The 71442-nt window shown below is 43.4% G+C and overlaps 2 protein-coding genes across 11 annotated transcripts; both read right to left on the minus strand.

Moving 5' to 3' along the window:
- Nucleotides 1–1163: 1163 nt before the first annotated feature.
- LOC122746015 (cytosolic phospholipase A2 gamma-like) lies at nucleotides 1164–51554 on the minus strand. Of its 9 annotated transcripts, none has more exons than XM_043991490.1 (18): nucleotides 51318–51554; nucleotides 51105–51168; nucleotides 35120–35215; nucleotides 30353–30406; nucleotides 30022–30068; nucleotides 29665–29776; nucleotides 29064–29200; nucleotides 27947–28145; nucleotides 27294–27411; nucleotides 18117–18272; nucleotides 17632–17685; nucleotides 17438–17503; nucleotides 11903–12010; nucleotides 9515–9652; nucleotides 8889–8984; nucleotides 7363–7517; nucleotides 6927–7104; nucleotides 1164–2480 (listed from the first exon to the last, which is right to left on the minus strand). In XM_043991490.1, exons 4-18 carry the CDS (start codon nucleotides 30365–30367, stop codon nucleotides 2326–2328), a joined length of 1734 nt encoding a protein of 577 aa, XP_043847425.1. In that variant the 5' UTR covers nucleotides 30368–30406; nucleotides 35120–35215; nucleotides 51105–51168; nucleotides 51318–51554; the 3' UTR covers nucleotides 1164–2325. The 9 variants fall into 9 exon arrangements, with proteins under 9 accessions (XP_043847425.1, XP_043847426.1, XP_043847424.1 ...); XM_043991491.1 differs by having other exon boundaries at nucleotides 51105–51171; XM_043991489.1 differs by having other exon boundaries at nucleotides 51264–51554.
- Nucleotides 51555–62041: 10487 nt separating this feature from the next.
- On the minus strand, nucleotides 62042–69019 carry LOC122746013 (uncharacterized protein ZSWIM9-like). 2 transcript variants are annotated; one of them, XM_043991485.1, is made up of 3 exons: nucleotides 68228–69019; nucleotides 65005–65309; nucleotides 62042–64675 (listed from the first exon to the last, which is right to left on the minus strand). In XM_043991485.1, the coding sequence occupies exons 1-3, from the start codon at nucleotides 68228–68230 to the stop codon at nucleotides 63319–63321; spliced, it is 1665 nt and encodes a 554-aa protein (XP_043847420.1). In that variant the 5' UTR covers nucleotides 68231–69019; the 3' UTR covers nucleotides 62042–63318. The 2 variants fall into 2 exon arrangements, with proteins under 2 accessions (XP_043847420.1, XP_043847419.1); XM_043991484.1 differs by lacking the exon at nucleotides 68228–69019 and adding an exon at nucleotides 65749–66881.
- Between the last annotated feature and the right edge of the window lie 2423 nt (nucleotides 69020–71442).

A 71442-nucleotide genomic window follows, 5' to 3' on the forward strand; every position in this document is an offset into this window, starting at 1 on the left:
TAGATTTCTGTGTAAGAAACAGTCTTTAAATTTGTCATAATGGTATTGGAATAATGAGCCAAATGATGCAAATATTTGTAACACCAAGTTGTAATTTTGTTACTTAGTTAATATCATAATTGTCTTGGGAAAGGTAGGTGGTGCAGTGGATAGAGCACTGATCCTGAGGTTGGAAGGACCTGAGTTCAAATCTCACCTTATACACTTACTAGCTGTGTGACCCTGTCAAGTCACTTAACCTCAATTGCCTTAGACATCTGGGGCCCTCTCCAGTCTTCCTGATATGTATCTTACCACTGGACTCATATGGCCCTGGAGGAAAAAGTGAGGCTAGTGACTTTGCATGGCACTGCTTCACTTAAATCGAATTCAGTGCAAGTCATGACATCACCTCCTAATGTTATAGTCCTCTTTGAGAATGAAGGAAAAATAAGAACAATAATTGTGCCAGTTCTGTGTTAAAGAAAGGAATATCAGCATACTTTGTGTTCTATCTTGCCTCAAAGAGACATCCACCTTTGTTAGGGTTATTCATTTGGACACGACTAAAAATTTAAAATGTTTTACTACAAATAACTTACTTGATATGCACTGGTGTAATGTCAATGTACTTTTCGTTACAACTGAAGTTAACCTGGCAACTTTTGTATGAATTGATTTTTGTGTTAGACTCCATCTCCTTGTAAAAGGGCTTCAAGATTCCTTAGAGGAATCTCATCCTCCTAATGGGGGATTGAATAATGCCATGTATAAAAATTGGGTTCTAATTTTCTGTTTATCTGAGTTTCCTGTACATATCAACATAATGACAAACTAAAATCATAAAAGCTCCTAGTCTTAAAGCTTCCAAATTTCATTTTCTAATAATAGAGACAGAAGAATTGAGTTAACTTTCAAGATATGACTTGGTTATTGGCAAATCAATTTAAAGTTGTGTTAAGATCCATTTTGGAGGAGATTTTTAATAGAGGAAGAGGATATCTATAAGTGACCAGTGTCTAAAAAGACAGGGAGCTGGGAAAGACTACACGTGAACCACTAGACTGCACCAGATGTTTCCAGAGGAACAGAAGGAAGCACAGCTATGAATTTCATTTTGCTATTTATTTTTTCCCTTTGTGTATTTTACTTGTATGGTCTACTTAACAAAGGGAATTGTCCCCTTTGGTTTTGTCAATGCATCAGTCAATTTCCCCCATTTTCCCCTTCACATTGTTACCCACCTAATAAGCCCCATACTTAAGAACCTTTGATGTAATGTTTTTAATATCAGTTAGTGATTCACTGAAAGGGCCACACCCCTCAAAGAATCAAATGGGAGATTGTAAGAAATGATTATTTGGAACTAATATCTTGGAGGTTCATCAGTCCTGATTTCCCCTATTCCAAAGTCCTTCTTGATAAGATAAAGTCAATTCTCCTTGGCCCTGGTCACAGTTATAAAACTCTAGAAATATTGATAAGATTGACCCTTCTAAATTCTTGTTAGGGACATAAAAAATTGGTAGGGGGTAAGGATTTCCATTGTGTCCTGTTAGGGAGGTGGATTTTTTGTTTAGATAAGAAGGCCTTTTCTCCAATGAGGGCCTGGTCACCTGTTTGAAAGAGGATATGCATTTTTTGAATAGTTAGTCCAAAGTTGGAGGTGGTCTGGCATTAGCCCTACATTTTAATCTAGCCTACTTCCAACTTAAGTTGACCAATCAGATTTGATCACTTTTCAATGGACTTCCTCTTGCCCAAAGATGTGTAAAAATCTTAAGAAGTAGCCATGCAGTCCCTTTTTTCTTTCTGAATAACCAAATGTTAAAGAGCCATCTTTATCATTATCTTACTGGTTGTGATTGATAAACATGATTATAATTTACCCAGAATTTTGTCTCTCATGATTGTTTTGCTTGTCACACAAGCCAACATTTTATTGAGCCATGGAAGGTAAGTAGAATGTGGGTAAGTTACATGAAGCATGAGGGTACAAAGCAAAATGTTGGGCTCCCAGAATAAAATTTAGCAACATGAAGCATTTAAGTAAGAAGATGGGGGCAGCTAGGTGGCGCAGTGGATAGAGCACTGGCCCTGGAGTCAGGAGTACCTGAGTTCAAATCCGGCCTCAGACACTTAACACACACTTACTAGCTGTGTGACCCTGGGCAAGTCGCTTAACCCCAATTGCCTCACTAAAAAAAAAAGAAGAAGAAGAAGAAGAAGAAGATGAATGAGGGCCTCTCCCAAAAGGGAAAAATGAATGGCAGCCAATCTCAAGCAACATTAGCCAATCTCAATATGTGTGCACTCTAAGAGCAAAAAATCTATTGAGACTGCTTCCTATGAAGTTGTCTTTGCCAAGATCTTTGCCAAGATAGCATCCTTGTTGTTTCTGACATTTGCCTTTGAGTCTTCCAGGAGTTGACACACCTCAGCATCAGAATAGCCTTTGAGGTGGAATGTCGAATATGTCTTATGCCGCTTCTCAATGACCTCTAAGACAGAAACAGACAAAGAAATCAGCATGTTACCCAGCAGCCCTTTCTGGATTGTGCTGTCCTCCTTAGAAGACAGTTGGCTCAGAGACCCAGTCATCAAAGGAACTCTAAGCACAGGCTGCCACAGAATCTCAGAGCAGGAAAAGAACTCAGGAGGACTCACCTTTCACATACTTGTAAGAATTCTATCCTCTGACATCCTTAACAAGTGATCATCCAAAGGCCTCCAGTGACCCAAGAAAAAGAATATCTTAATATCTGTTCCCTTTCACATACTTGATGACAGTGATGATGCTTCTCAAGGTCTTCTTCCTTACAAATACTGAGCTCCTTCAACCACCCCTCAAAGGACCTGGACTCCATGCACCTCCCCATTTCGCTTGCCTTCTGAAATGGAACTAAGTATATCTCAGGAGCCATTACAACTTTTTAAGGTCTCCTTCTTCTCTTCTCTTCTCTTCCCTTCCCTTCCTTTCCCTTCCCCTTCCCCTTCCCCTTTCCCTTTCTCTTCTCTTCTTTTCTCTTCTCTTCTCTTCTCTTCTCTTCTCTTCTCTTCTCTCTCTCTCTCTGTCTCTCCCTCTGTCTCTGTCTCTGTCTCTCTGTCTCTGTCTCTCTCTCTCTCTCCTCCCTTTATTCCTTAGATCTCTCCAAAATAACTAATAATCTCTTAATCACCTAATCCAATGGCCTTTTCTCAATTATAACCGTTCTTGATTTCTCTGTAGCCTGTGATAACATCAATCATCCTCTTGCCCTGATATTCTCTTCTCTTTAGGTTTTTTGTGATAATAATGTCGCTACCTCTCCTACTACTTATCTGACTGCTCACTCTCAGCTTCCTTTGTTGGATCTGTAGACAGATCATGACTGCTAAGTGTTGGTGTCCCACAGGGCTCCATCCAGAACTCTCTTATTGTCTTCTTCTGTACCATTTTACTTGGGGATTTCCCATGGGTTTAATTGTCATCCCTATGCTGATGATTCTTATACTTACTTGTTCAGTCCTGTCCTCTCTCCTGACGTCCCATCTTCCGTCTCCAACTGCCTATTGGACATCTTAAACTCAATATATCCAAAACTGAACTTTATTATTATCTATTATTATTTATTTGTTTGTTTCTTTGTTATTAACTTTATTATTATTTATTATCTTTTCCCCTAAACTAGGGGGCAGCTAGGTGGCGCAGTGGATAAGGCACCAGCCTTGGATTCAGGAGGACCTGAGTTCAAACCCAGCCTCAGACACTTACTAGCTGTGTGACCCTGGGCAAGTCACTTAACCCCCATTGCCCTAAAAAGAAAAAAAAAAGAATTCCTGTTTTCCCCTAAACTCTTGCTTCTTCCTAACTTTCCAGTCACTGTCCATTTTAAGCACCATCCTCCCAACCACCCAGGCTCACAACCTAGGAGGCATCCTTGACTCCTCACGATCTCATCCCCTATATCTAATCAGTAGCCAAAGTCTATCAATTTCAGAGGATTGTTGTGAGGATAGAGTGAGATTTATATAAACTGCTCTACAAACTTTAAAGGCCGACATAAGGGCTAGCCATTGTTATTAAAGCAGTATTTCTGTAATTATATCAGCAGCTATATCTATAAGCCTGCTGTTCACTAAGTCCGTGTAACAGCAACTAAAAGTCAAAAGATGATGCTTCTGACATGAGACCACTACCAGAGAAGTGGGAAGGTTTCTAATAATTCATAACCTTAATATCATATGTGTTAGTTCCTTGATGTGAATTAGGAGAAGGCTATTGGAATCACCTTAGTGAGAAAGACATCTTGGGCAATTTAAACCATATCAGAATTCTGATTCTAAATTGGCAAAGTCCTGCAATTAATAGTGTGAAAGTGTTCTGGATTCAGTCTCAGAGGCCATGGGTTCAGACCCTGCCTTAGCTAATTACAATCTGTGCCTCCTTAGTCAGGTTAAAGTCTCAGGCTCTCCATTTCTTCATTTGTAAGAGGAGAACTACATGGCTTCTCAGCTCCCTCTCAATTCTAAGGCTTTGAACTATGAAAAGTGGAAAGTTTGGAAGCTTGAGATTTTGCTGTTATAAATTTGTCCCATTGATGTTTGGATTAGAGTGTGGCATTTAGGAAGAAGAGGGTTGGGGGACAATGAATAAGAGAAAAAGAGCTGAAATTTTTGGAGAGACTTAGCAAGAGTTTACTAAACACAGAGGGGGAACAGATTGTAACCCACTGTGTTAACACTACAAAGTCATGAAGCCTTTCTTACCAACTTTAGAACCTTTATACAGACAGCCTGTGAAATATCTTACAATTATTATAAGCAATAAGCAATAGAACTCACTGTGGAAGGAATAGCCCATTAGGACTACAGCAGTTTTGACCTTTGTTCAGTGACACTGTTGGATACTGGATTAGGCACTGAAACATCAGGTTCACTAAATTATAAAAGAGAACTGATGGGGCAGCTAGGTGGCGCAATGGATAGAGCACCAGCCCTGAAGTCAGGAGTACCTGAGTTCAAATCCAGCCTCAGACACTTAACACACACTTACTAGCTGTGTGACCCTGGGCAAGTCACTTAACCCCAATTGCCTCACTAAAAAAAATAATAAATAAAAATAAAAATAAAAAAGAACTGAAGCTGACAGTGATATCTCATAAATCAAAAAGCCACCAAGCAAAAGAAGAAGGCTTACAAGCTGCTGATGAGGGTTCTTTGGGGCATGTTAGAATAACTGAATAGGATCCGTGGGCAAGCCTGGAAAACACTGTGAAGAAGGTTGTGACAGGACCTTCCTGACTTAGTCCCCATTTTCTTCCTTCCCTTAAATGAGCAGCCCCCATCCAATTGACCACAGGCCTCACTATTGTACCCACTTAATAAATGCTACTTAACTTGATTTGACTTATATTCCTTGGACAGTGTGAAATTCTAGTTCAGCTCAACCTTACCCAGGAATTATTTGTTGTTGTTGTTTTTTCCTTTATTCTCAAAAAGGACCATGAGATCAGGAGGTGATGTCATGACTTGCAGTGAATTGGATTTAAGTGAGGGTGGGCTCTGCAAGGTCACCAGCCTTACTCTCTCCTTGAAAGTCATCTGGGGGGCAGCTAGGTGGCACAGTGGATAGAGCACCAGCACTAGAGTCAGGAGGACCTGAGTTCAAATCCGGCCTCAGACACTTAACACTTACTAGCTGTGTGACCCTGGGCAAGTCACTTAAACCCAATTGCCTCACTAAAAAAAAAGTCAACTGGGTCCAGTGGCAAGATAAACATCAGGATGACTGGAGATGCCCCAGATGTTTGAGGCAATTGGGGTTAGTAAATGTCTGAGATTGGACTTGAACTCAGGTCCTCCTGACTCCAGGGCCAGTGCATCACCGAGGTGCCCACATGCAGGATCAAAGAAACTAGGTCCAGCACTGCTGAGCTGCTTCTTAGATATGGACATAATAGGACACAATTAAGAGTTTCCCTTACCCTATCTCACACTAAATTCTCCTGGTCCTTAAAGAGAATGGCCAATGGCTCTAAGATGAGCATTGGCGCACATCTAGATGGCAATGGCAGAAAAGTTTGAAGAACTGGATAGATCAGGAGAGAGATGGAAGAGTCATGAATGCTTCTAAGACATACGTGCCCCTGAAAATTCAAAGGGTGGGGAGGAGGCCACACCACAACTCTGTGCTCTGCTCAAGCTTGGGTTGGCAATATCCTGTCGCTAACCTATGGCTTGATTCTCTTGTCCTGTGACCTCTGCCTCCATTTTCCTAAGCACAAGGAGTACTTCTCCTCACCCACCATGTTAGGAGCACCTAGGCCCAGGATTGACAAAACTCCATGCACTAGTAATGCCTTGCCAGGCTACAGGGTTGGCACAACGCTGATGATAGCTTTTGAGAGGTCTCAGAAAGCAAAACTGCATTGCAATTCTAGAGATTCCAGTGTCCTGTCCATGAATTGGGGCTAGGCCGTTGTGGGATCAAGTTCAGTCCAAGAGCCAAAGCCAATTTCCCCATAGTAACCCTGAGAACATGTCTAGTACTTGCCAAATGTGTGGAAGAGGATGAATACACCCTGGGCCTGACTAAGCTCAACCCAAGTGCCTTCACCCCAGCTACTTTCCTTAGAGAATCTATGTCTCAAATCCTTCCACCACCACCATCCAAATTCCATGTATTAAGCCCTCACAACACTGGCTGCTGCATTGCCCCATTTCAGGCAGGACTGGAGTAGAGGGAGTATAAAGAAGAACAGATCACAACTCAGAGCTACCTGGAGGGTGGTAACATTGCTCTCTTGTTTGTCAAGCGGTCTTCACCAAAGCTCATGTTTGCAACCTCACAGTGAGCATTCCAGGTGTCAGCAAACCCTTCAAACCCAGTACCATGATGCTCTTCAGCCCCACCTCCACCAACCCAGTACAAGGCACCTCAGTGGCTGTGCGGCCCAAACCCATACCTGTGCTGCCACAATTCACTTTATTGAAGAGAGGGAAGTGCATGATCACAGGTGTGTTCTCCCCTTCAAAGATGTAGAAGTCAGATGGAGACTTGGCTTCTTGGTCAAGTTTAGCTTCATCCACTGGAGGGAAGGGGATATTGCAGGCTTTGCAGTACTTTGCTGTGGCCTTGATGGTCTGAGGAGAGAAGACACAAGCCCATTCTAGCTACTGACTGAGAGGCCTCCAGAGCCTTAAAGGTCTCTAGAGACTTTCAAGCCTCTTCCCAAAGTTACATTTCCTAGAGAGGGAAACTGATGCTAATCAGAGAGAGGTAAGGACTGGATGAAGGTCATACCATGAGTTCGGGATAAGAACTCAAGTCCCATATCCCAAGCCAGGGCTTTTTCTTGCTTGATTAGGGTCTCTGGGAGGGTCAAATGTCCTTCCCATTACCTCAAATGGATCCCCTTCACTAAAATCAAAGGAGAGGATGATCTCTGTGTTCCGCACTGGGGGCAGGACCAGAGGATAGGCAGAGTTGATAGCCAAGCCAGCATCCATCAAATACATATTTTTCTGGCCTGCAAGAAACTTGTCCTTAATGTCTCCTGTGGGGAAAAAGACCAGAGAATCTCACAAAATCACAGAATCTCAGCGTTGAAGCTGGCCCAACCCATTTCTGAATCATGATCACATGAGCTATAGCCTAGAAAGAAACAAAACCTCAGGGGGCAGCTAGGTGGTGCAGTGGATAAAGCACCAGCCCTGGATTCAGGAGGACCTGAGTTCAAATCCGGCCTCAGACACTTGACACTTACTAGCTGTGTGGTCCTGGGCAAGTTACTTAACCCTCATTGCCCAGAAAAAAAAAATTAAGAAACAAAACCTCTAAGATGCAAGTTTGCCTATTCTAAAGGCTAGCTATGGCCTCACCCACTATCAACCAGAGACACATTCTCTTTCATTCATTAATAAGAAATCATTCTGGGGCAGCTAGGTGGCACAATGGATAGAGCACTGGCCCTGGATTCAGGCGGACCTGAGTTCAAATCCAGTCTCAGACACTTGACATTTACTAGCTGTGTGACCCTGGGCAAATCATTTAATCCCCATTGCCCCACACAAAAAAAGAAATCATTCTATGGATGTCCCCTCAAAATCCCCTCACATGTCTCACTCCTGCTTTGTTTATTTACTTTCTCTCTTCTTTTCTGGTCCCCCATGCCAAGAGGTTTCTAAGGGTGACCTTTGGTGGGGTGAAAAAAGGGGAGGGTGAGGAGTAGAGGATATTCTGTCTTCAAATATTTGAAGAGTGGATATGGGAGAGAGATTTGATTGTTCTACCTTGTCCCAGAAAGCATTGCTAGGAGGAATGGAAACGGAGAAATATTATGGCAGCAAATTTCACCCAGATATGAGGAAAAACTTCCTAATGTGTCATTCCAACTCTTGACTCTAAGATTGATTGTCCCCCATGCCTGTAACATTCTTCCTCCTCATCTCCATCTTCCCTGATTTCCTTTGTCTCAGCTAGAGACTCACCTTCTGAAAGAAGCCTTTCCTTGTCCCCCTTAATATTAGTGACTGCCTTCTCTTGATTTATCCCAATTTATCCTGTCTCTATCTTGTTTGTCCATAGTTCTTTATAGGTTTTTGCCACCATTAGACTGAAAACTCCTGGAAGGCAAGTACTGGAGTGTTTAATTACCTTTCCTTGTATCTCCACTGATGATCACTGTGCCTGGCATACAGAAAGTGCTTAATAAATGCATGTTGCTGTGACACATCATAACCAAGATAGTTATCCCGACATAGAATGGGCTGTCTTAGGAGGTTGTCCCCCATCACTGGAGGTATTCAAGCAGAAAGTGGACAACCACTTGCCAGTGATGATATACAGCTGCCCAGATGTAAATTGGATAAGGGTGACCACTCCCATCCTGTGCACCTCAAATAGTGTGATCCTAAAAAGCCCTTACCATATTTATACACAAAGTTATTGGTTGTTCCCCATGTCCATGATAAGAAACAGCTGAAGGTCTTCCATAGAAATTTGAGGAAAGATGAGACACTGCCTAAAGGGAGGGAAATTACAATCAGAATTGAAGATGTCTATGAAAGAAGCCCAGAGTTGGGAGAAGCAAGGACCAAAAAGCCAGATCAGTGCTGGAGAAAAAGTAGAGCCATAAGATCTGAGTTTGAGACCTGGCTCTAATGCTTACCAACCATGTGACTTTGCCCAAGCTATTTCAACTTGAGTCTCCGTCTCCATAAAATGAGGGGGTTGGACCAGATCAACTTGAGATCCCTTATAGCTCTAAGTTCTATAATCCTAGGATATTATAGTCTAAAAATTAAACCTTAGGCCAAACCTTACCCCTCTCTGAGCCTGTTTCACCACAATGAAGAAAAGGGGTTTAGAAGAGACATTCTCAGATGGTCCTTACACTGTGTTACCCTGTAGAATTTTGAGTGAGTCATCCCATTCCCAGCTATTCTCACCTGCCTCTAGGGAACACATCAGCCATCTAACATTGGACAGAGGACATGTATGGCCCCAGATGGTACCACTGCAGCTGTAGTTAAATTGTCAAATTTCACTCACTCTTTTCCACCAAATCTCGCTTGAAGATCTTTTCCAGTAATTCCTGAATGAGCTGCCTCTGCTCATCTCTCGAGGTCCGTAATGAACGCTTCATCATCTGGTTAGTCAATGTTTCAGCCTCAGAAAAATGCTTGTTCCCTGAGGCCAGAAAGAGGATGCATCAGTCTCTACCCATTCTGAGAGCTCCATATCTCCTGACTGAGTGGCTGTGTCATAGCCCTTTGCCCAGGAATTCAGCTAGTCTGGAGGAGGGTAGGACAAGAAGTGTGGGAAACAATGCACACACCCTTCTGGGCTTCAGATGCATCCTGATGGACCCTGACTGGCTATGTGAGCATCTTGACCAGCTCACTCTAGGTCTCACAGAGGATCTTCACCCAAGAAAATTTATCAACTATTTTTGGAGGACACAGCACCTGAGGCTGTTTGAGTAGTCCTCAAGAGTTTTAAGAACAAAACTGAAGCATTATTCCCTATCTCTTCATCAGTGCCCATACCATCAGCCTCGGTAACCTATCCTCAGCTCTGCTGCAGTTCTTTTTTCTCCCCCCATGTTCACTTCTTCCTTCTCCCCTTACTACATCTCACTGGTGTAAGGCTAGGTGTCACTACATATAGAGCATTACACTGGGATACAGTCAGAACTGAGTTTTCTATCTGAGCCAGGTGTCAAATCTCTTCCCTCAGACTGGGGGCCATCTGAAGTAAGATCTACACTGTCAGGCCAGGACTGTCTCTGTGGCACAGTTGTGCCTCCTCCCTCAAGCTGAGGGATTCTCTCAAGGGCAGGACTATGTCTAAAACTCACACCAGACACTCTTAGAGCTGAAAATTGTCTTCTCTTTTAAACTAGGAGTTGCCCAAAAGTTCATATCTCCTCTTATTCATCAGATCAACTGCTTCCTGAAGGTAGAGGTAATAAAAGAAAAGGGACCTAAGGAAAGGACACCCTCCCCAATCCTGCTTCAGGATTGAGTCTTTATTCTGTAGAGTCTTGTGTAATGTGTAGTATGTATTGTGTATTCTGTAGTGAAGAAGCCTGGATTTGCCACTGTAGGTGCACTGTAGGTGAACTGATGCAGCCATTCTGGAGAAGAATTTGGAACTATGCCCAAAGGGCTATAAAACTGTGTATACCCTTTTATCCAATAATACCACTGTTAGGTTTAGATCCCAAAGACATCCCAAAAAGAGAAAAAGGACTATTTGTACAAAAATATTTATAGCAGCTCTCTTTGTGGTGGCTAAGAATTGAAAATTAAAGGAATGCCCATCAATTTGGGAATGGCTAAACAAGTTGCAGTATATGATGGTGATGGAATATTATTATGCTATAAGAAATGACAAACAGGGGGCAGCTAGGTGGCACAGTGGATAAAGCACCGGCCCTGGATTCAGGATGACCTGAGTTCAAATCCGGCCTCAGACACTTGACACTTACTAGCTATGTGACCCTGGGAAAGTCACTTAACCTTCATTGCCCCACAAAAAAAAAAAAAAAAGACAAGCAGGATGATTTCAGAAATGCCTGCTAAGACTTATATGAACTGATATATAGTTAAGTTAAGAGAGCATAAGCAGATGAACGTTGTACACAGTAACAGCAATATTATTTGATGAAGAACTCTGAATGACAACTATTATCAGCAATACAATGTTACAAAACAATCCCAAAGGACTAATGATGAAGCATCCTATCCACCCGCAAAGAAAGAACTGATATTGATTGAACACAGACTGAGGCATGTTATTTTTTACTTTCTTCTTTTGAGTCTTCTTATACAAAATTACTAATATGGAAATGTTTTACATAATTGCACATGTATAACCTATATATGATTGATTAGCACCTCGGGGATGGGGAGGAGAAGGAGGGAGGAATAGAAGTTGAAACTCAAAACTTTAAATAAAAATGTTTATTAAAAAAGAATACTATTGGGGCAGCTAGGTGGTGCAGTAGCATCGGCCCTGGAGTCAGGAGTACCTGAGTTCAAATCTGGCCTCAAAACACTTACTAGCTGCATGACCCTGGGCAAGTCACTTAACCCCAATTGCCTCACTAAAAACAAAACAAAACAAAAAGAATACTATTACTACTAATCATAATTAATAATTACTAATATTAATAACTTTCCATATATAATAAGTAAATAGTTTATTCTTTGAAAAAGAAGCCTGTATTTAGAGTCAGAAGACCCTGGTTCACCTCCCATCTCTGCCCCTAACTCCTTGTTGGTTCTAAAGCAAATCCCTCCTGTGCCTTTTCTGCAAAATGAGTCTGAGTCATTCTAATTTTGACATCCTATGCCTCTATGACACTTTGCTCAAAGGAGGGGCACTCTCCATGGTACTGAAAAGCTTACAGGAACTACCACCATCCCTTCCTACCTGTCATTTTACTCTGTAGATTTTTCAGGATGGGCAGATAGTCTCCATCTGTTTGGAAGGTGTAAACCAAGTTGAGCAGGTCTTCCATGATGTTTTTCAAAGTAGTTCCTGATAAGAAAAATCACAATATAAATTATATCCCTTCTTTCTTATCCCACCCCCACCCCCGCCTCCCACAGTGGCAAGAAAAGGTGGCTGAGGAGTAGGGAACCCTCTCTGCAGGTAGAAGGTCTAAGAATATGATAAAGGTATCTCTTCACAGGTAGTTGCCTACTGGCCCAAGCTTGAAGGCCCTGGGAGCAGTCAATAATTCTAGCTCTTAAGGCATCCTCACAAGTTGTACCAACACCAAGATCCTTAGAGAGGAGGAATCCATGACCTCATTTGGTCACCTAAATTGATCATCTGTAGAGAACTCAGAGGGCCAGAGGCCTTTTCTGAAGTTCCCCTTCCTGGTGTTATGCCCAAACCTTTAGGCTTGAGAAGGAAAGGTTAAAGTGTTCCAGACACTAGGCCAAGCCTTTGGGCTAATGAGGCACAGTCAAAATGTTCTGAGAATCAAGGACAGGCAGTAAGGAAGACAGCATAACAAAATTGCTAGGAGGAGAAGTTCTCATGGGCCTCAAGATATAAACAAAAAGCCAGGTGGTCTCACTACCCTGTAACCATTCCTGGGAATATGTTGTAGCAGTCAATTATAATTTGACGTGTGGTTTTGTTTCTCAAAAATGTTCTCATGAGCTCATGCTCTGTTTTACTATGAGAGGATTGCTAGGTAGGGGAATAAAGAAGCTTGCTGCATTTTAGAAAGAAAGTCTGCCTCCTGTCCTTCATCTCACCTTCTGCCCCTTTTTCATTCCCCAGATTTGAAACGCGGATCATTTCAATCATCCTAGAAGCAAATTCTTCTGTCTGGTCATCCTAAATCTTCCTTGCTGGATAGCAGCAAAATTAATGGAAAGAGTACCTTGGGGGCCGCTAGGTGGCGCAGTGGATAAAGCACCGGCCCTGGAGTCAGGAGTTCCTGAGTTCAAATCCGGCCTCGGACACTTGACACTTACTGGCTGTGTGACCCTGGGCAAGTCACTTAACCCCATTGCCCCGTAAAAAAAAAAAAAAGAGTACCTTGACTTGAATTTTAATCCTAGTTCTGACATTTCCTACATATATAATGTTAGTCAAATCACTTCCCTCACTTTGGTTTCTTCATCTCTAAAATGAGGGTGATGACATTTGCATGATCTGTTTCCCCAAGTTCTATTGGGAAAAGTGATTTGGAGACCTTAAAGCACTATGGGGGCAGCTAGGTGGCACAGTGGATAAAGCACTGGCCCTGGATTCAGGAGGACCTAAGTTCAAATCCAGCCTCAGGCACTTGACATTTAGTAGCTGTGTGACCCTGGGCAAGTTATTTAACCTTCATTGCCCCACCAAACAAAAAGGTACTATGAATATAGGAGTGACAATTATTGCTGTTGTTACTATTTTTTAAATCATGAAGTTGGTTGAGAGTAATGCTGTGTCACAGCCTAATCTTTCATTTTTTCAAAGAGTAAGAAATACATCAGAAGAGAAGAATAGCTATGATGACCACTTTCAAGTATTTGAAATCAATCATTCAAGCAAGCCAGCATGTATTAAAAGTCTGCTATGTGATAGGTACTAGGGTTATAAATACAAAGAGTAAAGGAATCCTTACTGCATATACTGTGTGTATATATATGTATATATACATATATACACACACTGTATGTATATCTATACTATATATGTGTATGTATATATGTACATGTATGTATATTTCTACTGTGTATACATATATATACATGTATACATATGTGGATATATGGGTGGGTATGTGTGTATAGATGTATATACATATATAAAGATATACAGAATAAATATAAGGATAAGGACAAAACTTGCAATTTTACTGCTATAGGGAATAACTAGGAGAGGAAAACTCCCTCTACCAATGCCGGATGTCACTTTCTCAGTAATTTAAAGTCCTGGAGAGTTACCCAGAACACCATGCTCAGGACCATAGTCAGAATGTTTTTCAGACATTGCAAATGCAAAAGCAAGGCAGTTGGCCTCTCTAGTAACACCAAAGTGTGTTTGCCTCGGCACTTTCAGAATGTATACCAAGGGGGGCTGACTGGGTTGTCCTAAAACCATTTCACAAATTGATATATTGCAGCATGACTTACATGGAAATGTGTTTTGTATGACTAAACATGTATAACTTATGTAAAATGCCTTGCCTTCTCAATGAGGGGGGAAAGGGAAGGAGGGAGATAATTTGGAACTCAAAACTTGAAAAAAGCATGTTCAAATTGTTTTTACATGTAATTGGAAAAAATAAAATATTTTTAAAAGAAAATAAATCTATGTGTAGAATCTTGAAGGGATGAAATAAGGAACAAAGCTCCTAGTTTAAAAGAGAAGACAATTGTCAGCTCTAAGAGTCTCTGGTGTGAGTTTTAGACATAGCCCTGCCCTTAGGGGATCCCTCAGCTTGAGGGAGGAGGCACAGCTGTGCCACAGAGACAGTACTGGGGTGACAGTGTAGACCTTACTTCAAACAGCCCCCAGTCTGAGGGAAGAGATTTGGCATCTGGCTGATATAGAAAACCCAGTTCTGGCTGCATCCCAGTTAAGGAGTATAGCTCCCACTGAGCACAAGGTGACAACTGTCAGGCACGATTCAAGAACCACTGAATCACCTCCATCTAATACAGCTCATAAACATTTCAGGCAAGATTGGCATCTAAACAACAGGGTCACTATGAGTCTGGAGACAATTATGCAAGACTCATATATTCCAGCCAATAACTAGCTCTCCAATAGGGTAATGCCCCAACAGCAACCTCAAGTTCAATGCCTTCATGGTGTGGTAAAAAGTGAGTTTTTTAACAGCCGGTTAGCAATATCTGAAAGACACCAGTTTTTTGAAGGACCACCCTTTTGGGGAGGAGACCGTGAGGAGCCGCCAGTCTGTCTGCTAAGCACTCCACTTCCTGGGTACGAGCTTAAAAGGCAAGGAGAGAACGGAAGTAAGGTCTTTTTCCACTCTCCTCACTTGCTGGCTTGCACTGCACACACAGTCGCTGACTCAGGTTTGACTAGGCCTGGTTCTCCATAATAGCACGTGCTTGACACAGTTCTCAGCCTCAGAGGTGGCCTTGGGTTTTTGGTGAGTTCTATATGGAATACAGGCTAAGCTTAGATCTAAGACTATTTGTTTGTATTTCTACTTTCCTATCTCTCTAATCAACATCACCTTGTAATTCCCAAACAATAAAAGCCCTAACTAAAGATCAGAGGCTTCTTCCACTTACTAGTCTGGGAGATAAATAAGGGAAAGGTTGTTAAAAGGGAGTTTAGGGGCAGCTAGATGGCGCAGTGGATAAAGCACCGGCCCTGGATTCAGGAGTATCTGAGTTCAAATCCGGCCTCAGACACTTGACACTTACTAGCTGTGTGACCTTGGGCAAGTCACTTAACCCCCATTGCCCCACAAAATTTAAAAAAAAAAAGGGGAGTTTAATGCTCTTGTATCCAATTTTAAATCTCACAATGGGGAATTACTCTAAGTGTTGTATATGTAAATTGTCCCTTTGTTATATGACTTTTTTGGTTGATTAAGGGAACAGGAATAGAATATTCATGTGAAAGATAATGATGAAATGAACTTGAAAAGAAATTCAACCCTCAAACAAAAATACTTGAGGAGAGATACAGATGTCCTGTGGACTTGAGAGAAAATTTCCTCTCACACAAATGTATCAATAGGACCTGATGGAAGACAGATCAATTGAGGTAGGGAAGGCTATGCATTGTGGTCTCTCCACTCATTTACACATGACTATATAAATAATTTGAAGATTTAAATAGAAATTATAAATCAAATACCTGTTTAGAATGCACAGAATGACTACATGAGGACTATTGGGGTTATTCTTGCCAGGAAGGTAGAATTTTTTGTTTCATATCATAAGATAAAAATGTGTTACCATTTATGAAGAGGCCCTGATTTGAAGCATTATAAATTATATTGAGAAAACCAGAAGATATAGAAAATAGAATGTGAGAAGCTAAGCACAGGAGGAGTCAGGAGCTGAGAATAGAATGCATAGAGAGAAGCAACTGACAAAACACAAAATATAGAAGTTGATAGTAACTGAGCAAGTTTGGACAGGTAGGTTTTGCAGCTGAAGTCAGTAGCTGTTTGATTGCAGAAGAGCTCTGTAGGTACTTGAAGGTGGTTAAAGAACATGAGTCCTTCCTCTATCAAAAAAGTTGTTTGGCTCATTGTCAGTTAGTGCCACTTGGGAGATAGGAAATCTTTCAGGGGTGCCTGGGTTACTCTTTACTGCTCTTTATAGCTTGAGAAGGGAGAACTTCTCATAACTCATAGAGAACAGACCTGATTAGCTTGGCTGATTCCAGACTTAATGGAACTACTTTTCACCAAAATAACATAATATTATATTTTGCTTAAAGAAAGAGTCCAACACTTTATCAATGCCACTGGCAGCTATGTGCTAAAAGAACTTGATACTGCTTCAGTAGCCCAGGAGTAGCAGTGAAGTGGCTTTGCTAAACAGAAGATCAACTAGCTGAAAAATTATTTTGCCAACCAAGTGATGGATAGTACATACTAAAAAGATCAAAAACTCTGAAGACTATTCCAGTCATTTATTGACCCAAGAACATGAATTATTTGACTTCAGTAAGTGTGTGTCCACCCTACTCTCTTTCCTTTCCCTTGGGGACACTCTGTGCATTAGTCGGTAGGCTTATCGGTAGACTATAATTTTCCATTATTCCTGTGTTTGACTGCTACAGAATAAATGTTATGGTTACTTTTTGGTTTTCCTCATTATTTATAAATGCTTCATATCTAAGATTCAATGGAGGGGCAGCTAGGTGATGCAGTGGATAGAACACCAGATTCAGGAGGACCTGAGTTCAAATCTGGCCTCAGAACCTTGACACTTACTAGCTGTGTGACCCTGGGCAAGTCACTTAACCCCAGTTGCCTCACCAAAAAAAAAAAAAAACCCTCAATGGTCCCTTTTTCTCACTGGTCCCCTGTAAACCTAAGGGAGTTAACTGGGTTTCCCTAAGATGATTTCACAAGTTGACATGCTGAATCTCAAAGGGATGAAACAATGAACATAGCTAGGGAGTATGACTCCCGCTGAGTATAAGGGTATGGCCATCAGATATAATTCAAAAGCCACTGGTTCCAGTCCACATAATCCAGCTCATGAAAGTTTTGAGCAAGATGAGTATGTTTATCATAATTTATTTATAATTACCCAATATTACCTTTCTTAACCTGATCCTTGGAGCAGCTAGGTGGTACAGTGAATAGAGCACCAGCCTTGGGGTCAGAAGAACCCAAGATCAAATATGGCCTGAGATACTTACTATGTGACTCTGGGCAAGTTACTTAACCCTGGTTGCCTCAAAAAACCTGATCCTTGCTACCCCGAAGCATAATACCATCCAAGTTCAGATTCTTACCTTCAGGCTCCATAATGAGCCTTTTTTCCTGGGTGCTTGAAAAATGGATAAATTTCTGCAAGAAATCTATAGGGAGAATGGAAATTCTTTCACTAAGAATTAGGTGAAAGGCCCATCCTGGCCCCAAACTCCACCTTATTCAATTCCCACCCCCTTTCTCTGAACCCTGATGAAAACCTCTTTCTCACACCTACCCTTGATGGTTTTGAGAGTAGTGTTTTTGTCAGCCAGAGCACTACCACATACTGCTGCAGAGAAGAAGAGGAGAAAAAGATCACAAAAAGGAATTAAAGGCTGGGTTCTTATTTGGCATTTTGTATCTCTAAGCATCAAAGAACACTGCTCTGTCTATTTGCCCATTCAGATTGATAGAGAGAATGAGACACCCAAGTCACCAGTAGAGACATGGAAGTAAGAGTATTTCACATCTGGGTATCAAATTACATAAAGAGTTAACAAGGTTTCATACTGGGGGTACACATCAAGAAGTAATCTCACCCAGTTCAGCAGAGGCTTTTCAAACTGCTCCCATTCTCTCATCCAGCCCCATAGTTGAGGAATCCCTGGGAACCAGTATTTTACTTGAATGCCAAAGGATGTGAGAGTAACATGTGAAAGAGGGATAACCCCTTTGCTCCTGTTGCCCTGCCTCTTGTTGGAGAATAGATTCAGTCCTTACCTCGCAGGTAGGAGAAATCCCTTTCAGCTTTTTGTTGGATGAGCTTCCCTCCCTCAAACCTACTCCCACAATGAGTGGTAGAGACATAAGCACCAGGTGTTGAGGAGCCAAGTGTTGGGTAGCCAACCCAATCAGGAGTGAATTCAAACCAGGCATCTGGAAAGATAACAAAACTGTATGAGTAGATTTTACACCAGGGTAGGAGTCACAAGAGAATGAGATTCGCACTCAAAAATTCACACCATGGTCTGGGGTTTCTACAAGGATAGACTCACACCAACATGGGGATTTATATCCAGTTCCTTTCACACTAAGACAAGTTCCTACTTCATGTTCCCTATCACCTACTTTTCCCCTAGAGATCTGTTCACTATACAAGTCTCTTCCTAATGACTCCCTGGCACCAACTAGTTGGATATAATCAGGAAATGAGACTGGACCAAACTCAGTAGAAGAAAACCAGATTGGTCAATTGAATTTCCCCAACATTCACTTAATTAATAAGGTACTTAGGAGACAAGTTGTAAACACCAAAAAGGAGTGTTTTAATAAGAGACTGGGGATCTCAATGAGCATGGAGAACAGGAAAGTTTTGTAAAGACCTGCAAGGAGTATGTGATCTTTGTATTTTTGCAACAGTAAAATAACTGTTTTCTATGTTCAAAATGCAGACTATTCCCCTTCCCAGGAAAGAAGAATGATAATTTGACAAACCGTGAAAGTTAGAAGGGACCTCAGTAGCCATATACTCCAATGGCCAATTACCCTAACCCTAATTCACTCGCATACCTGGCAAGTGGCCATCTAGTGTCTGTTGGAATACCTCTAAGGAGAAGGAAGATACCACCTCAGCATGGGCACAACCAAAGAAGATGCCACTTTAACAGGGAGGCCACCAAAGGAGGCACCAGGGCAGGAGGGAGGCAATGCTCCTTTTAAGAAGATGGGGGAATCGTCCTGATATAAAAGCTAAATCAGCCTCATTGCAAATTCCCCCCATTTCCATCTGAGATGAAGCAGAACAAATCTAAGCCCTCCTCCATAGAACAGCCATCCATATAGCTGAAGACAGTGGTCATATACCCCCAAGTCTTCTCTTCTTCAGATTAAACATTCCCAAGTCTTTTAACTAACGCTTATATGTCATGAATTTGAGACTGTTCACAAGCCTGGTTGCCCTTCTCTGAGTTATCTTGTCAATGACCCTCTTAAACTATGCTACCCAGAACTAAAAATGATGCAGAGGTTCAAAAGTGTCAAATAAGGGGCAGCTAGGTGGTGCAGTGGATAGAGCACCAGCCCTAGATTCAGGAGGACCTGAGTTCAAATTCAGTTTCAGACACAACACTTTACTAGCTGTGTGACCCTGGGCAAGTCACTTAACCCTCATTGCCCTGCAAAACAAAAAGTGTCAAATAATTCATCTCCATGCTCCATATTATCAGGAGAAGTGAAGTTATTCTTAAAAAAAAGAAAAATTCTTAAAAGTGCAAGTGGGGCTTCAATGTGAAAATTAAAAATTTAAGAAAGATTTGAAGAAGCAGAGGGGAAAGCTGACCTGTGTAAGGAAGTTGGAGAATGGAAGAATGTGACAAAGGTGAGGAAGGGAAGGGGTGCCATTGTCCATTTGAAACCTAAAAAGGAAAGTTGAACAGAGGAGGGAACCAACTGTACATTGGGTGAGGAAGCAGCTGCAGATTCTCTGAGAAATGTTAAGGTAGATTCCCAATATCTATCAAGTGAGATTAGGGGAATGATTAGGGTAAAATATCAAAGAGTAGAGGTATTCGGTATCTCCCCAGTGAGGCATACTCAATCAGCTGATGTTGACCTCATGAAAACAGAGGGATCAGTTGTCTTCTTGGAGCATGTGTCTGATACATAACAGGGAACCTACCAAGATCTGTCAAAATGGACAACCACTACCAAGTTCTGGCGATCCAAGCACAAATACTATTGCCAGATAAAATCTTAAAAAGTGCAGCCAAAGATTACAATGGGTTGGGTTTGGGTTTGTTTTTATTTTGAAATTGGGATTTGGACCATTACTTAATATAGGAATGAGCAGCTACTGGCTGGGGATAAAATATACCTAATAAAAGCTTAAAAATGGATTTTCCAGGGGGCAGCTAGGTGGCACAGTAGATAAAGCACCAGCCCTGGATTCAAGAAGACCTGAGTTCAAATCTGGCCTCAGACGCTTGACGCTTACTAGCTGTGTGACCCTGAGCAAGTCACTTAACCCTCATTGCCCCACCCAAAAAAATGTATTTTCTAGTACCTTGCAAATGTAATCCAAAAAGGCTCTCAACAGAAAAGGATGTGGGAGGGAGAAACCTGATTATCTACCCATCTATCTCTACATACCTACATATATGTGCAAAGACAGATTCTCCAAGCTGGATGCCAAAGAGAGTAGTTATAATGAAAAATAGCAATTGAAACATCCACAAGTCCAGAGAAGGCAAAAATCCAAGAAAAAGTCAGTAGTAACTTATTTTGAGGCATTTATATAAAAATAAATCAGGTCATACTGCTATGTAAGAAGGAAAATTTGAATTCACCAGTGTCACTAAGACTGGGCAGGATGAGAACCCTGATGAGAGGGAAGGAGGAAGAGAGGCAGAAAGAGAAGGAGGAGAAAAAGGAGGAGGAGAGGGAAGAGGAGGAGGAGAAAGAGGAGGAGGAGGAGAAAGAGAAGGAGAAGGAGGAGAAGGAGAAGACAAAGAAGATGAAGGAGAAGGAGAAGACAAAGAAGATGAAGGAGAAGGAGAAGACAAAGGAGAAGATGAAGACGAAGACGAAGAGGAAGAAGACAAAGACAAAGATGAAGACAAAGAAGAAGAGAGCAGCTAGGTGGCACAGTGGATAGAGCACTGGCCCTGGAGTAAAGAGGACCTGAATTCAAATCCAGCCTCAGATATTTGACACTTACCAACTGTGTGACCCTGGGCAAGTCACTTAACCCCAATTGCCTCACCAAGAGGAAGAAGAAGAAGAAGAAGAAGAAGAAGAAGAAGAAGAAGAAGAAGAAGAAGAAGAAGAAGAAGAAATTATTTAAATTGGGTGTAACAACATTATATGCTAAGGACATATTTCATTTGATGGAATCCAAGAAAAGCAGAGGAAGGAATGCATGATGGAGAGCATTTGGGTGCAAATCAATGAAGAGAGAAAAAGAGAGAATTTTGTCATCAAAGTATACTACAAATCACCTGGACAGAAAGAGAAAATAGATGAGGAGTTCAGGGAACAGATCACCAACCTGGCACAAAGCTAGAATACTATGGTGATGGGAGACTTTGTATAGATCGCTGGTAGAATTTCCTTTCCCCCTAAAGCAGAAGAGCTCATAACCTCTTGACTTACATAAGTGCTCATTTTGTCCTTCAAAAGGTTGAGGAACCAACACGGGCAAATTCTGTGCTGGGTATGATTCTCACTAACAGGAAGGAAATAGTTTCTGACATAGAAATGATGTAATCTTTGCTGAAAAGTGACCATTCCCTCCTAGAGTTTGTGATACAGGAGAGAAAATCTGGGCATACCCCAACATGTACACCAGATTTGTGGAAAGCAGATTTCCATGAATTCCAAGGAAAGATAGGAAAGGTTAATTACGAAAACAGGAAGATCTTCCCTATTCATGAGAATATAAACTTGCAGGGACCCTTTTGGTTTTTGGAATAAATCAGGATGATTTATAGGTTTGTTTTCTTCCTCAAAAGCCTGGACCACTTCCTTGGAACAAAACAGAACTTTTGCAGAAGTTCCAGAAACAGATGAGTGTATTCCAGTCAAAGCAGGATGTTTTCTTTGTTTAAAACTATACATAGGGCAGCTAGGTGGCGCAGTAGATAAAGCACCAGCTCTGGATTCAGGCGTACCTGAGTTCAAATCTGGCCTCAGACACTTAACACTTACTAGATGTGTGGCACTGGGCAAGTCACTTAACCCTCATTGCCCCACCAAAAAAAGAAAGAAAGAAAGGAAGGAAGAAAGAAAGAAAGAAAGAAAGAAAGAAAGAAAGAAAGAAAGAAAGAAAGAAAGAAAGAAGGAAAGAAAGAAGGAAAGAAAGAAAGAAAGAAAAACTACATATAAGGCTTCACTGCGAAAGTGGTCTTTGAAATCTCACCTGTGGAGAGGACACTCTTCCCAGGACCTTTCTCAATCAGGACTCTGGAAGTTGTGAACCAGGATTCCTGAGCTAGAAATCTAGATGTTGATGCTTCCCTGATTTGGTGATTTATGTCTTTATTATTGTAGTTGTGGTTTGAATTATTATTGTGTCTTTGTTTCTCTATTTCTGTGATCCTAAAACCTATAGTCCTTGTCTAACTTGCTATCCTATAATTAATAAAGTTCTTGTAACTCTAGAAGAAGTGTGTGTGCTTATTATACCTCACAAATCCCCAAACCTTTACAATATAGATGGGTAGGACCCATAGACTTAAAGGCTGCAGTCAAAGTCAGCCCAAGAAGCATGGGAAATTCTCTGGGATGAAATTCTGAAGATAAAAGGAAGTAATTTTGATGAGGAAGAAAAATACAAACCATCTGAAAACATGGATGCATAAGGAACTCACCAACTTTTGTAAAAGATATGTACAGCAGATAAAAGTAGAGACATGCAACAGAGAATGAATACAAGGTCATGGAACAGTCTTGTAAGAATTGTGGAGGCAGCTAGGTGGCACAGTGGATAAAGCACCAGCCCTGGATTCAGGAGGACCTGAGTTCAAATCTGGGTTCAAACACTAGCTGTGTGACCCTAGGCAAGTCACTTAACCCTCATTTCCCCACCCCACCCCCCAAAAAAAGAATTGTGTCAGGATGACACGGCTCAGAATGAACAGAGATTGGCATGGGAGCCTAAAGATGAAAAAAGGAAGTTGGTAACTATGTTGGAGAAAGAGGAAAATCAAAGAAATGGTAGGGCTACTGGCTGGGGGCAGGGGTGGTATGACACAATGATAATTGACAAAAGAGAGGAAAAAGAGATGCTCATTTATTTTCCTTCTGTTTTCTCTGCCAAAGAAAAAGATTTTCACACTAGAAAAGACAAAATGAAAATGTATAACAGAGTATTGATACTTAACATAGGTAACAAGGTAGTAAGTGAACACCCTGCTGAACTTAATGAATTCAGGTCCCCTGGACCAGATGAACCAAATCCTTTGATACTTACTGAAAGAATTGCTGGATGGGATGTCTAGGGTCCCTTCAGTGATATCTTAAAGACTGCAGAGAATGAGTGAAGGACCACAGAATTAGAGAAGAGTAAATGTTACACCAGTATAGACCAATGAGTTCAACTTTGATTCCTGGGGAATTGGTTGAATAGGTTAATAAAGAGATGGTTGGAAGAGGAGGGTGGTGGTGGTGGTGGTGGAGGTGGTGGTGGTGATAATGTTAGTAATACCTAACAAATCTAAAGAGGGAAGCAGTGATGACAAGGAAGTATAACTTTACCCAGAACAGGTCATGATAAACTAAGCACTATTCCTTTAACTGTGTTACTACTAAACCAGCAGATCATGGGAATGTTTTAAATAATTTGACCTAGACTTTAGCAAATCACTTGACAAAGTATTCTTGGGGGAAAAGATGGAGACGTGTGTGCTAGATGATAATTCACCACTATTTGAATGGACAGTCTCAAAGGGTAGTTTATGAATCAATATTATCTTGAAATGAGATCACCAGGGAAAATCCCCCAGGGTTCTGTACTTCTCCCTGTGCTATTTTTTTTTTTTTTTAGTGAGGCAATTGGGGTTAAGTGACTTGCCCAGGGTCACACAGCTAGTAAGTGTCAAGTGTCTGAGGCCGGATTTGAACTCAGGTACTCCTGACTCCAGGGCTGGTGCTTTATCCACTGCGCCACCTAGCTGCCCCTCCCTGTGCTATTTTGATATTTCTATCAGTTACTTTAATAAAGGCGTAGATGAGCTGCTCATTAAATTTGTTATACCAGTCAGTATAACAGATTACCAAATCAAGATCCCAGATATTTTTCGCAGGCTACCTACTAAAGTATTAGGATAAATCTAAGGAGATGAAATTCCATAGAAATCCCAAGTCCTATGCTGGAGGTCCAAAAGGTAACTTCTCAAGTCCAAGATAAGTAGGAGGCATGGTGTGTCAGACAGCAGTTTGTCTAACAAAGGTGTGAGAGTTTGAGACGGCAGCAAGCTCAGTGAATCAGTCACATGATTATAGCAGGCCCCCAAACTGATACCACCTTGAGTGGTGTTGAAGAGTATACATGTCAGGAATAAATGGATAATCCCATTGTATCTTGCCTTAGTTCACACCCCATCAGAAGATACTGTTCAGTTCTGAGGTCCACAGTATAGAAATTACAGTGATAATCACAAGATACTCCAGAGAAGGGCAACCAAGACAGCGAATAGATGATTGCATGTCACATGAGGATTGGTTGAAGAAGTTGGGGATACTGAGTCATGAGAAAGAGGACTTCATTGGAACCTTTGACACTGTTGATTATCATCACCTCAGATAATCTCTCTTCTGCAAGTTTTTGTCTTATTGATTTTTCCTGGTTCTCATCCTACCCATGTAGGACTCCTCCCCAGTCCTTCCTGAATCATCAGTAATATGGGCATGTCCATCATTGGTGCTCTCCAAGGCTCTGTCCTAAGCCCTCTTCTCTTTTTTCTCTATGCCATCCTTCTTGGTAATTTTATCAGCTCCCACGGGTCCAATTGTTACCTCTACATGGCTGACTCCCAGATCTTTATATGCAGCAATAATCTCTCCCCTGAGCTTGAGTCCTGTAAAACCAACTGACTTATAGAAATCTCAAACTGGACATTCCATAAGCATCTCACAACTTGACAGGTCTAAAACAGAATCCATTTACATCTTCCTCCCATCTTCCACATTTTCCTATTACTGTCAAATAATTCATCATCCATCCAGTCATTCAGCCTTAATTGCCATGCTCCATTCCTCATTCCCATTTATCCCATATATCCAATATGTTATCAATTATTGTCATTTATACTTTCACAAAATCACTAATAGGGGTCCCCTTCTCTCCATTCACACAGGCACCACCCTTATTCAGACTCTCGTCACCTCTCACACAGACTACTGCAAGGTCCTCCTAATGGCTTCCCCAACGGTAGAAAGAACATGAGAATAACTAGATATATACAGAGTAGATGGAAGATGACTATCTCAGAGGGAAAGGTACTGTCTTTCTTGGGGGAAGGGGTACTGAGAAAGGTCTTTAAAATATGGGATTTGAGCTGAATGAAGCAAACTGGAGAAGCTACGACATGGAAATGAAAAGTGAGCATGATCCAAACACAAAGAATAGCTAGCAGCAATGAAGAAAGAGAACATTCTATTCAAGGTACAACAAACGGGCTGGTTTTGCTTGGTTGCAGAATATGTGGAGAGGAATTAAGTAGGAGAAGACTGACAAAGGAGGAAGGGGGCAAAGTAGTAAAGTCAATCAGGGATAGATCCACTGGTCAGGGAAAATTAAGTGGAGGTTGGTACTCTGGTATGTGTTGGACTCAATGATCACTCAGATCATCTCCATCCCTGAAATTCTGTGACGATATGGCAAATTTTTCTTCAAAAGGAGCTTGGGGGGCAGCTAGGTGGCTCAGTAGATAGAGCACCAGCCCTGGATTCAGGAGTACCTGAGTTCAAATCCAGTCTCAGACACTTAACACTTACTAGCTGTGTGACTGTGGGCAAGTCACTTAACCCCAATTGCCTCACTAAAAAAAAGGAGCTCAGCTCCATAAGCTATGGAGACCTTCCTAGGGTTATGAGCCTGGCCACACACTGCCTGATGTCACTGCCCAAAATAGGCCTTCTAGAGAACAGTTTATGACCAAACAAGAGATAGAGAATATTATGAAATGCAAAATGGATGGTTTTGATTACATTAAGTTAAAAAGGTTTTGTACAAACAGAAGCGATGCATCCAAAATTAGAAGGGAGACAATTTTTATAGCCAGTATTTCTGATAAAGGCCTCATTTCTAAAATATATCAGGAACTAAATCAAATTTATAAGAAACCAAGTCATTTGCCAATTGAGAAATGGTCAAAGGATATGAACAGGCAGTTTTCTGATGAAGAAATCAAAGCTATCTATTGCCATATGAAAAAGTGCTCTAAATCACTATTGATTAGAGAGATGCAGATTAAAACAACTCTGAGGTACCACCTGACACCTATCAGATTGGCTAATATGACAAAAAGGGAAAATAATAAATGTTGGAGAAGCTGTGGAAAAATTGGAACACTAATGCATTGTTGGTGGAGCTGTGAACTGATCCAACCATTCTGGAGAGCAATTTAGAATTATGGCCAAAGGGCTATAAAGCTGTACATACCCTTTGACCCAGCAATACTACTATTAGGTCTTTTTCCCAAAGAGATCATAAAAAATGGAAAAGGACCCACATGTACAAAAATATTTATAGCTGCTCTTTTTGTGGTGGCAAGGAATTGGAAATTCCTTGGGTTGCCCATCAATTGGGGAATGGGTAAACAAGTTGTTGTATATTAATGTAATGGAATACTATTGTGCTGTAAGAAATGATGTGCAGGCAGATTTCAGAGAAACCTGGAAGGACTTACATGAACTGATGCTGAGTGAGATGAGCAGAACCAGGAGAACATTGTACACAGTGTCAACAACATTATGTGTTAATCAACTGTGATAGATTTGATTCTTCTCAGCAATACAATGGTCCAAGATAGTTCTAAAGGACTCATGATGGAAAATGTTCTCCAAATCCAGAAAAAAAAAAGAACTGGGGAATCTAGATGCAGATTGAACCATACTATTTCTATTGTTCTTGTTGTTGTTGTTTTTCTTTTTTGAGGTTTTTCCTTTTTGCTCTGATTTTTCTTTCACAGCATGACTAATGCAGAAATATTTTTAATGTGATTGTATATATATAACCCATATCAGATTACTTGCTGTCTTGGGGAGGAGGAAGGGAAGGGAGGGAGGGAGAAAAATTTGAAACTAGAAATTTTATAAAAACAAATGTTGAAAACTATCTCTACACATGAATGGAAAATAATAAAATACTCTTATGGGGAAAAAAATAGGCCTTCTGGACAGATATCTTGCCACCCCACCCAAAGTCTCCTCCAGGGGAGATGCCAGGCCCATGCTCACTCTGAGTATTCTTCCTTGCACCAGACTTGAGGTAATGATCAATGGTGGTGAATATCGGATACGGCACAGTCCCCTTCTCAGAATGATCTCTCACATGGGACAGATGGGCATCTAGAAGCTGATAGAGTTACAAGGAAGAGATTACAAAACAGAGAACTGAAAAATGATTCAGGGAGTTGTGTCTCCCATGGAGCTAGGAGGTGCTAAGAGGTCACCAATTCAGAGTTTGCAGCTGTAAAGGAACTTGGACCCTTATTGCTACTCCAACCTTGTCATTTTTCAAGTGAAGAAACTGAGATCCAGAGAGGACAAAGTGTTTGCCCAAGGTCACACCGAGAATCAGCAGGAGAAACAGGATTTGAACCCAAGTCTCCTGGCTCTAAATCTAGGGCTCTTTTGACTAAGGTCAGGTTGGAAGGGCCCCTCCCTGCCGCACCACCAATAAGTTAACATGACCTCATCCAATAGTGCCCCAGAACTTAGCACAGTATCTGGCACATAGTACGTGCTTAATAAATGCTACTTGACTGACCAGCAGGCAGGAGGCCTGGGCTGGAGAGTCACCAAAACAGGGAGATAGAATGGGAACACCTTCACCTGAGATGAACTCTCTCCCTGCTCCCAGCTGCCCTGGGTCCCAATAGAGAGCTTACTTCCTTCGTAAGATAGTAGACAACAGAATAGGACCAGAAGTCAGTGAGGGAATAGTCATCCCTCTCTGCAGCCACACAGAGCCCATCCAGGGCAACAGAGAACTTCCAGGAGTCCTCCTGCAGCCGCCTCCGGAGCTCATTTTCTGCCTTCACCAGGTCCTGAAACCCATCCCTCTGACTGTACAGGGAGGACATGCACCTAAGAAGGAGAGAAACATCTGTCTACCTATCTGGTGAAAGGTCTGAACAGTTACAAATCCCCTAGGGGGCACCATAGTGCAGAGAGTACCAGCCCTGGAGTCAAAAAGACCCAAGTTGAAATACAACCTCAGGGGGCAGCTAGGTGGTGCAGTGGATAGAACACCAGCCCTGGAGTCAGTAGTACCTGAGTTCAAATCCAACCTCAGACACTTCACACTTACTAGCTGTGTGACCCTGGGCAAGTCACTTAACCCCAATTCCCTCACTAATAATAATAATAATTTTTTAAAAAAGAAATACAACCTCAGATACTTACTGGCCATGGGACCCTGGACAAGTGACCTCACCTCTGCCTGCCCCAGCTTCCTCAACCATAAAATGGGAATAATAATAGTACCCACCTCTCAGGGTTGTTATAAGGATACGACAAGATGGCATTGGTAAAACTGCTCAGCACAGTGCCTGGCACGCAATACATGCTCAAGTATGCTTGCTTCCTTCCTCCCTTCTCTGGTGGTTTCCAAGTGCTTAGTAGTTACAAAGGCCTGGATGGCCCTTCCTTCTCAAAACCCATTGACTATTAGCCAAATGCATTATTTACACAGCTGGTTAGTTTCCAAAGTGCTTTAAAGTCTAGCTCTGCTTTGTCATCTACGAAGCCCACTGCTCCCCCCAAACTTCATAGTTTCACCAAGTTCTTTCTCATTCATTGTGTCCTCACAGAAACCCCTCCACTATCAGCCAAGTGCTAGGCTCAACATTATGCATGAAGCAAATTTGGGCAGGAGACAGCAGGGCATTTGTGGAATGGGATTTTGTGGATTAGAGAGCCTGGGTGTGAACTCAGGTCCCCTTCCTCTCAATGGAGCTGCAGATCCCCTCCCCAGAGACAGCACCCACACTGAGAGGTTCTTACCAGGTGGAGCCAGAGACTCCTGCAAGGTAGGTGACCATATCCAGGAGCCCCACATGACTCAGCTCACTAAGTACACCTTGGCAGGCTATGTCAGCCCTCAGGCCCCCACCAGACACCAGGACAGAAAGCACAGGGCCCTAGGCACAATGGAGAGAGAGCTGAAAGTAGCTTCCCAGGGCTCCTACCTGGGAAGGGAGGTGAGAGAAGGAAATGTGACATCAGGGGAAAGGAATGACAGGTAGGCTTCACATTTGGGTAAGGTATAGAGGAAGTTACACTGCAGGAGATAGGAAGAGGGTGAGGATTCACACTCTGGAAAAAGAGGAGAAAGGAAGGAATTCCCATTGAAAGAAGGAGGGTAAAAGGTTAATTAATGATTTATTCCTGGGAAAGAGGAGGACCCCTAAAGGTACCAGGAGGGAAGATACCAGGATCCACACCCAGAAAAGACAATGGGTCAGAGATCAATAAAGGCTGGGAGGAAAAGGCTTGAAATGGGTCCAATAGTCAGGCAAATCCAGAGTATATACTTCAGGGAAACTTCTGCAGAGCCTCCAGATGCCTGGGTTCTGCCTAGATCATGGCTTCCATGGCCTCATACCTTTTTAACATTGAGGCCCAATTTCCTCAGGGCTGTCAAGACCTTCTCCCCCCGATTTTTCACTGCTGCCTTCTCTTCATCTGAGATTCCAAAATGGACGCTGATGTCAGAACTGCCCGGAATAGTAAGAGACTTGTTATAGACAGCCGCTTAGGCTCAACCTTGACCTTGAGTTGACTGGTCAGTGTTGAGCTCTGCTCTGGAAGTTCTTCCCACCATTGAGCTACAACCCCTCAGGTTCTCAGTTTCTAGCACTGGTTCCCAGTCTGCCACCCATGGACCCACCTACCCCTAAACCTTCTCTGCTTTTCACCAAACCACCCTCACATCTAGTTGGGTAGCATATCTGCCTCTCACCTTCCATCATGCCTCCTAGGGTGACTCTTGGCACCATAGGCAACTTCCTGCAAAAGACAGAGGCTAGTAGGGGCCTTTTATACAGACCCATTAGTAGGAACACCTCCCCCCCCAGGCCCCACACTCCCACCAATGTCCATAAGGATAGAGCCCTGAACCCCTCCTTCTTACAGGCCCCACCCCTGACAGCTCTTCCTAGCATTTAAGGCTCTACTTCACATCTCCAGCCACTTCATTTCCATCCCCACACCTCTGCCCCAAGGTGACCATTCCAATCTCACATATGAAGTTACCTGGAAGGTACCAAGCAGAACAGAGACTCAGACAGTACCTGTGGTTCAGTCATGCTTGCTGTCTTCACAACCTCCTCTGATCACAGAAAGATCTGGGCCAGAAGAGAAAAAGGGAGGGTGGGGAGAGGAAAACAGAATCTGCCTACAAGGGTCAATCTCTGTCTTTCAGGGTGTGTGTTTGTGCATTTCTCTCTGTCTCTGCTTCTCTCTTCCCACCCCCCCTTCTAATACAATTCCTTAGATGGCCATTCCAAGTAAGTGTGAACTCAGAGGACCCACTCAACCTTATAATGAGCCATTTTCTAGGGATTGGAAAACACAGAACTACACTTGGCACCTACCTCCCTCAGGTTCCATACTGTGTACCTTAACCTCCTTTTCCATTGCCCTTGGGAGAAAGGCTGATGATCCTTCCTTTGACCTGTTGCTTATCATTTCTTAGGCAATATCTCCCTACCTCCCTCACATCATACCTTCCAATTATTTCTCTCACATCTGCCAAACTCTAAAGCCCAACATAACCATACGACTCCAGTGCTTGTCTCTCTTTTCTTTTCCTAACCCCTTTGCCCAGGTGAACTCTGAGCTAATTGGAGCTACCTGAGCAGTCCTGTAACATGCCTCTTCTTAAAGGATACCTATCCCTCCTAATCACTTGAGAAAAGGGATCTCATGCTCTGACTCTTTCTTCTTTGAACCTTAGCTCACAACTCTATAAAGTGAAGATGGATGAACTTGACAATTCCTAAACCCAGACAGCCTGATATCATGGAAAAATCCTAGATTGAAGGGTTCCCTTGAGACATAAAGGCCTTCTGCAAGGACCCTATAGAACTCCAGTGTCTCTCCCCTCTCCCAGATCCTAACATAATCCATTTGCTCAGTAATTAGGTTAAGTTCAACCTATTCTGGGGATAGAGAGCTAGACAGGGAATGGCCCTGGATGTTAGCAGGAGTAGATTAAAGGAAGTCAGCTTCTTACATAATCCATCAAAAAAAGAAACCAACAAACCATACAGCCAAAAATAGAAATGACAGGGGCAGCCAGGTGGCACAGTGGATAGAGCCAGGAGGACCTGAGTTCAAATCCGGCCTCAAACACTTAACATTTACTAGCTGTGTGACCCTGGGCAAGTCACTTAACCCCCATTGCCTCACTTAAAAAAAAAATAGAAATGACAAAGCTAGAAGTGACTATACCCCCATGAGAAAATGGAAACCAAGTAAAATAAAAAAGAAGCAAAGCAGAAGGCCAATGTATTTAAGGGATACAAGTGAACCAGTGGTCGCATTAAAATGTAGGAAGAAGGAAAAAGAGAAAAAGAAGAAAGAGGAGAGGAAGAGGAGGAGAAGAAGAAGAGGAGGAGGAGGAGGAGAAGAAGAAAGAGGAGGAGAAAGAGGAGGAGGAGAAGAAGAAGAAGAAGAAGAAGAAGAAGAAGAAGAAGAAGAAGAAGAAAATCCCTTGAGAAGTATTATCAAATGGGTAAACAATACACTTAGAGAATTTAAGCAAGATTGACAATTTGAAGATCATAGGAGCAGAGAACAGGAAAGTTCAGAGAATATAAAAAAATCAGACAAAAATTAAGTGAGAACTAGAGATTTATGGGTCTGTGGTGAATGACCAATAACTTAATAGCATGCAGGTCTAGAAGGATGAGGGTATTCTCTGCTGACTATCCTCTCCTCCTCCAGGATACTCTCTTTTGGTTCTCCTCCCATCTACCTGATAACTCCTTGGCTGGTTCATCATCCAGATAATGCCTCCAACAGGTGTCTCTTTCCCTCTCTCTCTCTCTTTCTCTCTCTCTCTCTCTCTCTCTCTCTCTCTCTCTCTCTCTCTCTCTCTCTCTCTCTCTCTCTCTCTCTCTCGCTCCCGCTGATAACCTCATTTGTTTTCACAGACTTAATTATTATCTCTGTGTAGATCGTTTTGGATATAAGCCCTGCTGTAGCCTCTCTAAGCACCAATCCTATAGTGTCAACTGCCTACTGGACATTTTGAACCTGACATCCCATCAGCATTTTAAATTCAACAAATCCAAAAAAGAGTAACTGATATTTTCTTCCTCAAACCCATCTCTGTTCCAATGTTTCCAATGTCAAAGGCTCCATGATCCTTTCAGTCACCAAGGTAGATCCACAACCAAAAGGTCAGCCTGAACTCCCCTACTCTCACCCTCCATATCCAGTCACTGTAAAGTCCTGTCATAATTATCTTTGCGGCATCTCTTGAATACACCCCCTTCTCTCCTCTGACACTGCCCCTACTCTGGTTCAGACCCTCATCACCTCATCCTGGATCACTTCCATAGCCTGCTGGAGGATCTTGAGGGTTTCTCCCTATTCCTCCATTCAGTCACCAAAGTGATTTCCTAAAATGTGTATCTGACCATGTCACTCCTCTACACAATATCATTCAGTGGCTCCCTATGGCCTCTTGGACCTATGTATAAATCCTTCTGTTTGACATTTAAATACTTTCACAACCAGGACATAGGTGGCCTTCCAGGTTACATGAGCAGCAAGATGGTGAACTAGATGTTTTCTCTGACTTCTACAAACTCAAACTTTTTTTTCTTGGTGAGGCAATTGAGGTTAAGTGACTTGCCCAGGGTCACACAGCTAGTAAGTGTTAAGTGTCTGAGGCTGCATTTGAACTCAGGTCCTCCTGAATCCAGGGCCAGTGCTCTATCCACTGTGCTACCTAGCTGCCCCAAACTCAAACTTTTAAAAGCAGAAAATACACCAAAGGTAAAGCAATTTAAGCTGTTTCCATGGTATAAGACACCCAGAATCCAAAAGAAGATTTTTTTAAAAAGCAACTAAACCCCAGAAAGTGACGCTCACTGACTCTGAGCTCACCACCCTTCCCCCACCTCATACACTTCTAGGAGCAAGAGGGCCCTAGCAAACTCAAGAACACAACACAAGGTCACATCAAAACTCACCCCTAAACCCCAGTCTCCCCTCCCTCTTTCTAGTGCTGTGGAGACCCCTGCTCCAGGCTGTGGAAGTTTCCTCAGGGCTCAGAGGCACCAACTCCAGTGCAAGAGAAAGTAGTTTCTGCTGATGCCAAGAAAAGCAGATTCTGAACTGTGGAATTGGGCCAGAAAACTAAGGAACAGAAGAAATGGGAGAAGTCAGCACGAAAGGATACCCTGCATGTGGAGAGCTGTGCAGCATTCCCCTAAGCCTGAGAGAAAGAGCACAGCATCCCGCTGGGGCCAGTTCTGACCACCCAAAAGTCAGAAGGGCAGAGACCTAGGCTGGGGAACCATAAATATCCCGGTATGGGAGGAGACTGAAACATTTCGAGATCCACCATCCAAGGAAATCACAATGAGAGGGGAGGGAGTCAGAAGTGAGCAATAAGGAAAATAAAGGGAGAGGAGTAAAAAACTGAAATTACTTGAGTTTCCAAGGAGAAGAAATCTCGTTCTCTATTTTCACTCTTCCTGGTTTAGGTATAAGAACCATATTTGTCTTCTAAAAGGAATTTGGAAGGACTCCTTCTTTGCCTATCTTTCCAAATAGTTTATGTACTATTAGAATTAATTATTCTTTAAATGGTAGGATTCATTTGTGAATCCATCTGGCCCTGGAGATTTTTTTATAGGGAGTTCACTGATGGTTCATTCAATTTCTTTTTCTAAAATAGAAGTATTTTAAGTATTCTATTTCCTCTTCTGATAATCTCGGGGATTTATATTTTTGTAAATATTCATGCATTTTGTAAATATTCATGCTTATATTGTCAGATTTATTAGCATATAATTGGGCAAAATAGCTCCTAATAATTACTTTAATTTCCTTTTCATTGGTGGTGAATTCACCCCTTTCATTTTTGATACTGGTAATTTGGTTTTCTTCTTTATTTTTAAATACACACACATATATGTGTGAGTGTATTTTATTTATATATATATATATATGTGTGTATACATGTGTGTATATACATGTATGTATACATGTGTGTATAAATGTGTGTGTATATATACATAAACTAGGAGCTGGTATTATGGAAAAAACCAACAAAGTAGATAAACCATGGGCTTATGTACAAGAATTCAAATCTCACCTTACTAGATGTGTGACCTTGGGCAAATCACTTAACCCCAATTGCCTTAAATATCTGGGGCCCTCTTCAATTGTCCTGATGTAGATTTTGCCACAGAACCCAGATGGCTCAACAGGAGAAAGTAAGTTTGGTGACCTTGCACAACCCTCCCTCACTTAAATCCAATTCACTGCAAGTCATAACACCACCTCCAGATGTCACGGTCCTCTTTCCAAGAATGATGGACAAACAACAACAATGTATTACTCCCCTTTGTACACTCTACAATACAATCAAAATGTCTCATCACAAGCCCCCACCCACGTTTTTATCTTTAACAGTATTTAATAAAAGAAGACTATTAGCTCAAAGCAAAGACATTTAATGAAATGACATAGTAAGAAAACATTTCCCCAGTAAACCTGGAACACTCTCCTTTACATAGATAAAGGGTTAGCAGAGAGAGTGGGCACACATAATCAGACATCTAGTATTTATTAAGTACCTCCTATGTGCCATGCACTGGAAATACAAAGAAAGGCAAAAGACAGTCCCTGCCCTCAAAGAGCTCATAGACTAATGGGGGAGACAACATGCAAACAACTATGTACAAATAAGATAGAGACAGGATAAATTGGAGATAATCAACAGAAAGAAGGCACAAGCATTGAGGACACAGAGAGGCACATAAGGAACACATCTGGTCACAGCAACTCACTCTCTGAAGCAAGGAGTGGCAACTCACCCTTCTGAGAATGCGGGCCTATTGATATCCTTATGCTGCAGTAGTCCAGGTCAGTTTAGTCTCGATGTTGCCTTCCCCTCTGCCTTCAGCTCAAGACTTTAAAAAAAAAAAAAAGAAAGAAAGAAAAGAAAGAAAGAAAGCAATCACACTTTAGGAAGCCAATTGTGCTTTCCTCTCTGAGTCCTCCCAATAGGAGATGTGCAGCTCTAGACCCTGAGTTCTTTGGAATGATGTGGAATCATTCCATAAGTCCTTTTCTTTTAAAGACTTTTCCTGATTTAGTGCCAGATCTCCTCTCCCCTCAAAAAGCAACCTCTACCTAGCTTATGGTGACTATCTAATATATTTCCTAAATTTTTATCTCCACAAAGTAGGCTATAAACCAGGTAGTTCTTATTGGCTTAATAATTGCCAAATAGCTCCAAGGTTTAGAGTATCCGGATTTTTTAGCAAAAATAAGAACAAAAATATTACAAACCACCTGAATAAGAGAAGAAACTATTTATCAAAGAAATACAATGAGGATCACAGAAAATATTTGAATAAAGACAAGAGAGAATAACAGAAATTGGAAGTAAAATATTTATGGAAAAAGCAACCTGGTCCATTAGTCCAGAAGTATTACTTGGGCAAATTCAGAATGCTTTATGAAGTCAGAAGATGAATATTTAAGGAGCAGTCTGTGAAAAGTTTACAGAAATGTATGCTCTATTTCTCCCAATCCCAATAAAAAATTTCCAATAATTCCCCATGGCTTCTAGGATGACATATAACCTATTTGGTCTGGCATTAAAAACCTCCATGAGGGGGCAGCTAGATGGAGCAGTGGATAAGCACCGGCCCTGGATTCAGGAGCACCTGAGTTCAAATCCAGCCTCAGACACTTACTAGCTGTGTGACCCTGGGCAGGTCACTTAACCCCAATTGCCTCACCAAAAAAAAACAAACAAACAAAACAAACAAACAAAAAAAAAAACCTCCATGATCTGTCTCCCATTCCAGTGGCTTTTCATAATATTCCCTTAACTTATTCTCTATTCTCTCTACTCTACTCTCTAGTCTCTAGTCAAGATGGCCTTCAAACTGTTGCTTGTAAGCAACATCTCATATCCTCCCTCCATACCTTTGTCCAAGTGGCCTCCACATGAGAGCTACATTTCCTCTTACCTATGCTGCATAGGAACCTGGCTTCCTTTAAATTTACTCTCATGTCACCTCCTACTTTCCCCCTCCCTATAGAATAAGGCCAGGCAGAGCACATAAGGCTCAGGACTCACGTCAGAGCCACAGCAGAGGAAAGGACCAGCCTCCCAGGGGGTAATTAACCAGAGAAGAAGACAATGCAGCGCCTACACAGCCTGGGCCATGGAGCCCTCCAGGAATCATGAAACCAAGGCAACATCTGATATCCAATCAAGACCTGTCAGGGCCATACCCTGGGACAGAGTCAATTCCTGGGTGGTGATTGCTCAAGAAGAATGAGACATATTCAGGAGGCCGATGCTGGCAAAGGGCAGGATTGATTACAGTGACCCCATCTAGAATGATGGCAGGATAGGGGCAGCAGTATGCAGATTGAAGAGAGGACAGATCAAGGCAAGCATTGGTCATTCCTATCCAAGAGTGTGGGAGGGGGTGGAGGTGTCTCGAAGTCCTGATCTAGGAACTGAGGTTGGAGAGATAGTTAAATAGAAGAAAACTTTGAATACAATCCAAAAAAAAAATGCTGTGGATTTTTTTAAGGGAAACACAGAAGAAGTAATTAAGTACATAATAAGTGCAAGTACAGTTTCAGAAAAAGAATGGTTTGACCATAAGGACTTCAAAAGTGAATGAGGGGTGGCTAGGTGGCACAGTGGATAAAGCACCGGCCCTGGAGTCAGGAGTACCTTAGTTCAAATCTGGCCTCAGACACTTGACACTTACTAGCTGTGTGACCCTGAGCAAGTCACTTAACCCTCATTGCTCTGCAGGGGGAAAAAAAAGAGTGGAAGGAATAAATCAAGGAATTTTTATGGAATTATTAAGTCTCCTGATGTGGGAGGGAAGGGGGGGTGGGGGGAATGTAGAACAAATAGCTTAGCAGAGAAAGTAGAAACATTACCCAAATAGTGAACTCATTGAAAAATGGAATGGAAAAAGCAATGACTGAATGAGACAAGAAATACTAGAATGGGGGCAGCTAGGTGGCACAGTGGATAAAGCACCAACCCAGGATTCAGGAGGACCTGAGTTCAAATCCAGCCTCACATACTTGACACTTACTAGATGTGTAACCCTGAGCAAGTCACTTAATCCTCATTGCCCTGACCCCACCCAATATATATATATATATATATATATATATATATATATTAGAACAAAGTCAGCAGACTGAAAAATTAGAAGACCATATGGATTATCTACTATAAAAAGCAAATGGTCTGGAAAGCAGGTCAAGGAGAGAGAATTGAATAATCATCAGTATGTCCAAAAATTATAACAAAACAAAAAAATTTGCTTCCAAATTCCCAGAAGTCATAATAGAAATCTTCCCAGATCTCTAAGAACCAGAAGGTAATGTGAAAATAGGACAAATCTACCAGTCACCTCTGGAATCACCAAATTAATAATACCCAGGAATGTCATAGTCAAAATTCAAAGCTTCCAGTTGAAAGGAAAAAAAACTGCAAGCAACCAGAAAGGAAGAGTTCAAGTACAAAAGAATCTGTCAGATTCACATAAGACTTCACTACAACACTAAAAAGAAGGGAAAGCACTGGAATACAATATTCTAAAAGGCAAAAGAAAAATACTCAAATCCAAAAATAACATGGCCTGAAAAAAAAACTGAATATGGTGCCATAGGAGGGACAAGTCACTTTAGTGGTCAGTCTATGGACTAAATTAACTTAAAGCAAATTCATTTGCTGAGATCAAATTATAGGAAAAGTAGCTATAAAACATTCCCTTATAAGCCTGGGGCATACTGTCCAAAAAATGTATACAATATATGGCGCAGTGGATAGAGCACCGGCCCTGGATTCAGGAATACCTGAGTTCGAATACGGCCTCAGACATTTAACACTAGCTGTGTGACCCTGGGCAAGTCACTTAACCCCAATTGCCTCACCAAAAAAAAAAAAAAAGTTTAAAAAAAAATGTATACAATATCAATGGGAAGAGTGGACTCATACACTAGTAGAGAATAATATAGGTAGTTAACACACATGACTAAAGCAACTAGCACCTCCAGCATTACAGGTCCCTGATAATCTTTTTTTTTTTCTTGAGGTGTCATCATACTATGCCCCTACATGTGGTATATCTCCTAGCAAAGCTAGCTATTATGCTCCACTGACTTCATACCTTAAATGCCCATCCCTACTCCCTGTTGGATGCAGTGGCTTCTAATGGAAGATTTTTTCCCTAGTTACATGTAAAGACAGTTTTTAACATTTGCTTTTTAAAATGTTGAGTTCCAAATTCTCTTCCTCCTTCCCTCTCTTCCCCATTCATTGAGAAGGCAAACAATCTTATATAGCTTATATACGTGCAGTCATACAAAACATATAGAGTGGGCCAAAAATCATGAATATTTAATAACTCTTTTATTTTTTGTTTTTAATTTGTAATATCATAGCATCATATACAGTATATGTAGGAAGTGAATTCACATTATATGTAAATGAAATCTCATAAATGGCAAAAATAAAAAATATTTTTCAATCAGACCCTTTCTGACTTTTGGCCCACCCTCTATTTCCATATTAGTCATATTGTGAAAGAAAAAAACAGACAAATCAACAGGAAAAATGAAGATAATTTTTTAAAATGTATTTTGATCTGCATTCAGTCCTCATCGGTTCTTTCTCTGAATGTGGATAACATTTTTTAGCATAAATCCATTGGAATTTTCTTGGACCATTGTATTGCTAAGAATAGCTAAGTCATTCACAATTGATCCTTAAACAACATTTTTGTTTCTGTGTACAATGTTCTCTTGGTTCTGCTCATTTCACTTTGTATCAATTTGTATAAGTCTTTCTAGGTTTTTCTGAGAGCATCCTTCTCATAATTTCTTATAGCACAATAGTATTCCATCATGTGTGTGTGTGTGTGTGTGTGTGTGTGTGTGTGTATTCCATCACAATTTGTTTAGCCATAGCTCGATCTCCAAGGGGGAGACAATGACAATTGACCGCTGGACAATGACCAAAACAACATGCATAAAATAATCTAAGGAATATAGTACTTGGACCCTAGGAATTGCTTTTAGACTGACTGCCTGACCAGTGAAATGAAGAGGCAATAGAACTCTGGACAAGTGTAACAGTCAATTTTCTCTCCTGGCTCCCTAAGTCAAAGTGCCCAGCTCAGCCCTCGCTAACAGATTCCCTGGTTTTCCAGTGGTATGCTTTAGAGGTATTGCGGTTGCCTGGGTGTTAAGTATCTGTTAGGTACAAATAAATGAAACTAAAAAAATTTTGCTTAATTCTTAGCAAATGAAAAAATAAGGGTTGAAAAGAAGAAGCAAGAGCAAATAAGAAGGAAGTTAGCCACCAAAAAAGTGAATATGACTCTAATTCCATGAGATATTTGATAACCTACCCCCCATTATCTCCATTTCTAAAAACTAACTCCCCGAGGATAAAGAGATGACATACAGAGAAATCTTCAATCAATCAATCAATGAACATTTACATTTATGAAACACCTATTATGTACCAAACTCTAGTGTTATAAAAAGAAGCAAAAGATAGTCTCTGGGGGCAGCTAGGTGGCGCAGTGGATAGAGCACCGGCCCTGGATTCAGGAGGATCTGAGTTCAAATCTGGCCTCAGACACTTAACACTTACTAGCTGTGTGACCCTGGGCAAGTCACTTAACCCCGACTGCCTCACTAAAAAAAAAAAAAAATTTTAATTTAAAAAAATTAAAAAAAAAAAAAGATAGTCTCTGCCCTCAAGGAGCTTACTCTTATGATTTGGGGGGGGGGGGGTTTGCACAATGAGGGTTAAGTGACTTGCCCAAGGTCACACAGCTAGTAAGTGTCAAGTGTATGGGGCTGGATTTGAACTCAGATCCTCCTGCATCCAGGGCCAGTGCTCTATCCACTGCACCACCTAGCTGCCCCTAAGGAGCTTACAATCTAATGAGGGAGACAACATGTAAACAAATGCATACAAACAAGCTTTATACAGGATAAATAGGAAAGAACAAAGGAGAGGCACTGGAATTAGGAAAGGATCCAGTAGAAGATGGGGTATTAGTTGGACTTAAAGGAAGTCAGGGATATCAGTAGTCAGAGTAGAAGAGGGTGAAAAAAAAGGGGGGGGGGCAGCTACATGGCACAGTGGTAAAGCACCGGCCCTGGATTCAGGAGTACCTGGGTTCAAATCTGGCCTCAGACACTTGATACTTACTAGCTGTGTGACCCTGGGCAAGTCACTTAAATCTCATTTCCCTGCAAAAAAAAAAAAAAAACCAACAGAGTGGAGGTGGGAGAACATTCCAGGTATGGGGGATGGCCAGAGAAAGTGCCTAGAGGTTAGAGATGTAGTGTCTTATTGGTGGAACATCTAGCATCACCAGATTGTAAGGTACACATTGAGGAGCAGCATGTAAGACTGGAAAGGTAGGAGGGGGCTAGGATATGAAGAGCTTTGAACAAAGGAGAAATTTCTCATCAAAGTGAGTCTTCTGATCTTCTGATGAGAGGGAGGAAGAAGGATTTGTATGGAAGACCTGAGGAGAGAAGAGATTTGGAACAGCTACTGTGAAGGTTATACAAGTCAATTAGGAGAAAGTGTCCTTTGCTACCTCAGGGGTCCAGTTGATATAAGATTAGAAACTATTATAGTGGATCCAGGCGTCATGGTTGTGACTTCCTCATGTGGTGGTCAGCAGCACAGCAGAAGAGTAGAGAAAGGGGACAGTGAATAAAAACCCAGGTTTAGGCCTTAGCAAAGTGTGAGCATCCATAGGAGGAGAAAAAGGCTTAAAGGCAAGGGGAAAGTATAACAGTGAACTGGTTAAATACAAGGTTGTTTGGGAAAGGTGAAAAGTGAAGCAATGATAGATGAAGGGACCAGAGGGTATGGTGAGGACAGAGAGTAGCTTTAGGAAGACTAAGGCTCAGAAAAAGGTGGAAGGGTAGAAGGTCCTGGTCAGAGCAGTGGGATGAAGGGAAAAGAATCATGGGTTGAGAATTAAAGGACCAGGGTCCAAACCTAACCCCGTCACTTGCTCCCTGTCTGACCCTAGGCCAAGCAAGTCAGTTACCCTCTTTTAAAATGAAATGATTGGAGGCAGCTAGGTGGCGCAGTGGTTAGAGCACCAGCCCTGGATTCAGGAGGACCTGAGTTCAAATCTGGCCTCAGACACTTAACACCTACTAGCTGTGTGACTCCAGGGTCGCTTAACCCCAATTGCCTTACACACACAAAAAAAAAAAAAGAAAGAAAGAAAAAAATTAAAAGATTATACAAGATGGCTTCTTTTTTTTTTACATTTTTAATTTATGAAATAACACAAGCATTTCCACAACATAGTGTAATAAAAAAGATGATCGTGCACAAAACTGCCTATTATGTACAGTTTGCTGTTCCTTTTAACTATATAATCATCATGTAACTCTTTTTTTCCCTTTTTTCTCCTCTTCCCCACCCCCCCATTAGAGATGGCTACCATTAGACACAAATAGTGTATTTGTGTGTATGTATGTATGTGTGACTGTATGTATTGATATATAGGTATATTGTGTATGTATGTAAAATCATTATATACATATTTCTATTTATCAGTGTGTTTTCTGGATGCAGATAGCATTTTCCTTCAAAGGTCCTTTGTAGTTTTTTTTAGTATTTATAATAGTCCAGATGACTTAGTCACTCAAAGTTGCTCTTAAAGCAGTATCACTATTACTGTATATAATGTTCTCTTATTTTGCTTTTCATTATTTCACATAAATCCATCCAGGTTTTTCCTACAACCAATGAGCTCATCATTTCTTATAGCCCTGCAATATTCCATCCAAATCATATACCGCAACTTGTTCAGACATTCCCCATTTGATGGGCATCCTCACAACTTCCAGTTCTTTGCCACCACAATGAGAGCTGCTACAAACATTTTAGAAAATATAGGTTCTTTTCCTTTTTTCCTAATCATCTTTAGAAATAGACCTAGTAGGGGGCAGCTAGGTGGCGCAGTGGATAGAGCACCAGCCCTGGATTCAGGAGTACCTGAGTTCAAATCCGGCCTCAGACCCTTGACACTTACAAGCTGTGTGACCCTGGGCAAGTCACTTAACCCCAATTGCCTCACCAAAAAAACAAAAAACAAAACAAAACAAAAAAAAAAGAAATAGACCTAGTAGTAGTATTGCTGGGTCAAAAGGTATAGGTACTTTGGGGTAGCTAGGTGGCGCAGTGGATAAGGCACCAGCCTTGGATTCAGGAGGACCTGAGTTCAAACCCAGCCTCAGACACTTACTAGCTGTGTGACCCTGGGCAAGTCACTTAACCCCATTGCCCTGAAAAAAAAAAAAAGAAAAGAAAAGGTATAGGCACTTTAATAACTCTTTGGGCATAATTCCAGATTGCTCTCCAAAATGATTAGATCAGTTCATAGTTCCATCAACAGTGAATTAGTGTCCCAGTTTTTCCACATCCCCTCCAACATTTATCACTTTCCCCTTCAATCATTTTTAGCAGTTCTGATAGGTGTAAAGTGATATGTCAAGGTTGTTTTAATTTGCATTTTCTAACCAATAATGATTTAGAGCATTCTTCATATGGCTACAAATTGTTTTGATTTCTTCATCAGAAAACTGCCTTGTCCTTTGACCATTTATCAGTTGGGAAATGACTTGTATTCTTATAGATTTGGCAAAGTTCTTTGTATATTTGAGATATGAGACCTTTATCTGAGAAACTATCAATAGAAAATTTTTCCAATTTTGTGCTATATTTTATTTTCATGGCTGTTTGTTTTATTTGTGCAAAACCTTTTTAATTCAATGTAATAAAAAGCATCTATTTTACACCTCATAATGCTCTCTGTTTCTTGTTTGTTCATAAATTGTTTGCTTATCCATAAGTCTGATAAGTAATGCATTCCATTTTCTTCAAATTGTCTTGTAATATCTCTCTTTATATCTGGGTCATATATTCATTTTAACCTTATCTTGGTAAATTGTGTAAGATATTGATCTATGCCCAATTTCTGCCAGACTGCTTTCCAGTTTTCCCAACAATTTTTATGAAATAATGAATTCTTATCCCAAAAGCTTAAGTCTTACATTTGTCAAATACAAGGTTACTATATTCATTTACTTCTGTAAACTGTACAATATAGATGACTTCTAATGTCTCTTCCAGTTCTTAATCTATGAACCCATAACCCAAAATGCGCATTATATGTCCAAGCATCAGTACTGCTATCTGTCAACTTGTGTAACCTCTTTTCCCACTTCACCTGTAACATCAGGTAGCTTGGTTACTAGCCAGATGGTTCTATCCCTTCTGTAATCTACTTCTATACTGAACAAGTCCTTGAGATGGTTGAGAGTCTGGACTTAACAAAGCAGCAAGGCCTCCATTCTCACCTTTGAATGGATGGGTCTAGGCTGACTATGAACTACGTTGGACTTTACAGCTTGTCTGTACCAAAACTGCAGAATGTGAGAGCTGGAAGACATCTGAAGAGGTATCTCCTCCACCCTAAGCGCAAAAGAAATCCCCTCTATAACATAGCCAACAAGTGACTATGCAACTTCTCCTTGGGAGATCTCCAAGAACCCATGACTTTGAATTTAAGTATGAAAACAAAAGGAAAGGAAAAAATATGCATTCTTTTCTGATGGGATCCTGGAAATTAAGAAAGAAGTTAAAATAGATCCTGGTTGAGTACCAACAATGTAGCACCCTCCCCAACTCACATTCACAGGTTGAATCTCAACTGTGACTAACCCAGGTTTAAGAATCTATTCTGGGGGGCAGCTAGGTGGCGCAGTGAATAAAGCACTGACCCTGGATTCAGGCATACCTGAATACCAACCTCAGAACTTGACATGTACTAGCTGTGTGACCCTGGGCAAGTCACTTAACCCTCATTGCCCTGCCCAAAAAAAAAAAGACTCTATTCTGTAATTTCCCAGTCCTACAATCACAGCTAATGAGCTTCTTCCAATGTGTTTACCTTGAACAGTCATCCAGTTGACACGAGCTTAAAGAAGAAACCTTTACTATAAGGGAATAGTGGGGCAGCTAGGTGGCCCAGTATATAAAGCACTGGCCCTGGATTCAGGAGGACCTGAGTTCAAATGCGGCCTCAGACACCTGACACAACACTTACTAACTGTGTGACCCTGGGCAAGTCATTTAACCCTCATTGCCCCACCCAAAAAAAAAGAAGAAAAAGAAATTGATGGAGAAACTTCTTTCTACCTCCTAAAGGAACAACAAAGTATAAACACTTCTTTAGGATTGTAGAAGTACACCAGGAAAGGTATATTAATATCAAATGCTGCCTCATCCCTTTATCTATCCTGGGTTTTTTGGGGTTGTTTTTTTTTTTTTTTTTTTAGTAAGGCAATTGGGGTTAAGTGACTTGCCCAGGGTGACACAGCTAGTAAGTGTTAAGTGTCTGAGGCCGAATTTGAACTCAGGTACTCCTGAATCCAGGGCTGGTGCTCTATCCACTGCACCACCTAGCTGCCCCCATCCTGTTTTTTTTTAATAAAGTGTGCTCTTATTTGGAAACTGCCTATGTGCTGACCAAGCAGTTGTTGTTTCTTTGTTCCTTTGTTTGAACTCTATATAATATAAAACTTACATTACAGAGGCTTGGGGGGAGGGTGTTGGAGGGAGGGAGCAGGCCATCTCTTTTTCAACTCCTCCTCCCCACCCCCACTCCCACCCCCACCCCCCACTGACTTTATAAATTTCTAAAAATCTTTTTTTCAGGTTTGGGTTTGTTTTCAACCAACAATTTGATGTCAGAAGTAGGAATCCTGATAGTAAACCCAAGAAGCCTAATGACTCATCTGGACCAAAAATGCCAAGTACATCTCCATGATCTCAGGATTGAGACAGTTAGGAACAATCTATATGGATATACCACAAATTTACAGACATAGAAAGTGTCTCATATCATTCTTTTTTTTTTTAGTGAGGCAATGGGGGTTAAGTGACTTGCCCAGGGTCACACAGCTGTGTTAAGTGTCTGAGGCTGGATTTGAACTCAGGTCCTCCTGACTCCAGGGTCTGTGCTCTATCCACTGTGCCACCTAGCTGCCCCCTCATATCATTCTTAAAATATCTCAGTATCTACAAAAACCTTCCATTTGGACATTTATGGTACAGATATTACATTTTAGTTACAAACTTAATCTCTAATTCGTGGAGGTGGATAGTATGCTTCATCATTAGTCCTTTGGGATTGTCTTGAATCATTGTATTGTTGAGAATAGTTAAGTCACAGTTCTCCATCAAATGATATTGCTGTCTCTGTGCACAATGTTCTCTTGGTTCTGCTCTCAAATGAAATAATTTTCTACAAAAAGGTTATCTGGAAATGCATTCAATCAAATGGATATTTGACTGGTGATAGGGTTTTTTTTAATGTTTTGATAATCCATGATATTATTTTTGTTATTTTGGAGTTTCTAATTTTTCTTGTATTATTATTTTTGGTGAAGCCATTGTATAAGAAATGTTGTTAATCTGAGAAATGATTCACAGAGGGTGATGTAATTTATCTTGGAAAGTTAATTCTTTTTATCAGAATGCCTTGAAATTATTAATTTAACCCTTTCTTATTAGAGACTTGTCATTATGATTAAAACAAACTGTCAAGTATTTAATCAGATATATTTTGTTTTAAAATGAATAATAATCATTTAGTGTTTGAGAAAAGTATAAAAGCTTATTATCTGAAAAGTGCTTTGGGGACTTGCCAGATTTTCAATCCCCTGAATCTTCTGTCTTGGCAAGGTTATAAAATCTCATCAGCTCTGTTAGAGAAGCTGCTGAAAGAATGTGGATATGGAAGCAAAAAAGGAAAATAGCTGCTGCTCTCAATGGGCTTATATTCTGCTGGGCTAAAACAATAGGCTCCCTGAGGGGCAAATACAAAATAGATACAAAGTAATTTCATAAGAGGATGTACTGAGAAAGATGAGTACTAGGGACGACTAAGGCAGAGTTTTGAGGGAGCTTCTGAGAGGCAGAAGTAAAAAGAAACAATCCTCCATCCTCACTTCCTGCCTCTTAGAATAATTAGTCTCCTTCAAAGCTCACTTCATAGACTATCTCATACATGAAGCCTTCCCTGATTTCCCCAGCAGCTAATGCCTCCCATCAAATTATCTTGTATTTCTCTGTGTATAGATACAGCTGCTTTTCTGGGAATTCTCCAGCTGAAGAGGCATTGCTTGGCTAATGGTCTGGAGAAAGGCTGAACCAACTTCTGGAAGCTCATTGGCTGAAAGGTGAATCCTACTACTGTGGGTACTGCTACTGAATCTTACTGTTTTCTAGTGCCATCTATAGCTGAAATAGGGGAATTGTCTCAGGGGTGTTTGTGCTTTCCTCTCCGACTCTTCTGGTTTGAAAGGGAGAAACGATGGGGTACAGGAGCGGGGTGGAAGAAAGCTATGATTTCAAAGTAAGTGAACAAAGCAGAATTCCTGCCATTTGCAGACTTGAGGAGCTTAGCAGTTTTCTGACTTATGAGAACTGTTTCTCATTGAAATAGCATAATACTGGGGCAGCTAGGTGGCGCAGTGGATAGAGCACCGGCCCTGAAGTCAGGAGGACCTGAGTTCAAATCTGGCATCAGACACTTGACACTTACCAGCTGTGTGACCCTGGGCAAGTCACTTAACCCCAATTGCCTCACCCAAAAAAAAAAAAAAAGATTAAGGAAATAGCATAATACTTTTTTCTCAGTTCCATATTGTCTGTCATCAGCTTAAGAGAACCCAAGAAGATTGGTTTTCCCTAGGAGGAGAGTGGTGAAAATCCAAAAGGGAGGAGCTAGCAGAGAAGCAGCTATTTGTGGTGCATATTGTTTCTGAAGGGACTAAGGACGTCAAGTCCAGATTTGTGCATTGCATGGGTACATAGGTTTCCACATTTATGAGCATACCTGCTAGGTTTCTATAAGTATGGGCTCACCTTTCCCCATGGAAACTTCATGCTTGGGTGGGAGAGTATGACCCAAGTTCATAGATGGACCATGATATTTTGATTATTCCTACTTTTACTTTCTATTGAGTAAATGTTATTATCCTTGCTTTTGCCTTGTTTAGTAATTGTTTATATTTAAGAATTATTGGTCGCTTCTCACCAATGCAATGGCACAGAAGAGTTCCAGGGAACTCGTGATGGAAGAGGATCTCCAAATCCAGGAAAAAAAAAAAAAGAACTGCGGAGTATAGATGCTAAATGAACCATACTATTTCTTTTGGTTTTGATGCTGTTGCTTTTTTTCTATTTAGAGGTTATTCATCATTGCTCTGATTTTTTTTCTCTTATAACATGACTAATGCAGAAATAGGATTAATGTTATTATGTGTGTGTATATATATATATATGTATATGTATATGTGTGTATATATATACATATACATATATATACATATACATATACATATATATACATATATATACATATATATACATATATATATATATATATATATATATATATATATACTATATCAGATTACCTGCTGTCTAGGGGAGGGGGGAGGGAGGGGAGGGAGGGAGAAAAATCTGAAATTGTAAAGCTTGCATAAACAAAAGTTGAGAACTATCTTTACATGTAACGGAAAAAAAAAAAAGAATTATTGGTCGGGGCAGCTAGGTGGCACAGTGGATAGAGCACCGGCCCTGGAGTCAGGAGGACCTGAGTTCAAATCTGACCTCAGACCCTTGACACTTACTAGCTGTGTGACCCTGGGCAAGTCACTTAACCCCAATTGCCTCACTAAAAAAAAAAAAAGAGTTATTGGTGTAAAAATATATATATATATATATATATATAATTACTAAACAAGGCAAAAGCAAAGATGATAATAATAACATTTATTCAATAGAAAGTAAAAGTAAGAATAATCACTGGTGTCATAGTGATGAATCTTTGTAATGAGGAGCTGAACACCCTCCTGAACACCCTCAGGAGTGTATCCCCAACATCAGTGTTACCTCTAGGACCCTGAGAGATTTCAGTTATAGCTGCATAGTGTGTCCCTCTCCACAAATCCCAGCCCTGCTATCATGAGAGCAGTGGGGGTGAATGAGCCAATCCAAAGAGTGAGATGAGGGCCAATGCCCTGTCTTAGGTTGCATATACATTTCCATATAGTTATTTTACATAAAATGATATGCAGACATATTTTTATTTCCCCCAGAAGAATGTAAGTTTTGAGGATGATTATTTCATTTTTGTTTACCTAATATTACAGGATCTTCTTGCATGAATGGTGCTCTTATGTGGTGTCATTTCTCTCATTACAGCTATGTCATGATAACTTTAATATCTGGGAAATGCGACTATATTAGGCTCATCAAGAGAGCTTGTGTAAAACATCTAGATTAGGGGGCAGCTAGGTGACGCAGTAGAAAAAGCAGTGGCCCTGGATTCAGGAAGACCTGAGTTCAAATCTGGCCTTAGACACTTGATACTTACTAGCTGTGTGACCCTGGGCAAGTCACTTAACCCTCATTGCCCCACAAAAAAAAAAAAAATTCCAGATTAGTTTGCATGCACATTTCTCTTTTTTCCAATTTCTAAAGAAATCTTTTTTAAATTTTTTTCTAATTACATGTAAAGATTTCTTTTGAGTTCCAAATTTTTCTCCCACCCTCCCTTCCCTCCCCTCTCCAGAAGCCAGCAAGCAATCTAATATAGCTCATACATTACAATCATGTTAAACATATTTCCACATGTTGTAAGAGAAGACTCAGAAGAAAAGGGGGGGAAATGCCAGAAAGAATAAACAACAACAACAACAAAAAAGCAACAACAAAAGTGAAAACAGTCTGCTTCAATCTGCATTCAGACGCCATAGTTCTCTTTCTGAATGTGGAGAACATTTTCCACCATGAGTCTTCTGGCATTGTCTTGGATCACTGTATTGCTGAGAAAAGTTAAGTCTATCACATAATGTTGTTGATACTGTGTACAATGTTCTCTTGGTTCTTACAGGTGCATATCATAGAAACTTTCTTAAGTTAAGGTTCAGATCTTATCATAGAATTTAAAACAATGAGGGTCAGACTTAATTTGTAACTGCCTAGAAAGTAGACTGTGCATGTAACAGATCTTTGCATATTATATATGTATATGTATATATGTGTGTGTGCACATATATACATACACATATATCCAGGTAATAGTAATAACTTCTAGATGTTATAATATGTCATAATGACATATCAAATGAAAACTTCTCTTTTTTCATATATATTTTTTGGCCGGATTTGAACTCAGGTCCTCCTGACTCCAGGGCCGGTGCTCTATCCGAAAACTTTTCTAAGGGAAAAAAAAGTTGGAAGTTCACACATTGTGTTTGTTTAATTTGCTGTTTGCAAGGCTTCCTGGTCTCCCCCCAGCTCCTCACCCCACTGCCAGTGCTTTCTCTTGGAGATTACCTTTCATTTCTACCGTATATATCTTATTTATAGGATTTTTTCACATGTTGTCTCCCCCAATTGGAATGTGAGCTCTTTGAGGGTAAGGACTAAGTTTTTGTCTTTCTTTGTATCCCCAGCTCTCAGAGCAATGCCTGGCACACAGTAGGTACTTAATAACTGGTTGATGATTGAGGGGAAAAAGAAAGAAGATAGGAGGGGATAGGATGAAAAGTTAGAGGGGTTGACCTTGGCTAGATGAAGAGCCACTTTTTGCTAGAGACTAAGAGAAAGGAACGGGGGGGATGATGATGTCAAGAGAGAAAAAGAGAAGAGGGAGCTTATGTTGAATAGCTTCAATTTTCTCAGTAAAGAGGTGAAGACCTTAGCAAGGGTAGAGGGGGACATGTGGGAGGCTTGAGAGAAGGGGTTTAGAATATCTTCTTGGGAAGTGAGGTAATATTTGGAGAAAGTGGGTTGCCTTGCTGCAGCGAAGGCCCAGTTGAAGTTGGATAACATGAATCTATACTGTACCCACTCTATGGTGGCTCAGAGCTCTGCCTCAGTCTCTTTTCTTGTAGGCCAGACAATTTTAATCCCCACACTGTGATTGTAACCAATTCTAGTTGCCCAAAAGCCCTTAAAGAATTGGTATGGGGGGCAGCTGGGTGGCGCAGTGGATAGAGCACTGGCCTTGGAGTCGGGAGTACCTGAGTTCAAGTCCAGCCTCAGACACTTAACACTTACTAGCTGTGTGACCCTGGGCAAGTCACTTAACCCCAATTGCCTCACTAAAAAAATTTAAAAAAAAAAAAGAAAAAAAAGAATTGGTATGGATGGTGAATTTGTAAGCATTAAGGAACCCAAAAAAGAATGACGGTATGGCAATTGGTTGGTTTCACATAATAAAACTCTGCTAAAGTGTAAAGCAAAATTCAGTGGAGAAAAAAACAGTCTATATGGTTGGGAAGTAAAGACTAGAAAGAATGTTTGGTCCCATTGAAATAGAAAAGATATTTAACTAAATTATTATCACCATGGGGCAGCTAGGTGGCACAGTGGATAGAACACCAGCCCTGGATTCAGGAGGACCTGAGTTCAAATCCAGCCTCAGACACTTAATAATTACTAGCTGTGTGACCCTGGGCAAGTCACTTAACCCCAATTGCCTCACCAAAAAAAAAAAAAAAAGTTAACAAATTATTATCACCTGATTGGTGATATTTTAAATATGAGAAGTCTGTTGAAGCAAGTTTCTTCCTCTTTTTAAACTGAATATTATTACATTATAAATATATCTGTTATATGATTATCAGAGTATATTTTTTTTAACTAGAAAATAATAATAGTAAATTACTTACTTTGGGGAGAAAAGGATGGTAAAATCTTCTTAGGAAATCTCTGTGAGGTTCCTTGGGATGACCCCTGCTGACAAGATATTGTGCCTTTTGATACACACCACCAGTGCAACAGAACTGGTCTCCTTAATGTCTGCCAAGCTCAGCAATTCTATTCCCTACCTCCACGCTTTCCACAGGCTGCCTCCCCATTCCAGGAATGCTCTCCTTACTCACCATCAACTCTTAGAGACTCTAGGTTCACTCAAGGCTCAGGTCATTTACTACCTTTTTTTCTTATCGTCTTAATTACTAGTGTAATATACCTCAATTATATTTTCCTCAAATTATTTTATACATACTTATGACTGAACTCCTCAACCCTTACTTTCTGCTTTCTCTTCAAAGGATAATATTTGGGGACTGGGAAGAGGAAAATAAAAATGATCAGCAGAAAGTAGAAACAAACAGCATATTTACTGATAGACACAGTCTGGAATCTAACAGGAAGTCTCGACTCATCCCTTCTTTCTGTTTACAACTGATAAACCTTTGCAGGGAGTGTACTGGGGTGGGGGGTGAACTGTGTACTGTGTAGGAAAGGCTATGTGTGAAAGTGTCCATTTTATTAAAATACAATGTTTTGGTACTTTTGTGGATTTTAACAAATATTTTTAAAAGAAAAAAAATTTTTTAAAGTAGAGTATTAAAAAAAAATGTAGAGTATTGGGGCAAATCAAATAAGTAAAATAGTATATGTAGGTACAAAAAAAGAGATAAATATGGGATAGGGGAGTGTGGCTAGATAGCTAGACAAGAACTCTTGTGGAAAAGACCCAAGGATTTTATTGGATCACAAACTCATCATAAGTTAACAGTGTGATTCAATGTTTAAAAAATAAAGTCTGGGGGTAGCTAGGTGGCACAGTGGATAAAGCACCTGCCCTGGATTCAGGAGGACCCGAGTTTAAATCCAGCCTCAGACACTTGACACTTAGAGGAGAGACTTTAAGGGGAAATGATTGTTGTCTTCAAGTGTTCCAGGGCCCTCCCACAGAAAAGGAATTAGACTTTTTCCCTGGAGGGTCAAAGCAAGAGTCAAGGAGAGAAACAAATTTAGGCTTAATGTAGGAATAGGTTGACTTGGGAAGTCATGAGTTCCCCTCACTAAAGTTCTTCAAGCAACAGCTAGATGGCTCTTATTGGGGACATTAATAAAGGGAATAGGGGCAGCTAGGTGGCGCAGTGGATAAAGCACTGGCCCTGGATTCAGGGGGACCTGAGTTCAAATTCAACTTCAGACACTTGACACTTACTAGTTGTGTGACCCTGGGCAAGTCACTCAACCCCCATTGCCCCGCAAAAAAAAAAAAAAAAAAAAAAAAGACTGAGGAGGACCAGAGGGCTGACAGACTAGGGAACTGGAAAGATTGGGGATTCCTGTGACTGAATGAATGCCCCCACAAACTTAAATGCATCCTTGCTTCCAGAGAAATGGAGCATACCCACAGCCCAAGCATCAAGCAGTCATAGCCTGCCTGAAAAAGCTTATCAGCTGTAAACAGAAAGGAGGGATGAGTCAAGAGCTCCTGTTAGCTCCCAGGCTGTGTCATCAGCAAATATGTCAAGTTTGATTCTACTCTCTACTAGCCATTTTTATTCTCTCCTTCCCAGTCCAAAACAAGAATTTATTAAGGATTTACTCTGCACTAGGCATTGTGTTAAGGACTGGAGATACAAAGAAAGACAAATAAACATAGGGCCCTGCCCTCAAGGATCTCACACTCTAATACCGGAGAAAACAACCCTATACTAAGGAGATAAACAGGGCAAATGGGAGGTGCTATCAAAGGAAAGGCATTAGCCATGGAGGTGACCAGGAAAGCCTTCCGGCAGAAAGCCATGAAAGAGAGGTGAGAAGGGGGAACATCCCAGCCAGTGAAATAAACACAGTCAGGAGTTAGGATGTCAGGACATCTGATGCTGCTGGATGGTAGACTGTGGAGGGGAGGAAGGGATAAGACTGAAAAGGTAGGAAGGGGTCAGGTTCTAAAGGGTCTTGGTATTTCTATTTGATCCTGAAGGCAATAGGGAGCTACTGAAGTTTACCGAGTAGAGTAGGTACTGTGTTCAGACCCACCATGATTAGATCTGTGCTTTAGAAAAATGGACAAGGGAGGCAGCTAGGTGGCGCAGTGGATAAAGCACTGGCCTTGGATTCAGGAAGCCTGAGTTCAAATCCAGCCTCAGACATTTGACACTTAACTAGCTGTGTGACCCTGAGCAAGTCATTTAACCCTCATTGCCCTGCAAAAAAAGAAAAATGGACAAGGTAGAGTAACAGACCAGAAAAACAATACAATATTATTACAATATTTCAATGAGCTGGTGGAGGCCTGAATTGGGATGATGGCTGCATGAGCTTGGAGAAGGGGGCATGTAAGAGAGATGGTGTGAGAGTAGAGACAAAAAGAGACTGGCCAGATGGGATGGGTGAGAGGGAAGTCAAGGATAGCACCAAGGTAGTGAGCCTGGGAGACCAGGAGGATGGTGGGGCTCTGGACAACAAGGAATTTGGGAAGAGGAGATGGTTTGCAGGGAAAGTTCATGAGCTCAGCTTGAGCATACCAGGTTTGAGATGCCCACAGGACATCTAGTTGGAGGTGTACAAGAGGCAGCCAGCAAATCTGGACTCAGGAGACATCAGCAGAAATATTGGGACTGAATATCCAGGAGTCATCCGCATAGATCAGATGACTAAATCCATGAGAACTGATGAGAGAATATGGAGGAAGAAGAGAAGCAGGCTCAGGACAGCTCTCTGGCAGACAACCACCATGATGGTGAGAAATAGATGGGACAGGGGTAGAGGCAGGAGAGTGGAGCTTATGCAGGTAGAGGGGAGGAGGCCTACCTTTTGTGGACCACACAGCCAGGTAGTCAGGGCTGACTATGCTGACAGGACCTTGGATTTCATCCCCCTCCCCCAGCCCCTTTTTTTAAAAAAGAGGATAAAATGAAGGCCAAGAAAGGTAGAGTTATTTAGCTAAGGTCACCCAGCAAGTCAGTTGCAGAGCCAAGACTCAAAGTTACTCAGGTTCTCTGACACAAGCATGTGGGAGCCCAAAGGTACCTTAGAAACCTTCTGATGGGGAGGGGGGTTGGAGCCGAGATGGCAGAGAAAAGGCAGAGTTGCCTGAGCTCTCCCAAATCCCCCTCCAAACAACTTATAATAACACCTCAAAATGAATTCCGGAACAGCAGAACCCACAAAAGGATGGAGTAAAACAATTTTCTGGTCCAAGACAACCTAAAAAGCAGGAAAGTGTGTCACACCAGTGTGAAAGTGAAGTGACATCTAGCACAGGTTGCACCAGAACAAGTCACATCCCAGCAAACCTGAGCAGACCTTGGGGGCAACTGAAGCAGCAGATGCAGTGGTAGCTTCCAGACCTCAGCCCACAGATGATAATGGGGTCAGACAACTGGTCGTAAGACTACAGGGGTCCCTTGGTTGGCACTTGGTGCAGGACCTGGGTCGCAGTCCTGGGTCACTGTCCCAGAATGAGGAGCACTAGCATACCAGAGCTTGTGACCACAATGGAACAAGGTCCCTGATCACAGTCCCAGGACAGAAAAGAGTGCTTGTGGTCACTCACAAACCACAGCACAAGCCAGGAGAGCGGTGATCACGCCTCTCTTTAAATCATACCACCAGGGCAGCTAGGTGAAGTAGTGGATAAAGCATTGGCCCTGGATTCAGGAGGACCTGAGTTCAAATCTGGCCTTAGACACTTGACACTTACTAGCATGTGTGACCCTGGGCAAGTCACTTAACCCACATTGCCCCAAGGGGAAAAAAAATCTATTTTACCATGCAGGAAAGTAGAAGGCAAGGGAAAAAGAGAAGAGGGTGCAGCTGATAGAAGTAATGGAAGAGGAAGAAGTCAGAAGCAAAACACTTTTGAGGATGGACCACGTAAAAGGAGAGAGAGAATAGGATAAATGGTGGGGGATGAGATAGGATGGAGGTAAATGGAGTGGTTAATCATAACTGAAAAAAATTATAGCAAGGCCTGATTTTTCAAACATATAGAGAACTGAGTCAGATTTATAAAAATAAGAGCCATTCCCCAATTCATAAATAATTGTAATTCCCCAGGTAGGAATGTAAACAGTTTAATCTTATTGGGTCCCTTATGATTTCTCTTTCCTGTTTACCTTGAGTCTTATATTTGAAAGTCAAATTTTCTATTCAGCTCTGGTCTGCATCAGGAATGCTTGAAAGTCCTCTATTTCACTGAATGTCCATCTCCCCCCCACCCCACCCCAACCCCCATAAAAGGATATGAACAAGCAGTTTTCAGATGAAGAAATCAAATTTATCTATAATCATACAAAAAAAAATGTTCTAAACACTATTGATTAGAAAAATCAACTCTGAGGTACCACTTCATACCTATCAGATGGGCTAATATGACAGAAAAGGAAAATGACCAATGTTGGAGGAAATATGGGAAAATTTGGAGACTAATGCACTATCGGTGTAGTTGTGAATGGATTCAACCATTCTGGAGAGCAATTTGGAACTATGACCAAAGACCTATAAAACCATGCATACCCGAATGCGGGATGGCCCTCAGAGGGAACTCTAGACCCAGAAGTCACCAGAGCAGTTTACAGGGCGGTAGTAGGTCTTACAGACCAGCCCGAGCACCCAGATCAGTTCCCCTGGTTGGAAGTTGTCCGCACCAAGCCCCCGTGGGTTCGGATGCGTAAGAGAACACAGGGACAGGCTAGGATTTTGGTTGGCCAGGCATCAGGGTCAGACCCCCACAAGCCAGTTGTCTTACAGGGGGCACCAGAAGATGAGCCTCCCCCATATATCTCGGCTTCACCACCACCTCCCCAGAATCTGAACCTTTATCAGCCTCTGGCTCCCTACGAGACTCCCTCTCCGTGGGCCTCATCTCCACAACTTCTTCTGGCCCTTTCCCCAGACCAGAGAGGGGGACAGAGTCCCCTTGATGTAGCCAAGGCCAGACCTGCCTTCCAGATGCTCCTCCAAGAGACCCTGAGGCAGGGCTGAGAGAACCCAGATGGGACTTACCAACCAGACCAGTCAGTCTTCTCTTATCAGCCCTTCACCACCACGGACCTCCTGAATTGGAAAAACCATTCCCCTCCCTATTCTGAGAAGCCCCAGGCCATGATAGACCTCCTTGAATGGATCTTCCACACTCAACAATGCCACTGTCACGGCCCACCCAGTGGTTCCTAAGCCCTACACCCTATTGGCCCAGATATCCCCTGAGGCTGCCTGGTTCACATGCTTGCATCTCAAGGATGCTTTCTTCTGCCTGCGAATCGCCCCACCCAGTCAGCCCCTGTTTGCCTTTGAGTGGGAGGACCTGGACTCAGGCTGGAAAACCCAGCTAACCTGGACTCCCCTTCCGCAAAGATTCAAGAACTCCCCCACTCTTTTGGGGGAAGCTCTGGCACGGGATCTCCAGGCATTCCCTCGGCAGGAGCTGGCTGCACCTTGATCCAGCATGTAGATGACCTCCTCCTTGCTGGATCTACACGAGACCAGTGCTGGATGGGAACCCAGGCCCTGCTGGATCTCCTCTCTAAAGCAGGGTACAAGGTCCCCAGGAAGAAAGCCCAGATCTGCCAAACCCAGTTGCAGGTATCATTCCCTGGGTCCATCATTCCAAAGTGAAGAAGGTTCAGCTGCCCAGTGATGGGTGGAGGTCTGAGTTGGTTCCTGATTGCCCCAACAAACTTCAGATCATGAAGGAGCAGTGGGACCCTGCCAGCAGGCTGTTGGCCCAGAAGCGGACCACTGCCCGACGTAGACAGCTTTCCCAAGACCCCTCTGCTGATGCATGAGACTCATTTAACCATGTTGATTTTCCTCCTCTGTGCACTGGCACTTGCTATCTATCTGTTTTGCCTGAATAACTGTCTTATCGTCTTCCTGGTTCCCCAGCTGTCTGTCTATGCTGACTCAGACTTCGTTTCCCCAGTTATGGCTATGTCCCCTGAACTGGAGGGAGTGGGGAGATCAAAGCGGGCCCTAGATGATGCCCCTCTAGAACCTGGGGGGTATAGAGGGGGCACCAAAGGGGGGAATAATATGGGAAAGTACAAGGGATAAAACTGAGGCCCAAGCTGAGACCCCAAAATGAAAGTAGAACATACTGTTTGTTCCCCTGAAGTCTATGGTTTAGTACCAACTTCCTGACTTATGCCTCTGTTTACTGAAATATGCCTTCCTGTCTGCCAAGTAATTCACCACAATGTACCTGTGAAAATCTGCATGCGTTGAACACCTAAGAGATATAAAAATGCAGCTTGGACACTTGTTCGGTGCCCAGAGTATCAGAGGCTACTCTGCTTAGGGCCAGCGTGTCAATAAACTGCTCTTCCTTATTCCTGAGTGCCATTTGGGTTTCTCTATTGGAATTTCCCACAACATAACCAGTGAATGTAACAGTTGAATGCTAGCTATCCCCTGAGAGACTCACAGAACCATAAGAGAGGTGACCTTGATGCCGTTTTCTTCTCTTTGAAGAAAACTGACAACATCACTGAACACACTGTGCTAAAAAGCTTTGGATCCTCACAGCTGTCAGATTGGCTAATATGACAAAAAAAGAAAATGATAAATGTTGGAGAGGATGTAGGAAAATTGGGACACTAATGCACTGCTGGTGGAGTTGTGAACTGATCTAACCATTCTGGAGAGCAATTTGGAAATATGTCCAAACTGTGCATGCTCTTTGATCCAGCAATACCACTACTAGGTCTGCATTCTAAAGAGATCATTAAAAAGGGGAGGAAAGGGGGCAGCTAGGTGGCTCAGTGGATAAAGCACCGGCCCTGGAGTCAGGAGGACCTGAGTTCAAATCCAGCCTCAGACACTTGACACTTACTAGCTGTATGACCCTGGGCAAGTCACTTAACCCCAATTGCCTCACCAAACACCCCCCCCCTCCCGCCACAAAAACAGAAATGATGGAGGAAATGGTTTCAGAAAATATGGGAAGGTTTAAAGGAGCATCTAGATGGCATGGCGCAGTGGATAGAACACTGGCCCTGGAGTCAGGAGGACCTGAGTTCAAATCCGGCCTCAGACACTTAACACTTACTAGCTGTGTGACCCTGGGCAAGTCACTTAACCCCAATTGCCTCACTTAAAAAAAAAATAAAAGATACTGGAGTGGTTTACCATTTGGGGCGGCTAGGTAGTGCAGTGGATAGAGCACAGGCCCTGGAGTCAAGAGTACCTGAGTTCAAATCTGACCTCAGACACTTAACACTTACTGGCTGTGTGACCCTGGGCAAGTCACTTAACCCCAATTGCCTCACTTTAAAAAAAAAGAAAAGATATTTAAAAAAGGGGAGGAAAGGACCTAATGTGCAAAAATATTTATAGCAGCCCTTTTCATGGGAGAAAGCACACAGTCATGCTTCACTCCATTGGTGGCCCAGAATGCTGTTATGAAACAAGGAGGAAACCTTGAAGGTCACCTAGTCCAAGGACCTTATCATACAGTTGAAGAAGCCAAGGCTTAAAAAGACAACAGATTTTCAGTGGATTTGAATTCCGATCTTTCTGACTGCAGGGACAGCACTCTCTTCACTGTACCACCTAGCAGCCCTACACAAAGAGAACTCTATTTAAAAAAAAAAAAAAAGGAACATATGGAAGAGGGGCTAAAACTTGAACCTCACTCATCTAAATTGGTCAAAGGAGAAGTATATACATAAAGAAGAACACAGCAAAAGGGGAGAAAGGAGAAACGGAAATCAGAGAAAGGTTACGTTGGGGGAAGATTCATTCTAAACAAAAGAAACTATAGATTTATTAAAATATAATAACTCTTTTAATAGTGACAAATAACTGGAAACTGAGAAGATGCCTATCAATTGGGGAATGACCAAACAAGGGATAGTAAATAAATGTGAAAGAATACTGTGCTGTAAATAATGATGAGAAGAACAGATAGCGGGAACCTAAGGTCAGGAATACCAGAGTTAAAACCTGCCCTCAGACACTTACTAGCTGTGTAACCCTGGGCAAGTCACACCGGTCAAGAAATGGTAGCAGTAGGGGCAGCTAGGTGGTGCAGTGGATAGAGCACCAACCCTAGAGTCAGGAGGACCTGAGTTCAAATCCAGCCTCAGACACTTAACACTTACTAGCTGTGTGACCCTGGGCAAGTCACTTAACCCCAATTGCCTCACTAAAAAATAAAAAAAAAATTAAAAATAAATGGTAGCAGTGATGCAGCTGCTGAACATTATCAGTCCATTTCCCCAGACCCACACTGGGTAGACATTCTCAACTGGCAGATTTCCCCTCCTCAGGGCAAGAGAAAGTTATAGAGCCTTCCTTCCAATTTGTGAGGCCAATTTAGCAAAGCCTATGTCCACCTTCAGTGGTGACTGTATCTGTGAAGTATTCCGGGCAGATAGAGCAGTCAATTTTAGATTGCTAACCAACTCTCAGCCCACCAAGATTGACAGGAGTGAGGCTTGGCTGGAAGAGGGCTGGAGGACTTTCTTGTAACCCCCAGCAACTACACAAATCAATGAGGGGTGAAATTTTTTTTTAATTTTAAACTTTTAAAAAGGTGGGCCAGCTAGGTGGTCCAGTGGATAGAGTACTGACCTTGGATTCAGGAGGACCTGAGTTCAAATCCAGCCACAGACACTTGAGACTTACTAGTTGTGTGACCCTGGGCAAGTCACTTAACCCTCACTGGCCCGCCAAAAAAAAAATCAATGAGGGGTTCGAGAAATAAACCTATTTAAAGAAAGGATCTTTGAACAAAAGATTTTCTCCTCCACCCAGGAAGTTGCATATCAAGGAAGACCCTCCTTAAAAACTGGGAGGAATAACTAAGGGCAGGGATTAAAAACTAGCAGGAATAATAAAGAACTGGGATATCAGAGCCTGATATACATACCTAGCCCTAAAGCAACTACTTGAAGAAAAGGACTTTCATTGGGAAAGGTCCCAGTCAATCTCTGAATTTCAGTTATTCTGAGGTCCACCACCCCCCCAACCCCGCAATCTTCCATCTAATGTCAACTGGGGCAGCTAGGTTGAGCAGTGGATAGAGTGCCAGGCCTGGAGTCAGACAGACTCATCTTCTTGAGTTCAAATCTGGCCTCAGACACTTCCTACCTGTGTGACCCTGGGCAAGTCACTTCACCCTGTTTAGTTCAGTTTCCTCATCTGTAAAATGAGCTGGAGAAGGAAATGGCAAACCACTCCAGAACTGCTCTGTTACTCAATGGGTGCTGGGGGTTATAGGTATAACTTTGAGGGAGGCCAGATGTATATTCCTGGGAAGTGAGGGACGATAATGTGGCTGTGACCCCATCCTCAGTGACATCCCCAAGAGTAGATAGAACCTGAATAGCTCACTGACATGTCCAGCTTGATGTAGGAGGCAAAAAAGGGGTTAACAGAAAAACCTAAGACCCAAAGGGAGTCAAACCTCAGTTAATGGATAACTTCCAAGTCAGGATGCTAGGTTCTTACCCACAGTAATCAGTACCCATAACAGGAACAGAGGGAGCTAGGCCATGAAGACCTATGACAGGCTATAGAAACTTAGACTAGAAATAAATGAAAAATGAAGATGTTTTGAAACTAGCCGTGGGAGCCAGAAAGAGACGCGCGCAGAAAAGGCCAAATTTGTCCCCAGATTCACCTTATGACACGTAACCCCCCAAAACATACCTCTATTGAAAAAGGTACCCGCCTTGGGGGTTGGCTTAGGACCCCAGGAACTCCAAATTAGGATAAGCCCTCCCCTAGGGTGGAGATTATTATAATGAGACTGATAATCAATTTATCCATACTATAACTATAACTGTCTTTCTTTCACTATTCGAGAGTTACCTTTCCACTATTCTGGTTCTCTCCTACAGTATTGCAATAAAACTTGGGAACCTGGGTCAAAAAAAAACAACCCAAAAACATGCATACCCTTTGACCCAGAAATACTTCTACTAGGTCTTATGGGAAGGAAGGAAGGAAAAAACAAAAAAAGGAAAAGAAACTATATGTACATGTTTGTAGTAGTTTTATGGCAGAATTGGAAGATGAGGGGATGCCTATCAATTACAAAAATAGCTAAATAAGTTGTAGCATATATATGATTGTGATGGAATACTATTGTGTGATAAGAAATGATGAGCAGGATGCTCTCTGAAAAACCTCAAAAGACTTACATGAACTAAAACAAAGTGAAATGAGCAGAACCAGAAGTACATTGTACATAGTAACAACAATATTGTATAATGATCAATTGTGAATGACTTAGTTCTTCCCAGCAATACAATGATCCAAAACAATTCCAAAGGACTTATGAGAAAAAATGTTATCCATCTCCAGAGAAAGAACTGATAAGAGTCTGAATGCACATCAAAGCATACTTTTTAAATTTTTCTTTATTTTTCCTGTTGGTTTTTTTTGTCTGTGTTTACTTTCACAACATGACTGACATAGAAATGTTTTGGATAACTGCACATGTATAATTGACATCAGCTTGCTTTCTCAATGAAAGGGGAGGGCAGGGAAGGAGTAAGGACACTCAAAATATTAAAAAACAAATATTAAAAATTGTTTTACATGTAACTAGGGAAAAATATTAAATAAAATATTTTTTAAAAGAAGCCTTCTGGGGCGGCTAGGTGGCGCAGTGGATGGAGCACCGGTCCTGGAGTCAGGAGTACCTGAGTTCAAATCCGGCCTCAGACACTTAACACTTACTAGCTGTGTGACCCTGGGCAAGTCACTTAACCCCAATTGCCTCACTTAAAAAAAAAACAAAACCAATGATCCAAGACAATTCCAAAATACTCATGATGGAAAATGCTCTACATCTTGAGAGAAAGAATTGATGGAGTCTGAATGCAGATCAAAGCACACTATTTTTCACTTTCTGTATTTTTCTCATTTTTTTCCTTTTGATCTGTTTCTTCTTTCACATGACTAATATGGAAATGTTTTACATGACTGCCCATACATAACCTATTTAAAATTCTTACCGTTTTAGGGAGGTAGAAGGGGAGAAAATTTTGAACTAAAAAAAAAATGTAATGTTAAAAATTGCCTTCAATTGGAAAAAAAATATTAAAAATAAATAAAAAACATTATTCAGAGAAGGGATCCACAGACCAGAACACAACACCAAAAAAAAGGTTAAGAACCCCTGATCTAATCCAACACACACACCCCTTTTATAAATGATGAAACTGAAGGCCAACACTCTCAAGTGTGTTGGATCTGGAAGTCTGAGGGACTTAGTTTCAAATTCTGAGTCTGACACTCACTAGTCACAATGACCTTGGGTAAGTCCTTGAAACTCAGGGGGCCTCAGCTGCCTTATCAGCAAAATGTTAGGATTGAGCCAGATGGCCCCCAAGCCCAGGGCTCAACAGAAATTCCAGGCCAGACTTTGGACAAAGATCAGTCTGAGCTTCCGTCCCCCGAACCCAGCACAGGTGCTGGCCCTCTGACCTTTTTTCTTCCCTCCCCCTCCTCCATCCCTGCCTTTCCCCCTTCTGTTCTCACCCGACCTTCAGTGACTGGCTCAAACGTCCTCTCCTCCCTCAGCCCCTCAGGAAAGGCCTCCACCGGGCACTCTGTTCCTCCATGGGATGGGCATATCCCAGCACTGGCCCGTGAGCTTCCTGAGGGCAGCTATGGCCTCCCAGCATCCGTGCACACAGCTCTGCACACAGTGGGTCTGTGGGCTGGATTAACTGAGCTAATGACCTTCACTACCAGTGAAGCCGGGCCCAGTGAGGGCAAAGTCCTCTGGGGGCTTCCCTGACACTCAAAAGGACGTTAGGGCTGAGAGGGGCCCTCTGAATCATTTCCTGCCACCTCACCCCCATTTCACAGATAAGAAAACCCACTTTCATGCCCAGTAACCAACCACACCTTCCCTCAAAAAAGTGGCCCAACTCATGGGAGGTAGAACACCCCACAGAATGTGCTTTATTCTTGCCCAGCAAACAGACAAAACCGCCCCTCCTCTTCCAGGGTCGCTGTGGCAGGCACCCACCCTGCCACCCTGATAAGCTCCCCTCCGCCCCAGGCAGTCCAGGTCTGAGGGGGAGGGAACAGGAGGAGGAAGAAGGCAGACCCATGACTTTCTCTTCTGCCCTCTCTAGTGCGGGAGCCCGCCCGTGGGCCCAGGCCAGAGCCTTACCCCTCGTCACCACCCGCGGGGGGCAGAAGGCTGACATCAAAGAGGGCCTTCCCTGCCCAGAGACGGGCAGCAAAGATGTGGCGGCAAGGCCGGTGGCTGGCTGTGAAGATAGAGCAGCTGCAGGAAGCCAGGTCAGCCCCCACGGTGAAGGTGGCCCCTCGCCTCGACCCCTCCAGCACAAAGCCCCCACCCTCTGCCGTCTGGATGCCCCTGCCCTGGCGGGCCAGAGCCAGTTCCTCAGCCACCAGGGCTGCCGCCTCGCCAGGCCCTGCTGCCTGATAGCGCTCGGCCACCTGCTCCGCCTGCAGCCCCTGCAGTTCCACGGGCAGGCTCTCAAGGTCCAGCAAGCCCCGGATAGAGCCCGCCAGAGAGGAATCTTGGGCCAGGGCAGGTAACAGCTTCTGCCTGTGAGCCTCAAGGTGGTCCACAAAGGGGCAGCTCTCACCACGATGGTATGCCCAGCAGGCGACCCAGGTGCCTTTGTGTGGATGCCAGGTCTCCAAGAAGTAGCGGAAAAGCTCTAGGGGGGCCACGTCTTCCAGGTCACTGAGATACTGGCTGTAGACCTTAGGGGAGGCCGCGTGTGCCAGGTTGTGCAGAAGGTTGACAACGTGCCGCTCTCCGGGCACAGCCAGCTCTCGGGCCCTGCGCCCCAGGGCCTCCAGCACCTGAGCACGGCACACCTGCACTCGGGCACAGGGCAAGACCTCCTCCACAGTATCCACACCCTCGAGGCAGGACACGCCAAGGGTGAGACACTCCACCAGGGCCTTGATCTCAGGCACACTCTGCACTAAAGAGGCCACGATGAAGACCAGCAAGTCAGGCGTGCCTCTGCGGGCAAGGCAGTAGGCCACCTCGCGGCCTCGCCCATTGGCGTCCTGGCAAAGGACAGAGTAGAGTTCGAAGTCCCCAGGCAGGCTGGCCGCCTGGTCCAAGAAGAGGAGGCGGGGGAAGGAGCGCGCCAGCTGGCGCATGTGCGAAGTGGCCAAGAAGACAGAGTTGAGGATGGCCGCATCCTCTTGGAAGACCAGCTTGACCTTGGCCCCCGGGTCAGCCCGGAAGAGCGCGTGCATCACCCCAAGCAGTTCGCACAGGCCCTTGTCCTTGGCCCGGCTGTAGTCCTCCAGGTTCCAGATGAGGTCAGGGGCCAGGAAGCGCTTGGAGACGCTGTTGGTGATCCGGATGGGCAGACCCAAGCTGGCCTCCAGCTGCCGGCGTCTAAAGCATCGGGAGAATTCCTTGGGCGACAGCCGGTGGTTGTGCTGCAATCTGGCCTCCGTCACCACTAGCCGATCCTTCCTGGGGCCCAGGCGGAGGGTGATGAGGGCCGGGCAGTCAATCTTCTGGCTTCTGGAAGAGAGAGGGCAGGAAGGGGAACAAGTGGGAAAGGGGGGGTCGGCCTGCAGCCGTCTCCCACAGACTCACAACCGATCCCCCGTCATGGCCCGACGGCGCTAGTCATCCCCCCCCAGCTCCCCTCCACATCGGGTCTGACGGGCCTGCCTCTCTTAAGGAAGCCAAGCATGGAGCCACAGCCTGGGGTCTGGCTCCCACCTCCTGTGGTTGCCCCCCGACTCCTCCCCATCCATAGGACGGGTCCAAATCTTTGGGGACTCTGTCACCAATCATGCCGGTAGCCCCCTCCCCTCCGCCTCCGCATCCCAGGAAGGGGCACTCACTGCTGGTCTCGTTGCACGACGCTCTGCCCCACGTAGGTGCCGCTGTGCTTGCAGATGAGGCGCACGAAGCGGAAGCGCAGGGTGGTGACCAGGCTGGGCAGGTAGGGCAGAGGAGGCTGGCGCAGAGAGATCAGGGGCTTGAGGCTGGCAACGATGAACAGTACCTTGTGCCGCTCACACCAGTCATCAAAGAAGCTGCTGAAGTGGTGCCACGTGTGAAACTCCAGGCCCAGGCCCAGCTCGCCAGCAGCGGGGCCCCCGGCAGCGGCAGCAGGGCCACAGCCCCGTGAGGCTCCTTCCTCCGGCTGTGGGATGGATGCAGGAGCACTGTGAGGCCGGGGAGAGCTGGGCCGGAGTCCACCCAAACCTTCTCCCTGAGGAGTGACCAGTGCAGGGGCAGCGGGTAGGGCTGGGACCATGCTTGAACTAGTGAGATGCCCAGCTAGGAGGAGCCAGGAGAGCACCACAAAGGGCATGAGAAGAACCCAGGCCCCAGGCCCCCCTCTGACAAAGTCACTGAGCCTTCCTGTGCCTCGGTTTCCCCATCTGAAATGGGGATAATAATCCCTGTCCTCGGGTTCTTAGATGAGAACCTGACCTTCTATCTCACTGAAAACAAAGCCAGAGGCCTCCCCCCTCCTCATCTGCCCCCTCTCCCCCTTCATCCCGACTCACCAGGCCAGGGACCCCATTCCATCTCATCTCCTCCCCCGGACGGCCCCTCCATCACCCCCTTTTACTCACCTGCCGTCTCTCCCTCTCTGCCGGCTGCTTCCCCACTGTGGACAGACCCCCCCCCTCCCATGTCTGAGCCGCTGCCAAGACCTGTTTATTTCCCCTTCGCAGCATCTCTGTGGCAGCCCCCCTCTGCGGTGGGGCCTGATCCCTCACACCTGGACCACTGCAAAAGCTGCTGAGGGGAGGGTCCTGCCTGCCTCTAGTCTCTGCTCACTCCACCCCACCCTCCGCTCAGCCAGCCAAGTGAGGTTCTACAGCAGAGACCCAACCGTGTCACCCACACACACTCCCTATTACCTCTAGGACCAAACAGACAATCTCCTTCGGAGATCAAAGCCCTTCATAAAGTACCCGCCTTTGCAACGGTTCTGTGACTCACAGCCCACCCTGGACTCTTGGATCCAGTGACTCCGACCTCTTGGCTGTTCCTGTCAGAGACCACTCTATCTCCTGGTGTCGGCCATCCTCTCTGGCCATTCACCAAGCCCAGAACGCTCTCCCTCCTGACCTCTGCCTCCCCTTAAGTCCCAGCTAAAATGTCTTCGGCAGGAAGCCTGCTGCAACCTCTCTTAATTGCAGCGCCTTCTTTCCGTCAGTTTTTTCCCATATAGCCCTTATATAGTTTGTTCGGATATCTTTATTCGCTTGTTGCCTCACCCTTTAGACTGTGAGCTCCCTGAAGGCAGGGACTCACTTTCACCTTCCTGTGTATCTCTGGCACTTAGCACAGGCCCTGGCCTGCAGTAGGCACCTAATGTTTAGTGACTGGCTGCCTGACTGTACTATCTGCCTACCTCACAGGTGGCTGTAAGGATCAAGTGAAAAAATGTCATAAAAGCACTAGAGAATGTCAGCCTTTCCCTAGGGAAAGATAGGGCTGGGAGTTGAAGTCAGAGCTAGAGATGGAACAGGAGACAGGGTCAAGGGGAAGAAATGATTTAAGGAAGAGATCTGGTTATAGGGTCCCATGCAGCACCCAGGGAGAGATGGGATGAGAGCTAGAAATAGGCATTAAAAAATAACTAGGGAGGGGCAGCTAGATGGCGCAGTGGTTAAAGCACCGGCCCTGGACTCAGGAGTACCTGAGTTCAAATCCGGCCTCAGACACTTGACATTTACTAGCTGTGTGACCGTGGGCAAGTCACTTAACCCCCGTTGCCTAAAAAAAGACAAAAAAAAAAAAAATAACTAGGGAAAGGAGGGAGAAAGGAGGGGCAGCTAGGTGGCACAGTGGATAAAGCACCGGCCCTGGATTCAGGAGGACCTGAGTTCAAATCCAACCTCAGACACTTGACACTTACTAGCTGTGTGACTCTGGGCAAGTCACTTAACCCTCGTTGCCCTGCAAAGAGAGAGAAAGAGACAGAGAGAGAGACAGAGAGAGAGAGAGAGAGAGAGATGGAACCAAAGACAATTGGGGTTAGGTGGAGTGATGAGATCTGGAACAGTATGAGAGCTGGTGATTGGTCTAGAGATGAGAACAGAATAAGTGATGAGGCTGGAAATCGAGGGAGAGGTAAAGATGGGGTCCAAGTGAAGACCAGAGAAGTGAGGACTAGGATCAGGGACAGAGGATGTGCCCATGGGGAGGGACAAAGTTAGCAACTGGGTAAGAGCTGGAAATGGGAGAAAAGGAAAGGACCGTGGAAAAGGGATGGGAGGAGATGCAAGGAGTAGGAAGGAGTTTGGAGAACCGGAGAGGGATGGGAAGGAACAAGGCCAGAGAGGGAGAGAGGGTTGGGAATGAAGGCAAGACTAAAGGGGGTCAGTTGGTGGCGCAGTGGATAGAGTACCAGCCCTGGAGCCGGGAGGACCTGAATTCAAATCCAGTCTCAGACACTTGACACTAGCTGTGTCACCCTGGCCAAGTCACTTAACCCCAATTGTCTCAACAAAAATTAAAAAGTAAAAAAAAAGACTAAAGGGAGGGGAATGGGGTCAGGATTGGGCAGAATTAGGGAGGTGCCTAAACCCTTCCCAGGGCCTGGCAGAGATTCAGGGACAGGGATAGAGAGGGACAAGAGCTAAAAATTCACACAGGGGAGGAGAAGAAGGGGGATGGAGACAGGACCAAGGAGGGAGATGGGGGTGAGGGAGAATGAGGATGGGGACCGGGATGGGGACAGTAACAAGAAAGATGAGGCTGGGGACGAGACCAAGGAGGGAGGGGACAAGGACAGTGAGAACTGGAAACAGGACTAGCCCATGGGAAGGTTCAGGATGAGGTCAGACCCAGGGGGCTGGGAGTGGGATAGACAAGACAAGTCTGGAGGTCAAAGTGAATGGGTCATAAGTCAGGGTCACGGTCGGGAACTATTCTGGGCTGCGGCACCACTCACCCACCGCGCCCCACTCACCCCTGCCCATTACATGGAAACCCACGGCACTCCCGCTCATCACCCCCCGTTACCATGGCGACCAGGGCCGCTCTTCCTCCCTTCCCCATCGTCATGGCCACCCGCCCCCACCCGGCCTGGAGTGTTACCATGGAGACAGGAGCGGCCTCCACCTCTACCCCTACCCCCTCCTCAGCTTCCAGAGAGATGGCGGCGGCGCCGAACGAAGCCCTGAGCAGTGGCCTGGGAGACAGACCCACAATGCTCCGCGCTCCCTAAGCGCCCGCCCCTTCCGCACATGCTCCCGAAAAAATTCCCGCGGAGGGATGACGACCCCAGCCCCGCAACGCACGCGCAGAATTCCTTCCCGAGACTGGGCAGGGGCAGCCACCGTCGGAATAAAGGGAGCGCATAGCATCCTGGGAGGTGTAGTCTTCACTGAACTACTTCATTTCCCAGGGGTGAGCTAGATGGCGCAGGAGTCAGGAGGCCCTAATTTCAAATGTCACCACAGACACTAGCTGTGTGACCCTGGGCAAGTCACTTAACCCTTAAACATCCGGGGCCATCTCCAGTCTTGCCACTGGACTCAGATGGCTCCAGAGGAAAGAGCGAGGTTGATGGCCTTGCACAGCCCTGCCTCACTTCAATCCAATTTACTGCAAGTCACGACACAGCCCCACGTCTTGCTCCTCTTCCAGAACGAAGGACAAACAACAATTTCAACTCCCCGTCCCTTGGAGCTTCACTTGGGGCCTTTGGAGGTGTAGAGGACGTGTCAGGGGCGGGGCTGTGGGAAAGCGTGTGTTGTTTCCATAGCGACGGGGTGGGGGAAGGACCACTGAAATCTAGGGCGGAGCATAAGGTCCCAGGGGCAGGGCCTGGGCCTGCTTGTAGGTTTCCCGGGGGGCGGAGCCTAAAGATGTCTATGGGCAGGAGTGAGCACCCAGCCTGGAGACAGGAAGACCTAAGTTCAGATCCAGCCTGACACGTAAGTGTGTTGCATAAGTGTGTTAGTCTCAGACACGTAAGCTGTGTGACCCTGAGCACGTCCTTAACCTTGTTTGCCTCAGTTTCCTCATCTGTAAAATGAGCTGGAGAAGGAAATGGCCAACCACTCCAGTATCTTTGCCAAGAAAACCTAAAATGAGGTCCGGAAGAGTCCGACGAGACTGAAAAACGACCGAACAACAAGAGACAGAGGAGGTGAGCCTTGGTGGTGGTTTTTGAAGGGGCAGAACCTTCCGCAGCCATCTTAATTCCAGTGCCTTCTCTCTGTGATTTATCTTGTCTAGAGCTTCCTTTGAATGTAGTGTATTTGCTTGCATGTTTTCTCCGCCGTTGAGGGCAGCCACTGTCTCTTGCCTCTTTTTGAATCCTCAGTGCTTAGCATAATGCCTGGCACAGAATACGCATTTAATAAATGTTTATCGATTGATTAATAGATTATCGGTCTCTCGGGGGTGGGACCTGAGTCTGATGTTTTCCAGGGTTGGACCAAGATGTCTATGGGCAGAGCTTGAGGAGGTGGGACCTGAGTCTAGTCCGTTTGGGGGCGGGGGCAGGAGGGCGGGGTCTGTGTCTGATCTCCTGGTACGCGGAGGCAAGGTCTAAAGTAGAGAAGCCAGCCACTGCTAAAACTCTTTGGAAGTGAGGGAGGCCCAATTCTAGATCCTCCTTCCCCCTCCCCTTCCCGCCGCGCCCCCTCTCCGCAGCCCAGCTGGTCTTGGCTTACCGTAAACCCTGTCCCTGGGTCAGCTAGACCCACCCCTCCTTCAGAGGAGAATGACTTGCTATCGACCTCGCTTCCTACCGAACCCAGACGGGGGACCCAGCTCAGCCCCTCCTCGAAGGCCCAGAGCAAAGTGCACCCCCACTGGCCGCCATGTCTGGACAGTACCCATCACGTGATCAGTTGTCGTTCCACCCTATTTGTGTATGTGTGTGTGTGTGTCTCTCACAGGCACACCCCTCATCGCCATCTATTGAAAGTCAGCCCTTAGCCCCCTCTTTATTGTCTCAGCCTGCCCCTTGACCCCAAATGATGGGGCCAGCCTGGTTAGGCCTCTGCTATAAAGCCTTTTTTTTTAAATCACCCCTATTTAAGAAAGATGTTGATTAACTGGAAAATCTTGGGGTGAAGGGCCTTGAAGAAAGAAAGCTGGGGGGGGGGTCGAGGGCAGGATGCTACAGTAAGAAAGGGAAACTGAATGGACTTACTCAGTCTGTGCCCAAAAGGCAGGACCATCAGAAGTGGGAACAACTGAAGTCAGAAAAGACTTCCTGACCATTGGCACTCTCGGTGTGGAATGAGCTACCCTTAGAGCTAGTGTGTCCCCACTGCTTGGAGGTCTTTGGGCAGGGGCCAGATGACCACTTGCCAGCTGTGTTGGTGGGAACTGCTTTGGGCCAGCGACTCTGAGGTGTTCTCTGACTCAAACATTCGGTGCTTACGATTTCCTCCTTGGTGCCAAAAAGTGAAGACCAGAGGTTTTCCTTTACTCCTATTTCCCCTCACCCCCATAGCAGGTAAACTCTTGCCTCAGTACCTGCCACAGAGCAGGTGGTTACTATGGGGTTATTCAATTGGATTGAATGAATGTGTCCCTGTGGCCAAAAACTCAACACCAGGGACCAAACTCCAATCCCTGGCTAGGATTCAGACCAAATCTACACAGTCCACCCACCCAGGGCCAGGCTGGAGCCTTTCCAGCTGGGAGAAGTCCCTCCAGCCTGGAATAAGACAACAAGGAAGCATTCTGATGGAGGCAGAGATTAGCGCCCCCATTTTACAGATGAGGAAATAGGATCTGAGGCAAAGGAAAGGTTTAGATTCAGGTTGAACTGGAGGAGTTCTGAAGTCCTTTCCAACTCTTTGAGATCGGCACTTGATTGAAGTCATACCACTTATCAGGCAGCCAACTCAGGTTGATCTGATAATCTGCTTGTCTAGACCAACCTTCAGAGAAACTTGGTGTGAGGCCTGGAATTTGGCAGGCTCTCCTTTCACCACTGGGAAGTTCAATCAGCAAACCAAGGATACAATCAACTGACCAGCAAGCATTTCTCAAGCGACTGATGTACCAGGCCCAAAGAAGTTTACTGGAGATCAGTGTGTATCACAAGGACAGTGGGAGGGGTTGGGCTGGGGACCAAGCCAAAACCCCCGTCCATGTTCCAAGATGCCCCTTCCAGGTCACATCACTTCCATTCCTTTCTGCAGCCCAGTTTCCAAGGGAATACAGTGAAAAGGTCACTGGATTTGAAGTTAGATGTGCTGGATTCCCATGTGAGCTCTGCTGACTACCTTGGGTGGTCACAATCTCTCTAGGGCTCAGGAAATTAAAGGGTGTCATTCACTCCC

This window comes from Dromiciops gliroides, chromosome 3 (genome assembly GCF_019393635.1).
Source record: "Dromiciops gliroides isolate mDroGli1 chromosome 3, mDroGli1.pri, whole genome shotgun sequence".
Classification (NCBI taxonomy): Eukaryota; Metazoa; Chordata; class Mammalia; order Microbiotheria; family Microbiotheriidae; genus Dromiciops; species Dromiciops gliroides.

What these genes read in the sequence shown, in the direction of transcription:
- LOC122746015 (XM_043991490.1), bottom strand. An exon ending in TCTACTATCTTACGAAGGAA is followed by an intron (nt 27,412 to 27,946) that starts GTAAGCTCTCTA and finishes TAACTCTATCAG; the next exon opens with CTTCTAGATGCCCATCTGTC. An exon ending in TGCAAGGAAGAATACTCAGA is followed by an intron (nt 18,273 to 27,293) that starts GTGAGCATGGGC and finishes TTATCTTTCCAG; the next exon opens with ATGCCTGGTTTGAATTCACT.
- LOC122746013 (XM_043991484.1), bottom strand. Translation starts at nt 65,853, where the DNA reads ATGCTGCGAAGGGGAAATAAACAGGTCTTGGCAGCGGCTCAGACATGG. An exon ending in CAGAGAGGGAGAGACGGCAG is followed by an intron (nt 65,310 to 65,748) that starts GTGAGTAAAAGG and finishes TCCATCCCACAG; the next exon opens with CCGGAGGAAGGAGCCTCACG. An exon ending in GTCGTGCAACGAGACCAGCA is followed by an intron (nt 64,676 to 65,004) that starts GTGAGTGCCCCT and finishes TCTCTCTTCCAG; the next exon opens with AAGCCAGAAGATTGACTGCC.